This window comes from Metopolophium dirhodum, chromosome 1 (assembly GCF_019925205.1).
Source record: "Metopolophium dirhodum isolate CAU chromosome 1, ASM1992520v1, whole genome shotgun sequence".
NCBI classification, from domain to species: Eukaryota; Metazoa; Arthropoda; class Insecta; order Hemiptera; family Aphididae; genus Metopolophium; species Metopolophium dirhodum.
In genome coordinates, this window is record NC_083560.1 from 141,281,109 (window position 1) to 141,353,197 (window position 72,089).

General features: G+C 37.1%; 5 protein-coding genes across 5 annotated transcripts; 3 read left to right on the forward strand and 2 right to left on the reverse strand.

The window, feature by feature from the left end:
• The first annotated feature begins 8,415 nt into the window (after positions 1 to 8,415).
• LOC132932903 (uncharacterized) lies at positions 8,416 to 11,486 on the forward strand. The gene is made up of 3 exons (XM_060999250.1): positions 8,416 to 8,618; positions 9,239 to 9,492; positions 10,369 to 11,486. Exons 1-3 carry the CDS (start codon positions 8,416 to 8,418, stop codon positions 11,484 to 11,486), a joined length of 1,575 nt encoding a protein of 524 aa, XP_060855233.1.
• A 2,610-nt stretch (positions 11,487 to 14,096) lies between these two features.
• LOC132932904 (proteoglycan 4-like) lies at positions 14,097 to 20,672 on the reverse strand. Its single transcript, XM_060999251.1, has 2 exons — positions 20,583 to 20,672; positions 14,097 to 14,830 (listed from the first exon to the last, which is right to left on the reverse strand). The coding sequence occupies exon 2, from the start codon at positions 14,823 to 14,825 to the stop codon at positions 14,097 to 14,099; it is 729 nt and encodes a 242-aa protein (XP_060855234.1). The 5' UTR covers positions 14,826 to 14,830; positions 20,583 to 20,672.
• Positions 20,673 to 24,889: 4,217 nt separating this feature from the next.
• On the forward strand, positions 24,890 to 26,485 carry LOC132932905 (ATP-dependent DNA helicase pif1-like). The gene has a single exon (XM_060999252.1). The coding sequence runs from the start codon at positions 24,890 to 24,892 to the stop codon at positions 26,483 to 26,485; it is 1,596 nt and encodes a 531-aa protein (XP_060855235.1).
• A 2,118-nt stretch (positions 26,486 to 28,603) lies between these two features.
• On the reverse strand, positions 28,604 to 30,103 carry LOC132932906 (uncharacterized). Its single transcript, XM_060999253.1, has 7 exons — positions 30,037 to 30,103; positions 29,843 to 29,923; positions 29,707 to 29,751; positions 29,539 to 29,634; positions 29,399 to 29,437; positions 28,744 to 28,782; positions 28,604 to 28,671 (listed from the first exon to the last, which is right to left on the reverse strand). Exons 1-7 carry the CDS (start codon positions 30,101 to 30,103, stop codon positions 28,604 to 28,606), a joined length of 435 nt encoding a protein of 144 aa, XP_060855236.1.
• Positions 30,104 to 51,621: 21,518 nt separating this feature from the next.
• On the forward strand, positions 51,622 to 55,087 carry LOC132932907 (uncharacterized). The gene is made up of 3 exons (XM_060999254.1): positions 51,622 to 51,676; positions 52,689 to 54,643; positions 54,770 to 55,087. Exons 1-3 carry the CDS (start codon positions 51,622 to 51,624, stop codon positions 55,085 to 55,087), a joined length of 2,328 nt encoding a protein of 775 aa, XP_060855237.1.
• Positions 55,088 to 72,089: the final 17,002 nt, after the last annotated feature.

Consider the following 72,089-nt stretch of genomic DNA (forward strand, 5'->3'; position numbering starts at 1 on the left):
AAGTCCAACATCGAGGTAGGTGACTGACCCGTTAGACCCCAAATAAATCGAGGTGGCTATATGATTATCCGAAATATTTGAATTCTATCGCCGCCGTCGAGTAGGTATTACTATATACAGGCATAAATACGTGCGTCGGAGGGTCCGATTTCTTTTCGCGAATATCGCGTTTTCAACGTCCGGGGGTGGCGGAGCCTGTCGTCCGCCGCCCGAAGTGGTGGGATCGCCGGCTCAAAAGCCCTCCGCGGACGCCGGGACCGCGTTCGCGATTCGCCGGGACGGCGAAACGGCTTAAGAGTCATAGATTCGACGCCAGTTTTCAACTCTGTGGGTAGGTAGGTAGGTAAGGCGTCGGTGCGGATGACCCGGGGAGTTATGAACAGTTATGAACGTTGTCCGCGATTCGACGCAGTCGGATTGCATACCTGACGAAGTTACCCAGCCGTCGCACATTGTCCGCTATCCGACGAAGTCGGATTGCCTACTCGGACCACTGAGGTGACTGACCTGCTAGACACCCTTAAAAGACGATTGCTATATGATTTGCATAGAAGCCCGAAATGTTTTGAATTTTTTTTCACGTAATTAATTTTTCCGTTTTCGGTGACAGTAATGAACGTTGTCCGCGATTCGACGCAGTCGGATTGCATACCTGACGAAGTTACTCAGCCGTCGCACATTGTCCGCGATTCGACGCAGTCGGATTGCATACCTGACGACGTACCCCAGCCGTCGCAGATTGTCGGATGCCTACCCTTATTACTACAGTGAACGTCATTCGAGGTGACTGACCTGCTAGACACCCATAAAAAGACTGAGACTATATGATTTTCATGGACCCCCGAAATGGTTTAAAATTTTTTTCACGGTAAAGAACGCTGTCCGCTATCCGACGCAGTCGGATTGCATACCTGACGACGTGACCCAGCCGTCGCACATTGTCCGCTATCCGACGAAGTCGGATTGCCTACTCGGACCACCGAGGTGACTGACCTGCTAGACACCCTTAAAAGACGATTGCTATATGATTTCCATAGAAGCCCGAAATGTTTTGAATTTTTTTCACGAAACTTATTACCTAATTTCGCGTTTTCGGCGACAGTAATGGACGCTGTCCGCGATTCGACGCAGTCGGATTGCATACCTGACGACGTGACCCGGCCGTCGCATATTGTCTGCTATCCGTCGTATTCGGATTGCCTACCCGGACCCCTGAGGTGACTGACCTGCTAGACACCCTACCCTTATTATTACGGTGAACGTCATTTGAGGTGACTGACCACCTAGACACTCAAAGATATACGACGGCTATATGACTTGCATGGACGCCCGAAATGTTTTACAATTTTTTTCACGAAACTTATTACCTAATTTCGCGTTTTCGGCGACAGTAATGAACGCTGTCCGCGATTCGACGCAGTCGGATTGCATACCTGACGACCGGCCGACGCATATTGTCTGCTATCCGACGAAGTCGGATTGCCTACTCGGACCACTGAGGGGACTGACCTGCTAGACACCCTTAAAAGACGATTGCTATATGATTTGCATAGAAGCCCGAAATGTTTTGAATTTTTTTTCAAGTAATTAATTTTTCCGTTCTCGGTGACAGTAATGAACGCTGTCCGCGATTCGACGCAGTCGGATTGCATACCTGACGAAGTTACCCAGTTGTCGCACATTGTCCACCATTCACAATCCACTATTCTTATCATTAACCCAGAATCCTTATCAGAAATCCAAAATCCTTATCACTAATCCACCATCCTTATCATAAATCCACTTTTCTTATCAAAATCTAAAATCCTTATCACTTAATTTTTTCACAGATCCCTATCACTAGACCTCTGTATCACCCATACACCGCGTCGGCTTCGGTTGACGACCAGACCACAAGACCACTGCGGCATCCGACATCGACAACACTCCTCACCAACCACGGGGGGTCTGGGGGTCTCCCCCATCGACGCTCGGAGAGCTAGTCTTATAGTATAAAACGAAGACCCGTGTGGCGCCTCCTATGTCGATTTTCCGTACCAGCGTAAGAGACTACCAATGAAAAAATTCGACGGGCGGTCTCCCGTCGGCGGCGGAGCCGTCGCCGCGTTATCACTCCTTCTTATCACTTTTCGCGATTTCTTTCGATATTTTCAAAATTTCTTCACATTTCGAGTTTTACCCCCCCGGGGTTCCCCGAGCGGCCCCGTTCGGACCTTATTCCCGTTCCCCGCTAAATTTACGTACCGCGCGCGGCCGTACTTTTTTCCCGGCGGGCCCGCCGCGGTGGCGATTACGTGCAAACCGTCCGCCGCCGTCGCGCGCGTTTTTTGCCTTTGTTTTCAAGAATTCGAGTTTTAGCCCTCTTCGAGGCGTCCGCCTTTCCCGTTTGCCACTTATTCGCGTTCCCCGTTACGTTTATAGGTCGCGCGCGGCCGTACTCGAATATTTTAGAGCGCCGCGGCGTAGAGAACGATAGCGGAAAGCGCGGCGTCGTCGCCGTCTTACCGATTTTTTCGACTAAAGTCGCGTCTCGCCGCTCTCTCAAAAGTCTCACCTCCCCGTCGACGCGATATTCGCGTTCCCAGCTAAATTTATAGGCCGCGCGCGGCCGTACTTCGTCCGAGACGAGTCCCGGGGCCGCGGGACGACGCCGAGAGCGGAGCGCCGATATCGCCGCCGTCGAGTAGGTATTACTATATACAGGCATAAATACGTGCGTCGGAGGGTCCGATTTTTTTTCGCGAATATCGCGTTTTCGACGTCCGGGGGTGGCGGAGCCTGTCGTCCGCCGCCCGAAGCGGTGGGATCGCCGGCTCAAAAGCCCTCCGCGGACGCCGGGACCGCGTTCGCGATTCACCGGGACGGCGAAACCGCTTAAGAGTCATAGATTCGACACCAGTTTTCAACTCAGTAGGTAGGTAGGTAGGTAAGGCGTCGGTGCGGATGACCCGGGGGTCGTGGTTTCGATGCCGGCCGCCGGGAATTTCGTTAATTTGCGGCGGCCGTAATATTTCGTAATTTTTTTTTTCGCGTTTTTTTTTTTTGTCATTTTCCTTTCGCCATCACTTTCGCCTTATCACTTTTGACGAATTTTCAAAATTTCTTCAAAATTCGTGTTTTAACGCCTTCGCGCACCTCGGACGGCCCCGTTCGGACCTTATTCGCGTTCCCCGTTAAATTGTGAGGCCGCGCGCGGCCGTACTTTGTCTCGGCCCGTCCCGCCGCGGCCGAGACGACGTGCGATAGGAGTGCCGCCGTCGCCTGCGTTTTTCGATAATTTTTTCGAAAAGTCGAGTTTTAACTGTTTTGGAAACGTCTCACCCCCGTTCGCGACTTATTCGCGTTCCCCGTTACATTTATAGGCCGCGCGCGGCCGTACTTGAATATCTTAGAGCGCCGCGGCGTAGAGAACGATAGCGAAAAGCGCGGCGTCGTCGCCGTCTTACCGAGTTTTCCGACTTTTTCGACTAAAGTCGCGTCTCACCGCTCTCTCGAAAGTCTCACCTCCCCGCCGACGTGATATTCGCGTTCCCCGCTGAATTTCTAGGCCGCGGGCGGCCGGACTTCGTCCGGGACGAGTCCCGGGGCCGCGGGACGACGCCGAGAGTGGAGTGCTGATATCGCCGCCGTCGAGTAGGTATTACTATATACAGGCATGAATACGTGCGTCGGAGGGTCCGATTTTTTCGCGTTTTCGACGTCCGAGGGTGGCGGAGCCGGTCGTCCGCTGCCCGATGCGGTGGGATCGCCGGCTCAAAAGCCCTCCACGGACGCCGGGACCGCGTTCGCGATTCGCCGGGACGGCGAAACGGCTTAAGAGTCATAGATTCGACGCCAGTTTCCAACTCTGTAGGTAGGTAGGTAGGTAAGGCGTCGGTGCGGATGACCCGGGGAGTTATGAACAGTTATGAACGTTGTCCGCGATTCGACGCAGTCGGATTGCATACCTGACGAAGTTACCCAGCCGTCCCACATTGTCCGCTATCCGACGAAGTCGGATTGCCTACTCGGACCACCGAGGTGACTGACCTGCTAGACACCCTTAAAAGACGATTGCTATATGATTTCCATAGAAGCCCGAAATGTTTTGAATTTTTTTTCACGTAATTAATTTTTCCGTTTTCGGTGACAGTTATGAACGTTGTCCGCGATTCGACGCAGTCGGATTGCATACCTGACGAAGTTACCCAGCCATCGCACATTGTCCGCTATCCGACGAAGTCGGATTGCCTACTCGGACCACTGAGGTGACTGACCTGCTAGACACCCTTAAAAGACGATTGCTATATGATTTGCATAGAAGCCCGAAATGTTTTGAATTTTTTTCACGTAATTAATTTTTCCGTTTTCGGTGACAGTAATGAACGTTGTCCGCGATTCGACGTAGTCGGATTGCATACCTGACGAAGTTACCCAGCCGTCGCACATTGTCCGCTATCCGACGAAGTCGGATTGCCTACTCGGACCACTGAGGTGACTGACCTGCTAGACACCCTTAAAAGACGATTGCTATATGATTTGCATAGAAGCCCGAAATGTTTTGAATTTTTTTTCAAGTAATTAATTTTTCCGTTCTCGGTGACAGTAATGAACGCTGTCCGCGATTCGACGCAGTCGGATTGCATACCTGACGAAGTTACCCAGTTGTCGCACATTGTCCACCATTCACAATCCACTATTCTTATCATTAACCCAGAATCCTTATCAGAAATCCAAAATCCTTATCACAAATCCACCATACTTATCATAAATCCACTTTTCTTATCAAAATCTAAAATCCTTATCACTTAATTTTTTCACAGATCCCTATCACTAGACCTCTGTATCACCCATACACCGCGTCGGCTTCGGTTGACGACCAGACCACAAGACCACTGCGGCATCCGACATCGACAACACTCCTCACCAACCACGGGGGGTCTGGGGGTCTCCCCCAGCGACGCTCGGAGAGCTAGTCTTATAGTATAAAACGAAGACCCGTGTGGCGCCTCCTATGTCGATTTTCCGAACCAGCGTAAGAGACTACCAATGAAAAAATTCGACGGGCGGTCTCCCGGCGGCGGCGGAGCCGTCGCCGCGTTATCACTCCTTCTTATCACTTTTCGCGATTTCTTTCGATATTTTCAAAATTTCTTCACATTTCGAGTTTTACCCCCCCCTGGGGTCCCCGGGCGGCCCCGCTCGGACCTTATTCGCGTTCCCCGGTAAATTTACGTACCGCGCGCGGCCGTAATTTTTTCCCGGCGGGCCCGCCGCGTAGGCCGTTACGTGAAAACCGAGCGCCGCCGTCGCGGGCGTTTTTTGCCTTTTTTTTTCGAGAATTCGAGTTTTAGCCCTCAACGAGGCGTCCGCCCTCCCCGTTCGCGACTCATTCGCGTTCCCCGTTACGTTTATAGGTCGCGCGCGGCCGTACTCGAATATTTTAGTGCGCCGCGGCGTAGAGAACGATAGCGGAAAGCGCGGCGTCGTCGCCGTCTTACCGATTTTTCCGACTTTTTCGACTAAAGTCGCGTCTCGCCGCTCTCTCGAAAGTCTCACCTCCCCGTCGACGCGATATTCGCGTTCCCAGCTAAATTTATAGGCCGCGCGCGGCCGTACTTCGTCCGAGACGAGTCCCGGGGCCGCGGGACGACGCCGAGAGCGGAGCGCCGATATCGCCGCCGTCGAGTAGGTATTACTATATACAGGCATAAATACGTGCGTCGGAGGGTCCGATTTTTTTTCGCGAATATCGCGTTTTCGACGTCCGGGGGTGGCGGAGCCTGTCGTCCGCCGCCCGAAGCGGTGGGATCGCCGGCTCAAAAGCCCTCCGCGGACGCCGGGACCGCGTTCGCGATTCGCCGGGACGGCGAAACCGCTTAAGAGTCATAGATTCGACACAACTTTTCAACTCGGTAGGTAGGTAGGTAGGTAAGGCGTCGGTGCGGTTGACCCGGGGGTCGTGGTTTCGATGCCGGCCGCCGGGAATTTCGTAAATTTGCGGCGGCCGTGATATTTCGGAATTTTTTTTTTTCGCGTTTTTTTTTTTGTCATTTTCCTTTCGCCATCACTTTCGCCTTATCGTGATATACGGATTTGACGAAAATTTGACGTTTTTTTTTTTAAATTCGAGTTTCACCTCTTTTGAAGACGTCGGACCTCCCCGTCGAAGACTTATTCCCGTTCCCCGCTAAATTTATAGGCCGCGCGCGGCCGTACTTCGTCCGGTACAAGTCCCGGGTCCGCGGGACGACGCCGAGAGCCGAGTGCCTATATCGCCGCCGTCGAGTGGGTATTACTATTACAGGCATAAATACGTGCGTCGGAGGGTTCGATTTTTTTTCGCGAATATCGCGTTTTTGACGTCCGAGGGTGGCGGAGCCGGTCGTCCGCTGCCCAAAGCGGTGGGATCGCTGGCTCAAAAGCCCTCTGCGGACGCTGGGACCGCGTTCGTCATTCGCCGGGACGTTGAAACGGCTTAAGAGTCATAGATTCGACACCAGTTATCAACTCAGTAGGTAGGTAGGTAGGTAAGGCGTCGGTGCGGATGACCCGGGGTCGTGGTTTCGATGCCGGACGCCGGGATTGAAGATAATTTGCGGCGGCCGTGTTAATTTGGAATTTTTTTTTCGTAATTTATCTTTTGCTATCACACTCAACGAAAGGTAATTTGTAATTATGGAATAGTAATTAAGAATGATAATTGATAATCATTAGTGTGCCTGTGTATTTACGTGTAAAATTAACTCAGATGTATAATACGACAACATATTAAAAATGTACCTAAACAGTATGTAGGTAGTTTGTATTTTTAAGCTATTACACAATAATATGTGCTGTTGACTTTATATACAATTATTATATTTGACTACGTTATATTATGACATATTATACATATATATATCGATTAACAGGGAAGTCAGTTGGTAAATGATGGACTATATTATTATATATTTAGAAGTGTGGATTTATTAATTCCACAGGTAGGTATTTTTCGGTATTTATTGCTTAGGTTAAAATATATTATTCATTAGTCAGTAATACAATTTTTTTTTATATTACAGCTTAAAGTGAGATAGTTGGTCGAGTTGATTCAATAGCTACCTACGAGCAGTATGTGCTTTCAACAATGTTGTCCGTGAATATACACACTATAATATTTGTTGTGGTTGTTTTGCGTAATTAATATACATAAGTATGTGTATATTGTGTGTTTGTGGGTATGTGTGTGTGTGTGTGTGCAATATATCACTGCAATACCACGTAGTTGTTACAGTATGACCAGTAGATTATGATTATACGCATTCGTCCTCGGCGGTGTGGTGGTGTGCGGGGGACAACTTTAGCGACGCGGTGCGCGTCCGTGTCATCCAACGTCATCTCGTGACCGGCGGTCTCGCAAAGCACATTTACGAACACAGAAAAAACTATAAAGTGATAGAGTTTGTTGTTTAGAGCTTTTCTCTGTGTTTTGGTGTGCTTTGTTTTGGGCGCTTTTCATACCGGTGAGTACAAGTCAAGATAGGCATCATAATATTCAGATTACCTTTTCCGCACACAGGTGTATTCGCGGTAGCGCGTGTTGTTTAACTACCTACACACACATGGTTTTCCGTTATTTTGACCACGTCGCTTTTTTTGTTTTTGACACCTCAGTTTCATTGTACTTTTTTAACTTTTTTATAGCCGCATTCGTATTGACAATTATCAGTTGCTCTGATCGACGTAAGCCCGTTGGCCGTTTCGGCGCGTTACCATTGCGGTGACTATTTTTTTTTATGACATGTTTTTAGTCGCTTTAGCATATTTTTACGCAAACAGTTAGGTGTGCTACGACGAGCTGGGTATGTCATTTTTCACATTTTCCTATTTTCTCTTACGTACATTACAATGTAAGGTGTATACCTATTAATTCTAAAAATACATCAACACTGATAACAGACTGATACCGTCGTTATATTCGATTACAACGATTTTTTTTTTTTGAACGAGTTTTTCATATTATTTACTATTTAGTATATTTTACTTTTTACTTATATAAATAAATCTGATAAATTTACTATAACCTGTTCGTGATGTCTTTAGGCTATTCAATATGGTCAAACGCTGCATTCTATGCGGAGTCGTGGACGACATCAACGGCGTTTCAATACACGGGTATTTACGATTTAACACAACAAATATCAATGTAATAAAATCAATAATATGTCACCTTTAGATTTCCAACCGACGTGCGTCGTCGTCTTGAGTGGGTGGCCAGGGTTTTGCTGTGAACCACACCTCCAAGGTGTGTTCAAGGCACTTTATTCCGGGTTGTGACTACCCTGTAGGAAACGCACATCGCCGCCGTCTGTTGCACACAGCAGTGCCATCTTTGGTGAGTATAAATTTTATTATGGTGGACCTCAACACTTTGTCACTATTACTGTCGTAACGATGTGTATCCAAGGCCAAACTTATCAGAGGATAAATAATGACGTGGCCGTTGACCGAGTAGATGCCAACTACTGTCAGTTGTATTTCCTCGAGTCCGCAGAGGCCAACGCCCGCCGCGTTGGGATGGCTCTGCAGAGAAATCATCGTGAACTGTCCGTAGTTGTGATGGGACTATTGGACGGTTTTCTGCGGGACGTAAATCCGTACGCAATGGCTTTTAATTAAGATATAAATTTATTGTATTTATTAACATTAGGACTATGAATTGCCCCTTAGAGTAAATTTCTTTTACATATACCTTTCTCAAAGTAGACAGAAAAAACAAAAAAAATTACACACTGTAACCAATAAACTAACTATGTTAACTGTCAAACTAGATATTACGTTGATATTAGACACTCACAGCTACCAATATACTGCAGTTATTACTTAATGTTCGTTCAAAATAGTATACAAAGCAAAAAATTTTCTTACCTTTATTACTTAAATTATATTATATATTATATGTATTTTATGTGTTTATTATAATTTTACTCTGCTACCAACAGAGTTATATGTACTTATGAATGATACAGGTAACATTAAATATAACTTAGGGCTGGGACGTTTTTATATTTTATATGAAGTATAGGTTTTATTGTTATTACCTAACCTATGTGTTCTCCTAAGCTTACTACACTTCACACACATTTATAATATATATATTTATTATTATGTATTATGTTAATTATACAATTATAGAGTTAAATGCACTGAATGATTTATTTGTTTCTACATGGAGTCTGTCTAAATATAAAAATATACATGTCTATATTTGTTCCAGGAACATGCGTGAGGTGTGGCTGGCAGAAAGAGACCTAGCCGACGCCGATCCCGCAGGTGTGCGACCTAGGCCAGTGACGATGTATTTTGTCCGAGATGCGGCCCGGGACGACGGGCGAAACAACCTGCCTACCGCAAACGAAGTTGCGGCCGTGTTCGTAGGCGAAGGGGGTCGTCCGCCAAGAGACATTAATCTGGTCATCTACGATACGAATCCAATCAACCCGCAACACAGGATGCAAACCATACCAGCGGGTTAGTTAATAATTATTTCCTATAAACACAGCTGTCTCAAATTGTTCACTTATATTCACTATATTTATTGCACATTAATATCAACACCATCAAATAGAATCATAGTTTTTGTTGTACAGTAAAGCTGACACTGCGATTTTAAATTTACATTAAGTATACACTACATTTTGGACATTCTTTTGAATGAATCTATTAAATTCTATTACTTTAACAATCTGAGGTACAATTATTTTAATAAGCTTTACTGATATTTTGACAAATCCTGCAGCAGTCTCCTATTTTTTTTTTTGCGAAATAAACAGATGAAAGACTATGAAGCATAATTATATTATTGTTCGCATCTCCGACAATAAGTGTCGTTCAAAGATTTATCAGTGATTAGAATGTTAGATAGACAGGCCAGGAATTCTATTCAGGACATAATTTAATCATAATAGATCAGGTATTGCTATTCAAGCTAGGGGACCTATGTATACATAAAATATTAGATAAAGTTAAATTAACAATATTTAATTCCTTACAACCATATTCATTATAAATTATGTTCATCTTGTAGTGATAGTATGACAATAAGTCGTGTTATGATTTGTATGTAGTGTACTATATAATTTATCAATAATCAAACATAATATAGTCACATTACTTCGGTGCTTAATTTCATGATTTGTTTGGACTTCATAACAGACATCACTTACAAATATACACTATAAATCCTTGGAATACAAAAAGATCAGAGTTAATATTTTAATAACCTTTCTTTTGCGGTTATATACTCACAACACAGTCACAACTCCATCCTCTAACCCCCAGCTACTACAAATCGTTGATTTAGCATTCCACTTTAAATAATATATACCATTCGTTACATTTCACAAGGGTCGTGTCACTCGGATCCGATGTTGTATCCGCTGTTTTTCCCGTACGGCGAGGCCGGTTGGCATAACGTGATGTTGCAAGCGGGCAACCGACGAAACAATGTCCGCAATCGCAACAGTATCAGAGAGTTTGCGTCCTACCGTTTGGCTGTTAGATATCAGGGAAATAACGACCAAAGGCATGAACTGTTTAGTTTATTACATCAAGGTCGGTTCTTGTTGCAGATGTATGTGTGCGACCAGTATGTTCGAATGGAGTCGAACAATCTGAACTACAAACGTTTTCACCAGAGGGATCTCCTCGCCGAAGCGTATCAAGGGCTCAAGGACCATGTGAACCAACAGCTCCACATCGATCCCATGGCGGTCGGGCGTAGGGTCATATTGCCGTCGACGTTCACGGGTAGCGATCGATTCAACAAGATGAATTATCAAGACGCCATCACCATAGTGCGTACCAAAGGGAAACCCGACCTGTTCATAACGTTTACGTGCAATCCCAGCTGGCCAGAGATCACTGAAAACCTGGCTGCCCACAGCACGGCAAGCGACAGGCCGGACCTGGTGGCCAGAGTGTTCAACAGTAAGCTACAGGAGCTAATAGGTGACATAACTGTACATCGTGTGTTTGGTAATGTCAGCGCTTACGTGTACACTATCGAGTTTCAGAAACGTGGTCTGCCCCATGCGCATATACTGATAATCCTGGCGGAGGACTGTAAGTTCCGCACAGCCGAGGACGTGGACGACGTGGTTTGCGCCTTCTTGCCGGACCCCGCAATCGACAGGCGCTTACACGACTGCGTCAAGTCTCACATGATCCACGGGCCGTGTGGAACAGTCAATCCACAGTGTCCGTGCATGGTGGACAACAAATGCTCCAAAGATTTCCCGAAAGCGTACGCAGAGGAGACTGTGTACGTTGCGGACGGCGGACATCCAAAGTACCGCCGACCGGATGACGGCCGGGTGGTACTTATGAGAGGTCGTGAGGTTGGTAACGAGTGTGTAGTGTCATACAACCCTTATCTTCTGGCCAAGTATGACGCACACATCAACGTCGAGATATGCACGTCCATAAAGAGTGTCATGTATATCTACAAGTATATATACAAGTGACACGACCGTGTGACGTTGAAGTTCAGGACCAGGATGAGATTGCCAAGTGAGTCTTAACTTAATTTTATAATTTACATATTTCTAAATTTAGGTATAGTGATTATAATAGTATATTGTATATATTGTATATGTTTATTTAGTGTGTTTTTTGTGTAGGAATTATTTACTACTATTTATGTTCAGGAATTTTAAATATTAAATTGGACAATTTTTAAAATTCACATAAAAATCTTAAATTTAAAAATTCTGTTACTTAATTACATTTGTTTTTATTCCATTGTATTACTCTTATTTTGTTTTTAATTTTAAATATGTACGTTTTAGTTTGAAATAATAAAATTACTTTGATTTGACATTGGCTAAAAACTAAAATTTTAATGATTAAAGAACTTTACTTTTTTATGAAACATTACTACATTTTAATAAGAATATTCAGTTGAGCAAAACTTTAGGAACTTCTACATTTATAAACTATTATTATTATTATTATTATTATTATTATTATTATTATTATTATTATTATTACATTTAATGCGTTATATCATGTGTTTTCATTCAAACTGCGTATAATAAACATTATATTGCATACAGTAATAAACATCAATTGAATAAATAGTTAACTAATAAATCATTTATTAATTTTTAATAATTCCCATCAATAGTGTCTAAGATTTTTATAATTTTATATTACTTTTAATCCTTTTTTTCATGTGTCTTCATTCAAGCTGTGTATAATAAACATTCTATTGCATACAGTATTAAACATAAATTAAATAAATAGTTAATTAATAAATGATTTAATAGTGTCTTAAGATTTTTATAATATTATATATTAATTTTATAATTTTATATTACATTTAATCCTTTTTTTCATGTGTCTTCATTCAAGCTGTGTACAATAAACATTCTATTGCATACAGTATTAAACATAAATTAAATAAATAGTTAATTAATAAATGATTTAATAGTGTCTTAGGATTTTTATAATTATATATTAATTAATATGTAGGTTGTACCTTATATTATGTACTTCTATACAGAGAGTTCTATAGGTGGTCTACATTATTATTGATAGATTTTTATTATAGGTATTACATTGAAAATTATTACCATTCCATCATTATTAGCATATAACAATATTTTATGCATATGTCATTTTTAGCAGTGTGTCCAGTGTGTATGAATTATTTTACTCACTATTTTTTAGGTTTTTAGGGTAGTTGTAATCGTTTACCGATAACTTTTAGTTTTTTTTACTATTGTATACTAGCTATATTATATACTTAACATTTAATGTGTGTTCTTTAGGTATTATTATTATTAAATTAAATTTGTTATTTTATCTATACATTTTATCTAACTAAACATCAATGACATTAAGTACACCAATTAACTAATATACCTAATAGATATAAATTTTGGTTTATAACCTGATCTAAGTTTAACCGTGATCACATAATATACTGTCTCAAATTGTAAACTTCAACACCTCGGCAATGTGAAACACGCTTTGCCATTCTTAAATAATATTATACAGTTATAATGTACTCCACCTGATACAATATAATATAATATAATAATAATAATAATAATAATAATAATTTAAATTTTGAATATTTTATGTGTAATTCGAATATAAATCGAATTAAATACACCGATTGTACACTGTTATCACCTTGATCACCTAATATACTAATACCAACTCTGTAAATTATAGATTAAATTGTATAATTATATAAATTAATTCATAACATTCACTAGACGTCCACTATGATTATATTTAGCTACTCGAGTTGACATTAACAATTTGATTTCACGACATTTATTTATCAAAACATCATAATATATCGTTCAACGGTTGTAGGGATTCTTCGTCATATGCACATTGTAATGCAATGCTTTGTGTCTACAGAACCAAAAAAAAATTACATTTACTTGAATTATATAATAATAATAATACCAATCACAACACCAGACGGTATCATCTATAGAGCCATTGTTAGTTATCTTTAATGGTTTGACGCGGCTACGACGGTGGTGGTAGGTGGTCCGCGGAGAGCCGGTCGTTGGTGTGGTATATTGGGTGGCACACTCGAGCGTAAAAAAAAAACAAACACAATTTCGGGTGTCGACGGTTGGGTTTATTTTACCCCGTACCGGGTATACGTAGATATATAAATATATGTAGCAAAGAAATATATCAAAAAAAAAAGAACAAAATGACGGCGGGCTATATGAAAATATATATCTCTCTGGTTGTGGTCGTGTGGCTGTGCTCACGACGTGGGTTATGTTGCTAGTAGTAGGTCTACGACGGCCGGTACTCGTTCTACGCGACTCGCCTTCCCGTCCCACCTTGTGCCTTTGTGGCGTGGTGGGGGAGTTGGCGTTGTCGCGCTGTAGCCCGTAGTGGCGGTTGACGAAAAGTGTAGACTGGTCGCTGCGGTACCTGTACTTTGTACTGGTGGCCGCTGCGTACCGCGTCATACTCCCCCGCCAAACCGTCACACGGGGTACACTTGTACCGGTGTCCGTGTGTCATATCAGGACGGGGTGGCTTGTACTACCTCTGGCTTTCGCTTGAGGTAGACTTGCCCGCGCCTGTGAGTGTTATTGAAGGTGTTTTGGGGACCCTACCGGAGTGTAGTACGAGTGGTGCTCGTCCAAATCTGGCATCCCCTCGAACGCCACCAGCCAATCTGTCTCGGTAATTTCTACCGTGGACTCCGATTGGTCTGGCGACTCCTGGCTGGTGGGTTGTCCCGGCTCCTCGGACTTGCCGTCCTTGGAGGCCGGTTTGTCAACCTCCATCGGTGTAGGGTTGGTCGGAGGCGTGCCGGCTGCTTCCGGTTCTGAGGTTGGCGCGGGTTGCTTGGCAAGCCGACGTTGTTGGCTTGCCTCGCTTTCCCTGGCCTTCCTCTTCTCCTTCAGCTGTTGGAATTTCCGGCGGTTCCTTGCCTGCTGCGCCTCCGTCCTCACCCTTCCCGTTGGGCCGGGGAGTACCCCCGTTGGCCTGGGTACCGGTGCCGGCTCCGCAGGTGTTACGGGGGCAGGTGTCGTTGCTGGGGGTGGTGGCCTTGTCAAGGACGGTGTGCGGCTGCCGGGTGTTGACGTTGATGGTGGTCGGTGTGGCCGCAACCTCCGCTGAATGTCCGTCGTACGGTCCGCCCAGCCCCGGTTGTAGATGGCCGCCCGCACTGGGTCCTGCAGGAGTTGGCGGGTAGTCATCCTCGCGACCTGGGCGGCTATTCGTGGCTCATCCTGGCCACCGGATACCAGCCCCAGCCGTTGGATTAGCTCGGCAACCTGCTGCCACTTCTCCTGCTGTTGGCCGGTCATGTTGTCTGTAAATGATTATTATTACAGACAATTGTTTATTTAATGTTGGCCTATCGGTGCCCGTTTTAAGCATGACACATGTATTTTCCGCGGTGGTTGTTGGTCGGTTTGGAAGACTCCTTTCCCGACCTGTTTCGCCAGTCTTACCGGTCCCCACCACTTTGGTGCGAAACCGGCGTGAAAATCTTTGTGTGCCTTAGATAAGTGGTGTGCTTTGTAGTAGACTACGTCGCCCTTGCCGAACTTCACCGGTGTGCCGGTGTTCGTGCTTGGTTTTACCACTACCTTTTTGCCTAAAATACGTTTCTCCCGCTCTACCCTCTCTTCCTGTATTTTTTTGATGTGTACCGGCGCCGCTTTAGACAGCGCCCAGTCTCGGGTCTCTTGCACTCTCTGCCGAGGACAAGGACCGCGGGTGGGTAGCATGTCTGTTCGTTGCACCTGTTCCGTATCGAAAATAGGATTGAGGGTAGTTTCGTGTCCCAAGATTTATGTTTGCCCGTTACTAGTTGTGCGCGTAACCCTTTTTTTAAATCTTGATTACGGCGTTCGACTGGGTTGGCCCTCGGGTGGTAGATTGGGGTCGTCCAACCCTGTGCCCCCCAGCGTTCTAGCGCGTTCATCATTTCGTTTGACACAAACTGTGGGCCGTTATCACTGAGACACACGCGGGGGTAACCGAAACGCGAAAAGAACTCGCGTTCTAACGTTTCGATTATTGTTTTAGAGGTTGCTGTTCCTAAGGGGTAAGCCTCGGTCCACCTACTAAAACAGTCGGTTGCTACCAGTATGTACGATTTTCCCTTACCAGAACGTGGGTATGGGCCCATGAGATCGACACTGATAACTTCCCATGGTTCACGGGGGGTTCTTGGTTGCATTGGGTCGTTTGGACGTGAGTTTAGTGGTTTCGTGCACGCACATACGTGGCACGCACCGACATATAACCTGACGTCGTTTTTTTTACCTTTCCAATAGTACCGTTGTCGAACCGCCCGGTACGTCTCTTTCCAGCCCGGGTGGTTGGATAAGACGTGATCGTGACACCTCCAAATTGCATGTTGTGCTTTGGTTTTTGGTATCACGACGGGTGTGTGGGTGCCTACGTTTACGCGTAAGAGACCTTCGGAAAAAACGTATGCGTTTGTTCCCGATTTTGTGCTCCTAGTGTTCCGCGCTGGCCCGTCCCACCTGTGACCGGCGACTACTTCGCGGATTGTGGCGTCTTCGGACTGCCATTTTTCGAGAGTCGTCGCGGTGAGTGGTGTGTCGTCACTAACGTGGTTATCGAACATTGAAAATATTCGGTCAGATTCGAGGTCAACACTGGTTGTCGGCGCTGTGGGCGCCCCTACCAATTTTTCCTCAAGTCGATCTTCGTCTACAGGTGTGCCCGGTGCCGGGTCACGAGATAACAAATCTGGTGCTTCGTTTTGTATTCCCGGGACGTGTACCGTACTAAAATCTAAATTAGCTAGTTGTAGTGACCAACGTGTTAATTTTGAATTTTTGTCTTTAGCCCTGTGTAACCATGTCAGTGCCGAGTTGTCGGTTAGGAGTTCGAAACGTCGGGTTTCTAGGTATGGACGGAATTTGTCTGTCGCCCAGATTATCGCTAGGCACTCGCGTTCGACCGCGGCGTACCTTGTTTGCGTTTCGCTAAACTTTTTGCTTGCGTAGGACACTATGCGTCTTTCCTCCGGTCTGTCACCACGTTGGAAAAGTACCGCACCGGCTCCTATTTCGCTTGCATCTGTTTGCAGACAAAACGGTTTGCTATAATCGGGTGGCGACAATTTTGGTGATGTGACTAGCGCGTTTTTTATTGTTTCGAACGCGCGTTGTTCTACCTCTGTCCATTTCCACCGTACTCCCTGTTTTAATAAATTAGTGAGTGGTGCTATGGTATCCGCGTAATTATCTACGAACTGGTTGTACCAGTTGCACACGCCCAAAAATTTACGTACGTCCCTAACCTTTTTGGGAACCGGAAAATTGTCAATGCATACCAATTTTTCCGGTTGTTTTTGTATGCCCTCCGAGTCTACGATGTGCCCTAAAAATGAAATTTCGCGTAGACCGATTTTACATTTTTTTGTGTTGCACGTTAGTCCAAACCTCTTGAGCCGCTCGAGAACCTTGTCTAAGTGGGCCTGGTGTTCGTACTCGTCCCTTGAAAATACTACAATATCATCCAGGTAAACTTGTACGAAATCATCCTGGTACCCCCCTCATGACCTCGTTCATGAGTCTCACGAAAGTCATTGGACTATTCTTTAGACCGAAGGGGAGGACTCTGAACTGATATAGACCTCTACGTGTTCGGAATGCCGTATATTTTCGTGCATTTTCGTGTAGCGGCACTTGCCAGTACCCCGACTTAAGGTCAAAAATGCTGAATATTTTCGCGCCCCGCATTTGCCTAATCATTTTGTTGAGATCTGGCATAGGGTACGCGTCGGATTCCGTAACGTCGTTAAGCCTCCTGTAGTCGACACAGAGACGAAAAGTTCCGTCTTTTTTCTTTGCCATTACTACTGGTGCGGCCCATGGTGAGGTGCTTGGTTCTACGAGCCCCTGGAGTTCCATATCGCGTACCATATCGTCGATAGCAGTTTGTTTCTGCTGCGGATATGGGTATGGTTTGAGCGCGATTGGGGACGGGTCTTTTAGCAGAATTTCGTGTTCAATTAATTTGGTACGTCCTACTTTTTCGCTGAATACTACCGCGTATTTATTTAAAATCTTGGTTAGTTTCGCGCGTGTTTCGGGGTCGTTTCCAAATTCTAATTGTGACAGGTCGGGACGAGTGGCGGGTGGTTGAGATTTCCCTTTCCAACATGTCGACGTACGAATTTGCTTACCCATGTGAATTGTGCACGCGGCGTAATCCCAAGAGACTTCGTTGTTAACAAGAAAGTCGTGTCCTAGTAACGCGTCGCAATACAAATTGTCTAGGATGGTCGCTTCGAATTTTATATCGAGTGTACCTATCCTAGCTTCGAATGTGGAGGTGCCACTGGTTGTTGCAGTGCGACCGTCCGCCATCCGGACTGTGTTTGTTGGTCCGTGGGTGGGTGTTTTGCCGTATTTACGGGCTACTGTCGGGTTTACGTATGATTTTTGTGCCTGCGAATCTAATAGGGCTGTTACGAAGCCTGACGGAAATTCGAGTTCGACCGCGGGGGTCGGAATTTTGTCTTGGCATGTTCGCGTACCGTTATTAGTCGTATTGCAATTGGTCGAGCGGGACAACTGGTTCTGAACCGCGATGGAGACTGTCTGGTCGGTGGTGTTAACCGCCATGACCATACTGTCAACATCGGTTGCCTCGTTGCTCGCCTGTTGCCTTACGTGCGCAGACTGACCTAATGCGGGGATAAGCGCGGTGTGTGTGCTTGTGTCCCCGTCACCCGTGCGGGTGAACACCCGTGTCTCTGTTGCCTTTGTCCCTACACCTGTGGCTACCCCATGAGCCGGTTGTTGTTGAACACACGTGTCACCGGTGAGGTGAGTGTGTTCAATGGTGGGGTGGTGTAGGTTGGGGGTCTGTGAACGGGTGCCGAGTGGTGATTGGACGGAAAAAATGTTCGTAGTTGGTTGTTCTGTGTGTTGAATTACCGAACTACGCGCTTTTCGATTACGCTTATTTTTTCCGTGTGTACTACCGATAGTGGGTGGTGATGAGTGGGGGGGTGGTGATGAGTCGATGAGGGGGACTAGTCCTCGTCGACTCCCCCGCCGTTTCCCGACGTGGTCGGTCTGTTTGGACACTTACTGTTCCAATGGAGTTCCCCACAATATCTGCACGGCCCCGGTGGTGTATTATCAGTTGCTTTCGTAAAAAATTTTTTTTTGACCGGGGGGGCTGTTTGTGGGGTTTCCACCCCTTTCTTAGTTTTAGGGGCCCATTGTTGTGGGGGCGGGTTGGTGTTGTCCGTTACCGGGTCCAAGACGCCTGCGATGCGTCGCAGCTCGCTGAACGTCAATGGCCGGTGTAGACGTATGTGTGTACGGAAAGTGTCACGCGTTAGTCCGGCGATAATACCTACCAACTCCGATTCGGATAGGCCGGTATTTACGCGGCGCGCCAGCTGGTTTTTAATCAGCACAAATTCCGTTAACGACTGTCTGGGCGTTTGACGTGTTGACACGATGTCGGCGCGCAATCGAGACTGAATTTCGGCGTCATTGAAATTTTCATAAAATTCCTCCCTAAATTCTGTCCAGGATAGGTCGAGTGCCCTGATAGAATTGTACCATGTACTCGCCGTTCCTTTTAATTGCGGCTCGACCGCCCTGCACCAACCCGATGGGTGTATACGCGCTTGCGTCAAAATCGACTCGGTATTGTCTATAAACCGTACGGGGTCCTCGGCCCTAGTTCCTGTGAACTCGGGTAACGAGGCTCTTGCTGTACGCAAGTCCTCGTACGGTATTAGTACCGAACGTTCCTGTACGCGTGCTTCATATGACGCGTGTTGTGACGTGTGTGTGGTGTGACCCGTATAGTCGTGTTGACCGTCGCGCGTGAAGAACGGTCGGTTGTTCGAGGCGGCAGTGTGGCTGGCGCTCGGCTGAGCGCCGCCTTCGTTGCGCTCATACGACCTACCCGACTGGTAACTATCGTGTGTACGAGTTGTTATGTGTACGGGTGACGGGTGGTTGGTGTACCGCGGGACTGCAAAGTCGTGTGGCTGCTGCGTGGCGGTCGTGCGCGATTCCGTAAAGAACCGCGTCATGCTTGCCTCGAGCGCCATTAGGCGTGCCTCGAACGACGTTTTGTCGTTCGTTTGTGGCAACGCCAGTTTTAACTTTTGCAGTTGTTCCGCTGCGGTTTTGAAAGTGTCGGTATTGAATGGGTGTGCGGACTGGCCCTGTTGCATGGTCAGCTGGTTGTCGCAGTCCTCTGGCCGATCGTCCGTTGGTCCTTGACTTGCCGTATGGCTTGTCGAGATACCTCTAGCCGATGGTCCGAAAATCTGACTGACGTCCGTGCTTAACAGCGTTGATCGAACGTGTGGTTGTTGTCCAGTACCGTCCCCTAATCCTGTGATTGGGGGCTGCACTGGTTCGAACCTCACGTTCTCGGGAACTAGTCCGCTTTCCCTAAGGTGCTCCTCTAGCCTGACATACACATCCGACTTCGACCCGGACACACTGAGTCCGCGGGCCGAGCACTCGCTACGCAGCTCCGCCGACGATAACTGTTGTAACGTTTTACCAGTCATTATGTATGATTTAATTACAAATGCTGTCGTTAAGCAGTTGGTCGGTGAGGTAGCTTGTGTTTGGTGTGTGTACGTGGTTTAGAGACTTTTTTTTTTTTTGACGTAAATTTTGTGCGCTGTTTACGGAAGTTTATCAGCGATTACGTTAGTAGGTCAGCTGTTGACGGTGCCGCCGTTGCGTTCCCAGAATAGCAGAACTGGGTCGACGTACTCGGCGGCGGCAGTTGACGGCTGCAGCGGCTGAAACCGGTTTTGGCATGCGCGCTGTGCTGTTATCGACGGTAATGTCGCGGGACGAAAGGTAGGCGTTGCGGAGGGGTGGCGGTTGTTATATAACTACTTCCCAATCCGTATCAAGGTTATGCACGGCTGCGCGGGATTCCCTGTTACGTGCTAGAAATAATTCTTACGTAATGTTCACTGGGAATCCTAGCTAACCGGCAAACACACTCCTGGCTAAAAGTCTTAATATTAACTTAATATAAGCAATCTACCGAGGTATGTGTCAGCGTGAAAAAACTCTTACCTTTACGCTGTCTTGAGGCGATGATTCCTCTGCGGGGAGCCAATTTGACGCGGCTACGACGGTGGTGGTAGGTGGTCCGCGGAGAGCCGGTCGTTGGTGTGGTATATTGGGTGGCACACTCGAGCGTAAAAAAAAAACAAACACAATTTCGGGTGTCGACGGTTGGGTTTATTTTACCCCGTACCGGGTATACGTAGATATATAAATATATGTAGCAAAGAAATATATCAAAAAAAAAAGAACAAAATGACGGCGGGCTATATGAAAATATATATCTCTCTGGTTGTGGTCGTGTGGCTGTGCTCACGACGTGGGTTATGTTGCTAGTAGTAGGTCTACGACGGCCGGTACTCGTTCTACGCGACTCGCCTTCCCGTCCCACCTTGTGCCTTTGTGGCGTGGTGGGGGAGTTGGCGTTGTCGCGCTGTAGCCCGTAGTGGCGGTTGACGAAAAGTGTAGACTGGTCGCTGCGGTACCTGTACTTTGTACTGGTGGCCGCTGCGTACCGCGTCAGGTTGCCGCGGCGTATTCGGATGGCAAACGTTACGTTGGCTCGGATCAGTGTTGCCAGGTTTCTAAAATGATATTATCGTATACGGCCTTCAAAATTATCGTATTGTTCAATAAATTATCGTATCTTCAAAAATTTAACTAAAATGTTGCTCTAATATAAATACTATACATCTTAAGTCTTAACGACTTCAATTAAACATAGTTTTTAAAAAATATAATAAATAATTATACACATAATAAGAATATATGCATATTTTATTATAAATAGTAATTTATTATGATAAAATACCGTTATATTTTAAAACAATTGATAAATTATAATTTGAAATATCATTATTACAAAAATAACAACGGAATAAAAAAGTTACACATTTTTTTAAATTTATATACTTATTATAAATTAAAAATTAATAAATAGGTTATATAAATGATATTATGAATAATAGTAACTTTAAACAAACAATGTAATTTTAAAACAATAAATTACAACTTAAAATACCTTTAATTTAAAAATAAAATAAAATAAAAAACTTAAACAAAACAGGTACATATATTTTTAGTTTCAAATAACAAAATATTACTTTTCCATCAATAAATTAGACTTCAATTTATGTGGATTTTAAATATGAATATGATAATATAAAAATAGTTACTTTGAATAAAATAAGTTTTGATCATATTGATTATCATTATCTTCATCACTTTGATTCTCTTTTATTGGATACAAGTTAGTAGTAGTCATCAAGTTTATCATTTCTTTTGGAGGTCTAAATGTAACACAATTATACTCATTTTTATGCCGGTTAGAACTGAATTTCATGTTTTTTACACATTCACAAGCCATTAATGTAGCTGAAACCGTTTCAGTTATCATACGATTTCTGGACTTGGTTTTTGTTCTGTTTATTTTACTGAACAGTCTTTCACACTCTGTGTTTGAGTGTGGAAGTGAAAGTACAGTCAATGCAAACTTGGCCAATTCTTTGAAACATGAATTTTCAAATTCATTCGAAACATACATATTGTTCCAAAATGTACCAGTGTCCATATCTTCATTTAAATTTTCTGAAATATTTAGTGGTAAAGTACGCCATTGATCGTCAATAGTTTGCATTAAATTTATATTAGTTTTATCAATTATGCGAGGTACTTTATTCATAAGAGTTAATAGTGATGGCCAAGTTTGTCGCTTAATAGAAGATAGAGCGATCTTTGGACTTAAACAACTTAATAAAGACAAAATTGGATCATCAAAATTGTAACGTTTTTTTAACTGTAAACAACTTGTTCTAAGAAAACTTTGACATTTATCAAAAAAATATTTAAGCAAATCTTGCCTCTGGGTAATCAAATCACCCGACAAAAAGTTTGTTAATTTTATACCCAGATACATTTCATTTGATCTTAAATATTTGGTCTGATCATTGGGGTCAATATCTGGAAGTGACGTAGTCATTATATATTCTCTCTTCATAAAAGTTAATAAAATGTCTTTGTAGGTCACTACCATTTTTTCGTGCAAAACATCAAGCACAACTTTATCAGATTGGAAATATTTATTTAATAAAACAAATTTTGGTAACGCCCATTCCAAGAATAAATAGAAGGCTTTCGTGAAAGGGTCGTTAAGTTGGTCAAATATTGTTTTACTTGAAAGAAGTTTTTCGCAGAACCATTGATCATTGAAGTATAACTTCAAAGCGTCCCATTGTTCAATGATTCTACTAACTACCGAAGACATTGATAACCACCTAGTAGCTGACGGATGCAGTATTTTGTGTTCTTGTAGGTTAAGAAAAACTTGAAATTGATGGAATTGTGACTGACGTTTAGAACTTTGACTGAAATATGAATGAATTTGTCTTGCTAAATCTTCACATCGTTTAGGCAATTCTTTGCAAGCTTCGCTACTAACTAAATGTAGGCTATGGCAAATACATTTCATTAAAAAGATTTCAGGGAAAACATTTTGCATTCTGGAAGCTACTGAGTTACGAACTCCAAACATTGAATTGCAGCCATCTGACCCAAATTCAATAATATTAGTAAAAAGAATTTTATATTCTTCAAATGTTTGTATACAAGAATTAAACAAGTTATTAGCAGTGGCACCTTCATTCACCTTATCTATATTTTTCTTGTCATAAACTTGAATCAAGGACCAAAATCTACTTACAATTTTTTGTTCCTCAGCATCATGAAACCTGACAATAACACACATTGTTGACTCACACCCAATATCGGTCGACTCATTAATCATCACAGAAAATTTGTTTAATTTAAGTTTAGCTGCTAAAATTTGTTTTGCAAATGGTGAAATGACATTTTTTATGATGTTTGTAGTTATTGTTCTTTTAAGCTGGATTTTTTGACAAATTTCAGAATCATCAAAAATATTTTTCAAAACACCTACAATGTGTTTCCTACCAAGAGCATGATTTTTAATAACTACCAATTCAGAAACGAATATTTTGTTACATTTAATACATTTTGCTTTCATATCATCACCTTCAACTTTTCTCAACCAATCCTTATATGATGGCATAGATTCCCATTCAGGGCGGTATTTTTGTTCTCGATGTTTAGGCCGTTCTTCTTTACTGAGTTCTCCTCTTCTTTTTCTTTTATATGTTGGTGTGGTCCGACCAGACACAGTTTCCTCACATTCAACTTCTTCAACACTTTCATTCAAAACATCATTCTATAAAATAGTTATTGACAAAAATTAAAACAGTTCAATTTAATAAGTATTTGATAGTTTAATGCTACCATTTTTTTTAAAAAGCTTTATAGTTTTATACAATATTATTATAAAAGTATAAAGCCATATTAAAATTTAGAAACCAACATAATATTAATGTCGTTACTAAGATAAACTTACCCGTGACGTTTTTAACACAAATCTTTCCATTTGAATTTTTCGTAAAATCGACGAAATAAAAAAATATGTATTAACGTAAATAAGTTCGTTCTGTTCGTTATATTATAACGTTCATACAAGGTATAACAGACAAGTGTCGACAGACTACAGAACGAGTGAACAATATGCCAGTGTAGTGTTGGAGTACAATATACCATATCCATGATTATTGATAATATAATTAAAAACAATATATTTATAAATAACTACAGAATACAGAAATAACCTGTAAGTGTAATACAAATTTAGAAACGTAAAGATTTTTGATTAATATTATAAATAATAGAATATTATCACAGATAAGATAAATCATGATAACAGATACCTATGTTATCTGTGATGTTACCACTATTTATTTTGTTAACTAAACATTCGTATTCCTGGTGGTAGATAAAACCATGGTGTCCGAGTTGTAATAATTTGCTTAGAAAATAAATAGAATTTTTATTTTTTTCGTAAACACATTAAATTATCGTATTTTCTTGTACGATAGTTGATTTAGTATCGTACATCGTACAGTGACAATAATAATCGTAAAAATACGATAATTAGCGTACACCTGGTAACGCTGGCTCGGATGTACATAGTAAACCCACTGGACCGGGACCGTTTCCACCTGAGATTGCTACTTCTGAACCGAAGAGGCCCGAAGTCCTTTCAAGACATAAGGACGGTGGACGGGGTCGTTCACGAAACATTCACGGCGGCTGCCGTTGCACTCGGATTATTGGAAGACGACCGAGCGTGGCGGGATTGCTAGACGGAATCGGCGACGTTGGACACACCGCGGCAGCTGTGGTATCTGTTCGTCAATATACTGGTGTTCTGCGAGCCCTCAAACCCGCTGGCGTTGTATGAGGCGAACGAAGCAAACATGATGGAGGACTTCAACCGCCGTCTCCAAGACGTCGACCGCGCGAGGGCCGCGTGTCTGGCGGCCATCGAGGATCTACTTCGTGTACACCGGAAATCGCCGGGCGACTACAGTCTGCCCCTCGCCGACCCCCGTCTACTGGAACCACTGCAGGACGACGCGCTGTTCCGGGCAATAGACACGGTGGCACGGTGGGCCCCACAAGTAGACGCCTTAAACGCCGAACAGCGAACGGTGTACGAACGCGTGATGGCGGCCGTCGACGACCAACGCGAGGTGGCGAAAACTTTCTTCGTCGACGGACCCGAGGGTACCGGAAAAACGACGCTGTACGGATGCCTGATATGGGCGCTTCGGCACCGACCTCCGCAGCGGGAGGTGTTGTGCGTGGCGTTCACAGGTATCGCCGCGTCGCTCATGGACGGCGGCATGACCGTAAACTCGACGTTCGGACTGCCTTTCGGCACGCTGACCGAAGACTCGACGTCCAGCGTCACCATGCAGTCCGAGCGAGCGCAGAAGATACGCAACGCGGCGCTCATCGTCTGGGACGAAGCCCCAATGTCGCCGGGACTGCAACTGACGGTGGTGGACCGCCTGCTCAGGGACGTCATGGCATCGGAATTACCGTTCGGCGGTAAAACCATGCTGTTCGCCGGCGACTTCAGGCAGATATTACCCGTGGTCCGGAGAGGGACGAGAGCCGAGATCGTCATGTCATCGATCAAGGAAAACGGTCTTTGGCGCGTCATGGAGCGCTTCAATCTGGTCCAGAACATGCGCGCGGACCACGACGCGGACTTTGCGACTTGGTTGCTTGAACTCGGCAACGGCCGACTGCCCGCGGTCGACGGCGTTCCGAACACCATACAAAACCCGCGGCAAATGGTATGCGACGTTGATGATTTGATCGATTTCGTGTACCCGCAGCAAATGTCGTTGACCAACGTCGACGAATTCGCTCGGAGAATCGTTGTGTGTCCCACAAACGAAGACTGTAGAGGTGTCAACAGGGACGTGCTGGAGCGCGTCGACGGTGCTCAGATGAGCTACACCGCCGTCGACACCATGATGGCGGACGATCCCGACGAAGTGGCCAATTTTCCCACGGAGTTCCTCAACAGCTTGGAACCGGACGGCCTGCCGCCGTACCGGCTGACGTTGAAGGTGGGGTGCATCGTGATGTTGCTCAGAAATCTCGATCCGAGGAGACGACTGTGCAACGGTACGAGGTTGGTGGTCACCGAACTGCGGCGTCACAATTTCAAGGCTAGGATTTTGGGCGGTGAAGTACAGGACGACGACATCGTCGTGCCCAAGATACCGCTCACGTCCAGCGGTGAGGACGACCTGCCCATCTTACTGCGGCGCCTTCTATTCCCGGTGAGATTGTCGTTCGCCATGACCATCAACAAGTCGCAGGGTCAGACGTTCGACCGTGTAGGTTTGTTACTGACGTCGCCTGTGTTCACGCACGGGCAACTGTACGTAGCGTTTTCGAGGGTGAGAAACGCACAGTCCGTGAGAGTCGGCATGTACGCCGATGACAGCGGCCGATTCGTCACCAAGAACATAGTGTACAGGGAAGTTCTGTAATGCAACGAGTGGTGACAATGGTAAGTATATTATAATTAGGTGACGCCTGCTGATAGTCTAGGTGACTTTAAACCTAACACGTGTAACATATTTTTCAAACATAATACGTTACACCGCTGTTCTACGTGGTATGTGTTCTACATGCGCCCGATGGTCAAAGATGATGATGATAGTCTAGGTGACTTTAAACCTAACACGTGTGACATATTTTTCAAACATAATACGTTACACCGCTGTTCTACGTGGTCTGTGTTCTACATGCGCCCGATGTTCAAAGATGATGATGATAGTCTAGGTGACTTTAAACCTAACACGTGTTACATATTTTTCAAACATAATACGTTACACCGCTGTTTTACGTGGTCTGCGTGGAGGTACTTCGTGGACCTATCCTTCGGGCTAAACGGAGAGAAAGTTTGACAACCTCCTCGTGGTTCTCTCTGGATGCGAATTCACTATAATGTGAATTCGTAACTAATGTCAAACAATGTATGTAATGTCTGTGTTATTTGTATTGTACCACATCCTATTGAATAGTATGATATAGTACAGATAGTACAGACAATTTAATTTAAATGTTGTATTTTATTTCACACATTAAGATTCTAATGTACCTATATTATATGATATATAAATAACATTAATAAATTAATTTCACTATGTTCCCAATATTTATTACACCATTTTATTGTTGTATTTCTTTCTTAAGTAGTATTAATTTATATTGTATTAATGGTTCTCCTTTGTTTTTGTGTAATCATATATATGCTATTGACATTAATCAGTCAATTTCACTGTACTCACAATATTTTTAATATTTTGTACACTGTATTTCGCTGAACTACTTGATTGATTTATATTGTATTAATGGTTGAGACATTACTTAATTGTATTAACGTATTGACATATTTTTATTAATTGTTTTACTCATGATTGAGATTTCATTACTATTAGATTCTATATAATTAGATTTTATTACTATTTACTTACTATATATAAATGTAATTATTTCAATATTTATATAATTGACATTGTATTAATTGTTTTGCTCAGTAAAAGAGTATTTGTTTTGTGTTAAACACCATTTGTTCAATAACAATTTTTTTAAAATACAGTAAATTAATAAGCACAACAGTTTTGTCCTATTTGGTACATGAGTAGAACCTAACCTAACTAATATAACTAAAATAACAATTTAAAAAACCATAGATACTATACACACAATTGGATATCTTAATAACAATATTTAATTTATAATTTATTATATAAGATAATGTATAATGCAACATTTTGTACACGCTACAACACTGCAAATTGCTGTTGATTATTTTTTACATAATTTGTTTTACATAATAAAACACCATTGATGATACTATTTTATTCACTAAAAACTTTAATATTATGTAGTGTGCTACTACATACTAGGTCACCGTGAATTGATATAATTTATTTTGCCACTGGATCAATTGCTATGAAAAGTAACTCTCAGATGAGACGGAAACACATATTATATTATTTACTTTTTTATTAGTTTTTATTAGTTTTATATTATTATTACACATGAAATTAAATTACTTTAACAATGGAAATATTTATACAATTTAGGTTGTATTTGTTTTACTCATTGTAGTATATTGATTCTAAAATCTTTAATTTTGTTACATGCAAATCTTTAGACATCCCATGCAATACCTACCTAATGTCATTAACTTCACAGACATCCTGACAACCATTATAACTATTTATAACTCTTATTTGATCCACACACCACACATAATTTATTGTGTTGTAATAGTATGAACTATATTATGTTTTTGGTAACTAATAGAAATTTAAAAAAATCCTTCATACTGTACCGAAAGTACACACATAGTAATTTAAAAATATCCAGTAGGAGAGGAAAAGGAAAATAAAATATAATTTTAAATGATATAGTCATGTTTTTGTCATAAATGTCATTATTTTATTGATCATCTGAAAAAAACATAACAAATAAACATAGAAAAATTTTTGTTGAGAAAAAATGTTCCTGTTAAAAACTCACTTATTGGGTGTCTGCTATCGGTACCTGAAAATGATATGTTTGATTAGAATTATTAATTTCAAAAACTAAAGTATTTATATTATATCCTTACGACGTTTGGCGGTGGGCTCGGTGGCGTCTCCCTTGCTGTGACGTAGAGCTCCTGAAAATAATGTGTTTGATTAGACAAAACTTGAAGTTTTCTTAAATATATTATATACTAATATATCCTTACGTTTGGCGGCTGCGCAGTTTCGGCGGTCTGATTGAGGTCCTGAAAAATTTGTTTAATTAGATTTATAAATTTCAAAAACTCAATAGCTTTTTTTTAATATACTAATATATCCTTACGTCTGCTGGTCGACTACTGCTGGCCTCCTGAAAATAATTTGTTTAATTAGATTTATAAATTTCAAAAACTCAATAGCTTTTTTTTAATATACTAATATATCCTTACGTCTGCTGGTCGACTACTGCTGGCCTCCTGAAAATAATTGGTTTAATTAGATTTATAAATTTCAAAAACTCAATAGCTTTTTTTTAATATACTAATATATCCTTACGTCTGCTGGTCGACTACTGCTGGCCTCCTGAAAATAATTTGTTTAATTAGATTTATAAATTTCAAAAACTCAATAGCTTTTTTTTATTATACTAATATATCCTTACGTCTGCTGGTCGACTACTGCTGGCCTCCTGAAAATAATTTGTTTAATTAGATTTATAAATTTCAAAAACTTGATAATTATTTTAAATATACTAATATATCATTACGTTCGGCGGCCTCCGACTTTCCGTCTGCCTACGGTCCTGAAAAATTTGTTTAATTAGATTTATCAATTTCGAAAACTTGAACGCTTTTTTTAATTATACTAAATATATATCCTTACCTTCTTCGGCCGCGGCGAGGCCGTTTTCAGTAGACCGTCCTGAAAATAATTTGTTTAATTAGATTTTTTGATTTCGAAAACTTGAATGTCTTTTTAAATATACTAATATATCCTTACGCTTGACGACGGCCGCCGCCTACCACCATCACGACCCCTCCGCCTACCGCTATCACGACCCCTGCCACCGCCACCGCCACCGCCACCGCCCCTTTTGGACGGGCCACCTCTGGACTTGGCTACAATATAAATTACAATTATATACATAATATTAAGACTGTTATTAAGGAGTATGTAAAGTAAACACTCACCGCAATCCCGGGACAAATGTCCCTGTTTACCACAGTTATAGCATTCTGAAACGGGTAGATATCATTTTAATCGTTTCTAATTATTGTATACAATATATATATATTAACCAATAGTCTTATACAAATGTATGCTTACTTCGGTCGCGACCTCCACCACCACCGCCATCGCCATCACCACCACCACCGCCCCCTTTCAACGGGCCACCTCTGGGCTTGGCTACAATATAAATTACAATTATATACATAATATACATAACAGTTATAACATTCTGAAACGGGTAGATAATATATAATATATTAACCAATGATCTTATACAAATTTATACTTACGCTGAGCGCGGTCTTGCCCGTGGTTCACATAAACTGTGCAGCTGTGGCTTATATTGAAGAGGCTCATTCTAAATTTAATAAGACAGTTGAAAAGAACAATTGATTGGTCTGCATTATTATGTTTGTGGCATTATAAAATATTCAATTTGTCTAACGAAATGCATAATATGGTGCACACTAAAACTAAGCCAGCGTTCAAATTAATTGATAAATACGATCGGCGGTGACCGTGTTAAAAACAAAAACAAAAAATAGAAAAAATATTTAGTTTCACAGATAGCATGTGTTGCAGACAAAACTAAGGCTCGATTTTCTTCGCAAATTTATATTATTCTTTTATTATTTAAATTAATAAATTATTATATACGATCCGCGTTGAACGTGTTAAAAAAACAAGGCCCTGATGTACGCTTGGCAATTGCCGTTAATGTTTTAGACTTTGTTACTCATTCTGAAGTTGACAAATAAAAAGCAATAAAGAAAGTGTATAGTAAAACAAACAATAAGTGATCTGTCGGTATTATTAAGTCGATGGTATGATAAAATATTAAATTCGTTGAACGGAAAGCATGTGTTACATTACATTGATTGATTAATACCTACGATCTGCGGTCAACGTTTTAAAAAGCAACACATTAAATTAATACTAAATTGTATACTCACGTGTTTTCTGTTATTCACGGCTGTCGGATGTTTAATAACGGTTATAGTCGGACGTCGGGTCGTCGGCGCAGTCTTAGAGCGGCGACAATAACAAGAGTCAAGGCAGGTAACCCATGCGGGTGACGATATCGCACGGCTGATTTATTGAATTGACATATTATATCGATATTTTATATTTTCGAACACAGCATTACACCTTACACTTTTGACCATCGTTCTTTTTTTCATTTTTGCAAAAAATTTTCATATAGTCATAATAATGCCACAGGATCATCACTCAAATTCATTAATACACACGCAAACATGGTTTTCAAACATTCCCGCCTTTGACAGAATACGGTCAAAGTGGTAGGCCTTATCACCGACCGTTTATCGTCGATCCTCTCGCTATCAGCGAATGACTTACAGTAAGTTTTAGGTGCGACTTTTAACAAGCCAACCCCGCGTTACGTATCCCTCGATTACACGATACGGGAGACCTTGGGTCAAACATCATGTTGGTGCGCGGAAACGTTTCCGTGTTTTTCGGAGGTTCGTATGGGAAACAGAACCCCGATCCGCTGATCGAGTTTCGCTTCTATATTGCTCTACTCTACTACTAAGCTTATGACGACAGAAATTATTAACGTGGCCGCTGGAAATTCACATAATATTTCCAATATATATTACGCATGGAAATGTTTAATGTTTTTGTAGATCGTATTGGTTATTGTAATTTGTAACATTATATGGGTTTGCTTATTATATACCTAAAGTTTATTTACATATATACATAGTATACATAGTATAACATTATACTGCATATATATAATTATCCGGACCACTGAGGTGACTGACCTGCTAGACACCCTAAAAAGACGGTTACTATAAGATTTGCATAGAAGCCCGAAATGTTTTGAATTTTTTTTCACGTACATTATTACTTAATTTTCTGTTTTCGGAGACAGTAATGAACGCTGTCCGCGATTCGACGCAGTCGGATTGCATACCTGTCGACGTAACCCAGTCGTCGCACATTGTCGGATAGCCTACCCTTATTACTACGGCAAACGTCATTCGAGGTGACTGACCTGCTAGACACTCAAAAAAATACGACGGCTATATGACTTGCATGGACGCCCGAAATGTTTTACAATTTTTTTCACGTAATTTATTACTTAATTTCACGTTTTCGGCGACAGTAATGAACGCTGTCCGCGATTCGACGCAGTCGGATTGCATACCTGACGACGTGACCCGGCCGTCACACATTGTCCGCTATCCGACGAAGTCGGATTGCCTACCCTTATTACTATGGCGAACGTCATTCGAGGTGACTGACCTGCTAGACACCCATAAAAAGACGGAGGCTATATGATTTTCATGGACCCCCGAAATGTTTTAAAATTTTTTTCACAGTAAAGAACGCTGTCCGCTATCCGACGCAGTCGGATTGCATACCTGACGACGTGACCTGGCGTCGCATATTGTCTGCTATCCGACGAAGTCGGATTGCCTACTCGGACCCCCGAGGTGACTGACTTGCTAGACACCCTACCCTTATTATTACGGTGAACGTCATTTGAGGTGACTGACCACCTAGACACTCAAAAAATGATGTTGGCTATATGATTTGCATAGAAGCCCGAAATGTTTTTAATTTTTTTTCACGAAATTTATTACTTAATTTCGTGTTTTCGGCGACAGTAATGAACGCTGTCCGCGATTCGACGCAGTCGGATTGCATACCTGACGACGTGACCCGGCCGTCGCACATTGTCTGCTATCCGACGAAGTCGGATTGCCTACTCGGACCACTGAGGTGACTGACCTGCTAGACACCCATATAAGATGGTGGCTATATGATTTGCATAGAAGCCCGAAATGTTTTGAATTTTTTTTCACGTACATTATTACATAATTTTCCGTATTCGGAGACAGTAATGAACGCTGTCCGCGATTCGACGCAGTCGGATTGCATACCTGACGACGTAACCCAGTCGTCGCACATTGTCGGATAGCCTACCTTTATTACTACAGCGAACGTCATTCGAGGTGACTGACCTGCTAGACACCCTTGAAAAAACGTAAGCTATATGATTTTCATGGACCCCCGAAATGTTTTAAAATTTTTTTCACAGTAAAGAACGCTGTCCGCTATCCGACGCAGTCGGATTGCATACCTGACGACGTGACCCGGCTGTCGCATATTGTCTGCTATCCGACGAAGTCGGATTGCCTACTCGAACCACTGAGTTGACTCAGCAGGTCGCTAGACACCCTAAAAAGTCGGAGGTTATATCACTTGCATAGAAGCCCGAAATGTTTTGAATTTTTTTTCACGTAATTAATTTTTCTGTTCTCGGTGACAGTAATGAACGCTGTCCGCGATTCGACGCAGTCGGATTGCATACCTGACGACGTGACCCAGCCGTCGCACATTGTTACTACGGCATACCCTTATTACTACGGCGAACTTCATTCGAGGTGACTGACCTGCTAGACACTCAAAAAAAGACGGTGGCTCCTTATCCTTACCAGTAATTAAAAATCCTTATCACTAATCCTACATTTACCTACATGTATACTATGAAGGTAGTACTAAATATATTACAGTTTTGAGGTAATATAAATTATATTATAAATTATAAATTTTATGTATTTTATGTACAGTTTTTAGGTGAGTTAAATTTGGTGTAAAATACAAATGATGCTACAGATTTTAAATAATACAATATAAATAAACAGTCCTGTAAAGTATTTGAGTAAAAGTATTTGAGTAAAAGTATTCAAATACTTTTTTAAGTATTGAATAACTTTTTAAATACTTTCAGCATGAAGTATTTTGAATGGTATTTTAAATACTTTTTTTTGTATTCAATACTTTTTGGTATTGAATACTTTGGTTTTTTATTTCGAACATTTTATTTTTATTCGAAATAATTGGTTGGAAAAATATTATTGTCAACTACAGTCTACAATAATAAAATAATAGTTTTATTTAATATTCTGTATCTCTGTGTTCGCCGAAGCCCGAAGGTTTGTGAAAACCAGATTTCTAAAAATAGTTATTGAATAACAATATTCCCTTTAAACTATTAGATAACTGTCGATAATATCAGATACAATGCCTGCCTTAATGGCTATGCTGGATTACGGGAATACCGAATAATATAGATTAGTCCACTATATAGCTGCAGCCTGTAAGCCTGCAACGTTTTGGTTTTATTTATTAATTAATTAATTTAAAGACTTGTGTAGTAGACAGTAGTGTACAATGTTTCTGTCTCTCTGTTGAAAGTGTAATTTTAAGTTTTTAGTGTTGAAATCAAGTGAAGTACCTAATTTATAAATTTATAATTACTAAATTACCTACATAAATATAAACTAATTACTTTTAGTTCTAACTTCTAATATGAGTAATGGTGATGATGAAAGTGCAGCGGAACCGCATAATGCATCTATTTCCACTATTTCTCTGCAAAATTTTTGTTTACCATGGCCTAATTACTCCAAATATTTTAAAGTGCTACGAATAATAGACGATAAGTTTTTTTACAAAAAACTTGAAATTAAATGCTTGATCTGTGTGGGTACCAAAGTTCTTAAAGTTGATACACGATCAAACTCGAACTTACGAAAACATTTAAATGTAAGTACCTACATATCTATACCTAGCATATAAATAATTTATATACTCAATAAATTATTATTATTAATTGATGATAGTATTTAATATATTACATACCAGATGTCCAATTAGCAGATACGTATAAAAAAATATACGTTTTTAATTACCTAATAATTATTAATTTATCTGTTTTTAATTATTTTATTAGTTTGACCGTTAATATTTTAAAACATTATAATTAAATTATTAAGTATTTACATATTCAATCTGTCATAATATTTATTTGTATGCACGTTAAAATATAGAGTAAGCATTTGCAAATTTTGAAAAAAATTGATGATATAAATACAATTGAAAATGAAAATTCTCACAAGAAAATTAAATTGTGCAACAAAACATTAGACGTGAACACTCAGCCTTGTGTTGATGATTTTATGAATAAAAATTTTACTAGCCAAGGCAAGTATCGTTTTATAATATTTTATGTTAACAAACAAAAAAATAATATTTTTTTAAATAATTATTAAATTAAAGTGGATTTGGTCGTTAACTGTAAACTAAAATATTAAGCTTCTATTAGTTCAATTTTATTTTATTTTGTTTTAGGTACTTTAAATCAGCTTTTACAGCGTTTTATAGTTAGTGCTGGTATACCTTTCTCTATAATTGAAAATCCTATTCTGAAAGAAATTATAGAGAGAGGTTTTCCAAATAAGAAATTAATGTCAAGACCAACCCTGATGAAACGAATTGAAATTGAATATAAGTCATTAATGAATCAAATCAAGACAGATATGTCAAATTGTTATCATATTGCTACTACAGCAGATGCGTGGTCAATTTTTAAAAAGTATTTTATTATTATTTTTATTTTATTATTTCACATATTATTTGAAATTTAATAATTTTACAATATATACATTTTTAGGTCATACATAGGTATTACAGCATCATGGATTAATGACGACTTATCCAGAACTACTTGTTTACTAGCTATTAATTCATACATATGAAGTTTTAGCAAAAGCGATGGATAGTGTGTATGTCACATTTGATATTACAGGCAAAATTGATTTCTCTACTACGGACAATGGGTCTAATTTTGTTAAGAGCTTTAAGTGAGTTTAAAAAATGTTCTTAAATATAATTATCTTAATTAAACAGATTAATATAGATTTCATACAAATTTTAGAGTATATGGTAATTTATTTAATGATGATATGGATGGTAATGAAAACCAATGTATTCTTGAAAATAATGAGGATGATGAAACCAATCAAGTAGAAGCAATAGATTTAAACATGTTGGTGAATGGTATAGACATAGAAGATAAAAGTTTACCTTACTCTTTACCTAGACATCATAGATGCTCAGCTCATACATTGAATTTAATTTCAACCACAGTACTTAATAATCTTTATTTTTATTTATTATAATTTATGTTGTACATTATACATTTATACCTACTTGTATATTATTTTTAGGATTTAAAAAAAAGCTTTGTTGGATGGAAGTTATAAAAAGCAATCTAGGTGTACATTTTCCAAGTGTTATGCTCTTTGGAACACACAAGGACGGTCAACCAAGTCAGCTGATGCCATAAAAAAAAAATGTTGTGGTAGATACTTAAAAACACCCAACGCCACTCGTTGGAATTCTCTCTTTGATGATGTAGTATGTCTTAACAAATTATTAAAGCTGAATGAATCAAAATTCAGGCTATCAATGGATGAACTGGTCATAGTGAGGTAAACGTTACTTTTTCTTTATAATTATGGTAGTTATAAAAATGGCATTATTCGAATTTCATTAACTAATTATTGTTTTGTTTAATCTAGATTCAATCGTAATGATATTGATTTTTTGACTAATTACCAGATAGTTATGGAACCTTTATCAATTAGTTTGGATATATTGCAAGGTGAAAATAACATGTTCTTTGGGTACTTGGTTCCAACTATTGTTCAATTAACTTCCAAATATCAACAAATGATTCAAAGTCATACTTTACTGAAATGTGTTCAACCTCTTATTACTGCCATATTAGATGGTAAACAATTAAAAATATTATAGTTAAATCATAATGATACATTGATACTATAGATAGTATCTATAATTTAAACATATTTAAAAAATTGTAATTATAATTTCATTTTACTATTTTAGGCATTAATAAAAGGTTTGATGATTTGTTGAATGATAAATTTCTTATCATAGCTGCTTTAAGCCACCCTTCATTTAAGACAGCTTGGATAAAAGATGAAGTAAAAAAACAGTTGGCTGTAGGATATTTTAAAAAGGCATGTTTAGATGAGTTCAATGAGATGGCCAAACAAATTGAAGATAATACATTTGAGATTGAAACGGTTGAAAAGAATGTGGAAGATCCTTCTTCTAATTTTTTTCAGTTTTGGTCTCAAACCTTTGATGATGACTGTCATTATGACACTATTTTAAATAAAGAAATGGATCAATATTTGGGAACATCACCGACCAAAGATATAAACAGTTTAAATCTTTTACCAACAATTAAAAAAGTAAGAATTACTGACTTTTTAATGTTTGTAATATTTTTTTTATAGGTATTATTCATTGATTTTTAGTATTAGTATTTACTTTTTAATATTAACATTTACATAATTAAAATAGGTTTTCATTAAATTCAATACTCCACTGCATAGGCGCAATTAGGGGGGGACTTGGAGGGGCTTAGCCCCTCCAATATTAAAATTAGCCCCTCCAAAAATTTATATTTAAATTGAAGTATTAAATCCTTCATTAATTATCTAATATACATAATACCGTAATCGTCGTTTGAAAAAAATTTTTTCTAATGTTTAAATCTGGAAACATGAAACAAACCCATACAACAACATGATGTTAGACCTTATTTACCCGCCGTATTACGAAAACAATAAAATTACTGTCTATATAGTGTCTTTGGTGTAGTACGCTGCTCGGGATCGGCTTGTTTATCATTCTTATTTCACGTATGTTGTATACATACCGTATGCCCCGCCCTTCTGGAGACCCGTATTCAATATTATAGTCAATAAATTGATAGTACCTAGTCTATTTTTGGAATATGTTTTGGTTTTCCAATAACTCCAGTCATTAAATCCTAATTTCTAAGATTAAATCATCATTAATGTTTTTAAATATCAATATGCTGATCAATTTTTATAATTTAATTTTTAGGACTTATTGAATGTGGATGTAAATACCCTTCAATCAGAAATGCTTGTGGTGAAAAACTGTGTGTCTCGTAGAAACCCCAATTTCACTTTGGAAGATATCAAATTAATCATGGATGCAGAGCTTTATCCTAATTTATATAAACTGTTATCATTATCTTTAACAATTCCAATTAGCTCTGTCACATGTGAAAGGTCATTCTCAGCAATGAGAAAGATTAAAAATTGGCTTCGAACATCTATGAATCAAGATAGATTTACAAATTTGTCATTAATTTATATAGAACGAGATTTATCAAATGAATTGTCCAACGATAAAATATTAGATACATTTGCAATTTCTAACCGAAGGTTACAATTATAATAATATACTTAATAAATAAATATATATTACATTTATTTACCTAAATGTTGTTATTTTTTCGTACAAATATTTTTAGCTTTATTAATGGATGCATTATAATTTATAATATATTAAATGTGGGAAAGTGGGTGAAAAAAAAATGAAATTGCCATATTGGTACTTGAATGGGGGGTGTGGGGGGCAAAGCCCCCCACGGGTCTGTTTCATTTAAATATAAGCCCCTCCAAGATAAAAACTGAAATTGCGCCTATGCTCCACTGCCAAGCAGTGCTTCAGTAGAGCGGGTATTTAGTGTGGGTGGAGCTACCATGACCAAAAAGAGAAGCAGTATGACCGATGAAAATTTTGAACACATTATGTTTTTGAAATGTAATAAACATTTGTTTAATAAATAATAGATAAAAATGATTATAAACCTACTACCTATGTGTCTATATTATAATAATTAGAAACCCACTTTAAAAACCAAAAGTATTTGAAAAGTATTCCAAATACTTTTTCAAAGTATTTGAGTAGTATTTGGAATACTATACAATTAAAGTATTTGAGTAGTATCTTAAATACTTAAAAAAAAATGTATTTGAGTATTTACTCAAGTACTTTTTAAAAGTATTCTTTACAGGACTGTAAATAAACATAGTAAATATGAATGTATTTAATTAATTTCTTGAAATTCTTCAATCTTTAGCATAAAATCAAATTAATAAATAAATAATGCTTTTATTAAATTGTATGATTATATGGCTATAAACTATTTGAAAAAAACTTGTATAGGTAGGTTTAATTATGAGTATAATATGAAATAAACTATTTAATACATAATAAATTAATTACTTGAATAGACAATAGTAACATAACAAACGTATAGTATGTTGTGCTTAATTTATTACAGTTCAAGTGAGTTAATTGGTTGAGGTAATGTATTATGATATGACTATACTATATGGGTAGGTTTTGAGCCCATGTCAAACGATTATGTGGTTAAATATTAAATGTATAATAAAATATTTCAGTTGTTAGGTTAGTCATATTATGTATATTAATAGACAAAATATAACTTATTATGTATTTAATTAAATTCTGGAAGTTAAATTGTATTATGATATGACTATACTATTAAACTATTTAATAATTAATATTTAATTAATACTATTTTATTATCTATACATTTATTGAGCGACCCACCTATATTATTTAACAAGGGCTCCATTATATGGTTCTTTACTTGAATAGACAATAGTACAATATAACTATATAGTACCCACTTAATTCATTACAGTTTTTAGGTGACTTGAATGGTTGAGGAAATTAAAAATCATAATGCTGCAGATATCATATAATACAATATTAATAAACAAATAGATCTTCATATATTTCAGTAAAATCTGGTATAATGATATGCCTATACTGTTTGATATTGCTTATGTATAGGTACGTTTAGTAAATAAACAACAATAATTAATTTAGCGGCATCAAATCGTTATTACTATATACAGGCTTGAACATATGCGTCGGAGGGTTAGATTCTTTTGAGCATTATGATTTAAGAGTCATAGATTTGACATCAGTTTTCAACTCGATAGGTAGGTAAGTAGGTTTAGGCGTATGTGCGGATGACTTGCGGGTCGTGGTTTCGATGCCGGCCGCCGCAAATTAACGACAATCCCGATAATCCGAATTTTTTTTTCCGTTATTTATTTTTGCTATCACTTCCGCCTATATTATTCGTAATTAACGAAAATTTCAATATTTTTTTCGAAATTCGAGTTTTACATCCTTTTCGAACTCCATACAGTTCCGTTGAAACCTTATTCGCGTTCCCTCCTAGATGTATATGCTGCTCGCGGCCGCGCTTCGTTCGCGACGAGTCCCGGGGGCCGATTGACATCGCGGAGAGCTCCGCCGTCGTGTCGCTATTACTATCTTATACAGGCTTGAAACTATGCGCCCGAAATGTTTTGAATTTATTACTTAATTTTGTGTTTTCGGTGACAGTAATGAACGTTATCCGCGATTCGACGCAGTCGGATTGCATACCTGACGAAGTTACCCAGCCGTCGCACACTGTCCGCTATCCGACGAAGTCGGATAGCCTACCCTTATTACTACGGCGAACGTCATTCGAGGTGACTGACCTGCTAGACACCCATAAAAAGACGGAGGCTATATGATTTTTATGGACCCCCGAAATGTTTTAAAAATTTTTTCACGGTAAAGAACGCTGTCTGCTATCCGACGCAGTCGGATTGCATACCTGACGACGTGACCTGGCCGTCGCATATTGTCTGCTATCCGACGAAGTCGGATTGCCTACTCGGACCACTAAGGTGACTGACCTGCTAGACACCCTAAAAAGACGATGGCTATATGATTTGCATAGAATCCCGAAATGTTTTGAATTTTTTTTTCCGTTTTCGGTGGCAGTAATGAACGTTGTCTACGATTCGACGCAGTCGGATTGCATACCTGACGACGTAACCCAGCCGTCGCACATTGTCGGATGCCTACCCTTATTACTACAGTGAACGTCATTCGAAGTGACTGACCTGCTAGACACCCATAAAAAGACGGTGGCTATATGATTTGCATAGAAGCCCGAAATGTTTTGAATTTTATTACTTAATTTTCCGTTTTCGGTGACAGTAATGAACGTTGTCCGCGATTCGACGCAGTCGGATTGCATACCTGACGACGTGAACCGGCTGTCGCACATTGTCCGCTATCCGACGGAGTCGGATTGCCTACCCGCACCACTGAGGTGACTGACTTGCTAGACACCCTAAAAAGACGGTTACTATATTATTTGCATAGAACCCCGAAATGTTTTGAATTTTATTACTTAATTTTCCGTTTTCGGTGACAGTAATGAACGTTGTCCGCGATTCGACGCAGTCGGATTGCATACCTGACGACGTGAACCGGCCGTCGCACATTGTCCGCTATCCGATGAAGTCGGATAGCCTACCCTCATTACCACGGCGAACGTCATTCGAGGTGACTGACCTGCTAGACACCCATAAAAAGACGGCGGCTATATGATTTTCATGGAACCCCGAAATGTTTTACAATTTTTTTCAGGTTTCACGTTTTCACGTTTTGAACGTTGCATACCTGTTGCCGAGACATATAAGTCCAACATCGAGGTAGTTGACTGACCAACTAGACCCCAAATAAATCGAGGTGGCTATATGATTATCCGAAATATTTGAATTCTATTACTTGATTTGGCGTTTTTGAAGGCAGTAAAAAACTTACAGCTCTCCGGTTAACTTATCCACTATCCTTATCACAAATCCACCATTCTTATCATTAATCCAACATCCTTATCAGCAATCCAAAATCCTTATCACTTATCCAATTTTCTTATCAATATCCACCGTTCTTATCATATCACCCATACACCGCGTCGGCTTCGGTTGACGACCAGACCACAAGACCACTGCGGCTTCCGACATCGAAAACACTCATAACCAACACCGGGGGGTCTGGGGGTCTCCCCCAGCGACGCTCGGAGTGCTAGTCTTATAGTATAAAACAGAAACCCGAGGGCGCCGCCTGTGTCGATTTTTCGTACCAGCGTAAGAGACTACCAATGAAAAAATTCGACGGGCGGTCTCCCGGCGGCGGCGGAGCCGTCGCCGCGTTATCACTCCGTCTTATCACTTTTCGCGATTTTTTTCGAGATTTTCAAAATGTCTTCATATTTCGAGTTTTACCCCCCCGGGGGTCCTCTGGTGGCCCCGCTCGGACCTTATTCGCGTTCCCCGCTAAATTTACGTACCGCGCGCGGCCGTAATTTTTTCTCGGCGGGCCCGCCGCGGTGGCGATTACGTGCAAACCGAGCTCCGCAGTCGCGGGGTTTTTTTGCTGTTTTTTTCGAAAATTCGAGTTTTAGCACTTTTCGACGCGTCTGCCCTCCCCGTTCCTGACTTATTCGCGTTCCCCGTTACTTTTATAGGTCGCGCGCGGCCTCGCCCCGTTTACCGGTTTAGTGCACGTGTTGTGGCTTAAATTGATTTAGTTACAGCAGTCGTAATATAGGTCCACAGTGTTACAGTGTAAATCCAACAGAATAATATTATTTTACATTTTAGTTTTTTTCTGTAACTTAGCGATTGTTTGTGTATTCAATTCAATTTATTATGGAACCATTAGCTACAGGTAAGTTACGTAACGTTTAATATATACGTTTTACCGAGTTATACATAATATTTACCTAGATAACTATTAATAATAATAATAATATATTTGTATCACGAAAATGATATATAATTTAAGTTCACTTCCAAGGCTTTCCAAGCATTAAAAAATGCAAAATATAATACTTAATACGGTATTCTATTACCTTGTTAAAAAAAATGTTGCCCATATTTGCCCGATTTTGTGTAAATAAATTCTAACTGAGACGACCTATACCAATTTCACTTGAAAAAAATTGCTTTATTTTTTTTTTTGGAGGGAGGGTGGGTCTAGTGTAACTAAATATTTAAAGGGGTTTTAAGAAATGTACAGTATTCCCATAAAAGAGGAATATACAAAGTGTTTAAAAAGTTTGGTAATAGTTATTAGATTTAATGAAACTGATAAACAATAATATGATACTATAATTAATGAGTTTATTAAAAATGTTACTTTACAAAGGTGTAGCAGTGTTTACACAAACAGTAATTAAAGCATTTCCAAACTTTTTGAACACATAATTTATGTACTATCTCATGTCTGCATTAATTATTGCTAATTTTGATAGTAGGTACCTACTATAGAAATATTATGTTGATGAAAACAAACGTCATAATTAGTTTAAAAATGTTTGTATAGGAATGAATTCGAGCACTGTTTTGATATCAAGACAAAAATTATATGATATAATTAAAAGTTCAGGATGTGAGACTATTGATGAAAAATTTAATTTGATAAAAATCGAAATAGAAAAACGAGTGAAAAACTGTGAGCAAAATGATTTGAAAAAAAAATTGTCTTATTTCAAGTCTGAATATAAACCTCGTTGGGAAAAGGCACATAGAGTGGAAGAACGATTTATTATAGAAAATAAAAACTGGTTAAATGCTTCTATTAAATTTGTATCTTTAAATAACCAGAATAATCGTGGTCGTCCAGTAGTGGCATTTGAGATGAGTAGTGAACGAAACAAGCGGAAAATAACTCAAGAACTGAGAAATAATACGTCTGTTAATGTGTTAAGTCATGCAACACAGATGAGCTTAAGAGCATCGGGACAAGTTGAAGCCGCTAATTTACTGAAGGAAATAACTACATCCACTCCCACACGTGCCAGTAGATATAGAAAAGTATTTAAGAAGCAGTCTGAACAAGCACCTAAAAAACTATCGGGTGAAGATGCTCTAGCTATTATAGTAGATTCAAAGCTATCTAGACATCAGTATAATATTATTCGGATGAGTGCCCCAGATAAATTTCCATCATACAAAGTCGTACAAGAAAGTAAAAAACAGTGTTATCCAAAACCAGAAAACATACGAGTAACTTCTACAAACGCAGAAGTTTCTTTACAAACATTACTTGATCACACAGTAGAACGATTATTTTTAGTGCAAAAGCCTGTTATTGTCTTACTCCAAGAAAATGAATTAGATAAGTTCGTTTTGTGTTCAAAATGGGGCTTTGATGGCAGCTCTGGACATAGTTCATATAAACAAGCTTTTTGTAGTCCCGAAGCCAGTGATTCGGCTGTATTCATTACAAGTATAGTTCCACTTCGCTTGGTAAACGGAGACCAAATTATACGGCAAAACCCACGTCCTGCATCAACTAGATATTGTAGGCCTATAAAAATTGAGTTTATAAAAGAATCTACAGATACATCTATAGCGGAGAAAGAAAAAGTTCAGAGTCAAATAAATAAGTTAATAAATAGTATTGTGACTTTTGATAACAAATCATTTATTGTAACTCACAATTTGATTTTAGCAATGGTTGATGGGAAAATATGTAATGCACTCACAGATACGACATCAACACTTAAATGTTTCTTGTGTGGTGCAACATCGAAACAGTTTAATTTAATTGATGAAATGGTTAGACGAGAGGTAAAAACTGATAATTTATCTTTTGGGATATCAGTTTTACACGGGTGGATTCGTTTTTTCGAATGTCTCCTCCATTTGTCTTACAAATTACCACTTAAGAAATGGCAAGCTAGAGGAGATGTGGAAAAAAAAATTGTTTTAGAAAATAAGCTAAGAATCCAAAAAGAGTTCAAAGACAAATTAGGATTACTTGTGGATAAACCCAAACCAGGATTTGGAAATTCTAATGATGGGAACACAGCCAGACGTTTTTTCCAAAATTCAGAAATATCTGCCGAAATCACAAAATTAGACGTAGAAATAATAGAAAAAATACATATAATAATGATAGTAGTAGCTAGTGGACACGAAATAAAAATCAATGAGTTTCGGGAATACACGTATAAAACTGCAAAATATTTTGTTGAGAAGTATCCGTGGTATAATATGTCACCCACGATGCACAAGTTTTTTATACATGGACCAGAGATAATTGAATCGGCTTTGTTGCCAATAGGACAGTTGACTGAAGAAGCCCAAGAAGCGCGAAATAAAGATTTCAAAAGATATCGAGAGCATAACTCTAGGAAATGTTGTCGTGAAAAAACTAATTTAGATATATTAAATGTATTTTTATTAAGTTCAGATCCAGTGATTTCAAGTAAAAGAAAATTGCTGAAGAAAAAAACACAATCAATGCCAATTGAAGCACTCGCATTACTAAAATCACCAGATATCCGAGTCTCTCTTCAATATGCCAAAGATAGCGATGATGATGATGATGACGACAATGATAATGATGATGATGATGACGACAACGATAATGATGATGATTATGACGAAGATAATGACAGCAATGAAGACAATGAAGACAATAACCATGACCAGTTTTAAACTTAAAACTTAAAATAATACATTTTTCTAATTTTGTTAATAAATTAAATAAATAAATACCGTATATACTTTATACCTTATGTTAATACTATGTAAACGACTTTGTATATGTCTGATGAACAAATATAAAAATAATATTAATTTTAGGGATATATTTTTTTACCCTATGATTTAATGCCAGCTTTTGATGTCAATTGCCCCACTGTGGCGTCGGTGCGGATGACCCGGGGTCGTGGTTTCGATGCCGGCCGCTGGGATTGATGATAATTTGCGGCGGCCGTGTTAATTCTGAACTTTTATTTCGCATTTTTTTTTTCGTCATTTTCTTTTCGCTATCACTTTCGCCTTATAAGGATACACGGATTTAACGAACATTTTACGTTTTTTTTTTTAGTCGGACCTCCCCGTCGAAGACTTTTTCGCTTTCCCCGTCAGATTTTAAGGCCGCGCGTGGCCGTACTTTTTTCCCGGCGGGCCCTCCGTGGCCGAGACGACGTGCTTTACGTCCGCCACCGTCACCCGCGTTTTTTGCCGATTTTTTCAAAAATTCGAAATTGAGCCCTTTTTGACACGTCTGCCCTCACCATCGAAGACTTATAGGCTTAAGAGTCATAGATTCAACTCCAGTTATCAACTCAGTAGGTAGGTAGGTAGGTAAGGCGTAGGTGCGGATGACCCGGGGTCGTGGTTTCGATGCCGGCCGCCGCAAAATATCTTCAATCCCGGCGGCCGGCATCGAAATGATAATCCGTATTTTTTTTTCCGTTATTTACCTTTTGCTTATCACTTCCGCCTATATTATTCGTAATTAACGAAAATTTTAATATTTTTTTCAAAATTCGAGTTTTACTTCCTTTTCGTACAGTTCCGTTGAAACCTTATTCGCGTTCCCTCCTAGATGTATAGGCTGCTCGCAGCCGCGCTTCGTTCACGACGAGTCCCGGGGGTTGATTGACATCGCGGAGAGCTCCGCCGTCGTGTCGCTATTACTATCTTATACAGGCCTGAATATATGCGCTCGAAATGTTTTGAATTTATGACTTAATTTTGTGTTTTCAGCGACAGTAATGAACGCTGTCCGCGATTCGACGCAGTCGGATTGCATACCTGACGACGTGACCCGGCCGTCGCACATTGTCCGCTATCCGACAAAGTCGGATTGCCTACCCGCACCACTGAGGTGACTGACCTGCTAGACACCCTAAAAAGACGGTTACTATATTATTTGCATAGAACCCCGAAATGTTTTACAATCTTTTGCGTTTTCGGCGACAGTAATGAACGCTGTCCGCGATTCGTCACAGTCGGTTTGCACACCTGACGAAGTTACCCAGCCGTCGCACATTGTCCAACATTCACAATCCACTATTCTTATCATTAATCCAGAATCCTTATCAGTAATCCAAAATCCTTATCACTAATCCACCATCCTTATCATAAATCCAAAATCCTTATCACTAATTTTCATAAAAAATCCATCATCCTTATCACAAATCCACTTTTCTTATCAAAATCTAAAATCCTTATCACTTAATTTTTTAACAGATCCCTATCACTAGACCTCTGTATCACCCATACACCGCGTCGGCTTCGGTTGACGACCAGACCACAAGACCACTGCGGCATCCGACATCGACAACACTCCTCACCAACCATGGGGGGTTTGGGGGTCTCCCCCAGCGACGCTCGGAGAGCTAGTCTACTATATAAAACAGAAACCCGAGGGCGCTCCTCTGACGATTATTTGAACTAGCGTAAGAGACTACCAATGAAAAAATTCGATGGGCGGTCTCCCGGCTGCGGCGGAGCCGTCACTGCGTTATCAACGCTCCCTATCACTTTTCACGATTTTTTCAAAATTTTCAAAATTTCTTCGGATTTTTCGTCTTTACTCCGTCCGAGGACTCTCCGCGTCCCCCCTCGGACCTTATTCGCGTTCCCCGCTAAATTTACATACCGCGCGCGGCTGTACTTTTTTCCCGGCGGGCCCACCACGGTGGCGATTACGTGCAACCCGAGCGCCGCCGTCGCGGGGTTTTTCTGCCGTTTTTTTCAAAAATTCGAGTTTTAGCCATTTTTGACACATCTGCCCTCCCCATTCGCCCCTTATTCGCGTTCCCAACTAAATTTATAGGCCGCACCCCGTCCGTGGAGAGAGCCTTCGTGGAGAAACCCTTCGCCGTGTTCGCGGCGTCGTCACGTTTTCAACGATTTTCGAAAATTTTCGCCGCGGGTCGCCCGAAACCCCCTTTGAGAGGTCCGACCTCCGGGACGGAGACGTATTTGCGTTCCCCGCTAAATTTATAAGCCGCGCGCCACCGTACTTTCTCCGGTACGAGTCCCGGGGCCGCGGGACGACGCCGAGAGCCGAGTGCCGATATCGCCGCCGTCGAGTGGGTATTACTATATACGGGCATAAATACGTGCGTCGGAGGGTTCGATTTTTTTCGCGAATATCGCGTTTTCAACGTCCGAGAGTGGCGGAGAGCCGGTTGTTCGCTGAACAAAGCGGTGGCATCGCCCGCTCAAAAGCCCTCTGCGGACGTCGAATCCTCGTGCGTAATTCGTCGGGACGGCGAAACGGCTTAAGAGTCATAGATTCGACAACAGTTTTCAACTCAGTAGGTAGGTAGGTAGGTAAGGCGTTGGAGCGGATGACCCGGGGTCGTGGTTTCGATGCCGGCCGCCGGGATCGAATTTAATTTGCGGCGGCCGTGTAAATTCGGAATTTTTTTTTCTCGTTTTTTTTTTTTACCTTTATTTACCTTTCGTTATCACTTCCGCCTTATCAAAATATTCGTATTTAACAAACACTTAACGTTTTTTTTTTTCAAAATTCGAGTTTCACTCCTATTGGAGACTTCGGACCTCCCCGTTGATGACTTATTCGCGTTCCCCGTCAGATTTTGAGGCCGCGCGTGGCCGTACTTTTTACCCGGCGGGCCCTCCGTGGCCGAGACAAAGTGCTTTACGTCCGTCGCCGTCACGCGCGTTTTTTGCCGTTCTTTTCAAAAATTCGAAATTTAGCCCTTTTCGATACGTCTGCCCTCCCCGTTGAAGACTTATTCGCGTTACTTGTTAAATTTATAAGCCACCTGCGGCCGTACTTCCTCCGGGACGAGTCCCGAGGCCGCGGAATGACGCCGAGAGCCGATTGCGAAGAGCGCCGCCGTCATGCGGGTATTACTGTTATAAGCCAGGTAGGCTTACAACGAGTTTTTGTAGAAAGTAAAGGTAACTCAAAATAAATAACAATTTGTTAATTAATTAAGTATATTTTTAAAATAAACACACACATATCGACAATGATAAAGTACGAGTCATACGCTTGTTGTAAGACTGTTCGATCTACTGCCCTTTACAATGCACTTACATATCTGAATTTATGTTATAATTAAACAGTTTATATTCGCACTACATACTTGTGTTACTTTCCTTATGACTATAATGTTTTGCACAATTGCACAACCATTCACATAACCCTGATATCTGTTCATTGAATATAAAGTATTGATTAGTACTATGTGTTAATAATATTACAACGACGTAGGTGGTCTTCTACACCTCCCCTACCAGACGAAGGATTATACTTCAATAAGAATAATCTTTCGCCCTTACAATTTTCTTAAACTCTAGTGGTTATTGGTATTAATTCTTTCCTGTTAACTATATGTATGTTACTTCTATTATTAGTTTTACAATTTTTATATATATAATAGCTTAGTATTATTATTACAAATGCAATTATATAATATAAATATTGATATATAGTTCGTATAATTTCCTTTTCCTTATATCTAATTTCTATGTCTACTAAATCGTCTACCTCATCTAGCGATTGTGATATATCATTACTAGATTTATATATATTTTCGCGTGATTTTTCCAATTTTAAATCTTCGAGTTTTGTGTAGTTTCTAATATTCAATAATGTTTTCGGTATTTTAGACCATGGCACTATATCTATATTCCTATTAGTTGACAAATGTTTTATTGGTATTAGGACTGAATCAGATGTAAAAATCCTACAATCCTCCCTTATTGAAATTATCCTTGTCCCTGTTAAATGAAGTTTTATACTTGCTTTTGCTTCCTCACAATCTAATATAACATTTTCTCTTGAAACCGAATATATCCATGCGTTTTTAAATTTAAATTTATGAAATATGTTTTCTACTAACGTAATATGTCGTACATGACATGTTTTTGGTATTTCTACTGGTTCTAATAGTAACTTTACTTCACATACTATTCTTTCATGTCTATTGTATATTGCTTGTCCTCCTGCACACAATCTATAATTTTGGTGTTCCTCTGTCCTATATGAAATATAATTTTAATAATCTTTACTTACAACTAAATAATCCATTTTTGGGTTTATGTACATATGTAATGAATCGTTATTTCCACTTACTGGTAATGGTATTAAATTATATAATGTAAATTCGTAATTATCAATTAAAGGTATCCTTATCAACAATATTAAAGTTTTATTTTTATATATACATACTACATCGGCTATACTTAATAATGTATGAGCTCCTATTATGTCCAATAGAACTGGTAATCTCTGGTGTTTAGGTATATCGTTTTCGATTTTTTTTAATTGTTCTAAAATATCTTTCGGTATTAAAACACTAGCATGAATAACACCCCCTTGTGCTGCTGTTACAATTTCTCCTAATAAATCTACTTCAAATAACACCTGACTTATCATTAAATTAAATAATATAATCTGTTGTTCCACCAATTGTTCTAACTCTATATCCATTGTTAATTCATTCATATTTTTTCATAATTTATTAATATTTTTCCAAAATTTTCATTTAATAATATTTTTTCTTTATTTATATTAAAAAATGTATTATTATAAAGTTCTACATTTGACTTAACTGCATAAATTTGTTCTTTTATAATATTTAATACTTTATAATTACTTGAATGTAATTCCGAAATTTGAGTAGAAAATTTATCCGCATCTTCCTCTGTTAGAGTACCATATAATTGTTTATACATATCCCCAACAAAATTAAACCAACCCCTTTTTTTTTCGTGATGTGGGTGTAGTTCCTAACATAAGAAAATACTGATTTTTCCTTTTTTCCACTTCTTCTAGTAATGAGTTTATTGTAGTATTCACATCATTACACTTAGCATTTTTTATTACTTTTGTTACGTTTCTACATACTACCCTAATAACAAAAAAATATTGTTTTAACGTAGTAATTATTAAATCATAATTAGTTAAATTTACCGAAGTTATTATATTCCAATTTATATTTGTTAATTTTAACTGTCCTTCATTCTCGTAATAGAAACCTGACGTATTTGGTACTTGAGATATATTGTACGTACTGTCTGCCAATATGATATCTAATATTAATGAAGTTTCCAAAACTAACCTAAATAACAAACAAAATTCTAATTTAATATTTACTCATCAAATGCTTTCACATTGTTAATGTGAACACGTACATTTTTATTGTTTTTCCGTATTGTTATGTTCTCATTGTCATGCCACTCTATTACCTCATATGGGCCTTCCCATTTAGATGCTAATTTATTTTTCATTTGATTATTTTTAAGTAATATTTTTTTACACGATCCTTTCGTTAATGGGTTCATCGTTTTATCGTAATTATCTTTGCTTTTATTTTTACTTATTATTATAGTGTCACGTGCCACCTCGTAACACTCCTGCATTCGTCGTTTCATCATGAATGAATAATCGTCATAATTGTATTGCGGCTCTACCGGTTTCGAAAATGAATTAGGTATTCGCGGCGGATAACCATATATTAGTTCAGACGGTGTATAGTTTGTACTAGTATGAATCGACGTGTTATATGTATACATAGCATATGATATTAACTCATCCCAATCGTTTAACTTTTTATTTACAAAACTCCTTAAATATTCCTTTAGCGTCCTGTGTGACCTTTCCAATGCCCCGTTCCCTTCCGGGTGGTATGCCGTAGTGTGAATTTTTTTCACCTGTAGTAATTTGCACACGTTAGCAAACACTTTACTCATAACATTTTGGCCTTGATCGGTTAGTATGGAACCTGGTATCCCGTATGTACAAATCACCTGTTCTACGAAATGTTTTGAAATAGTATTTACATCCGTTGTTTCTAAGGGTATCGCTAAACTAAATTTGGTTAAATCATCTTGAATAGTTAACAAATACTCCTTGTTACTAATCGTTTTTAATAATGGTCCTACTATATCCATGAATATTTTTTCAAACGGCCTCGTAGCCGTTGTTGTAATTCTTAACGGATGCTTAGTTTTCCTATTACTTTCTTTATTTTTTTGACACAATTCACAATTCTTTATATATTTTTTTACTTCCGATTTTAACCCCTTCCAATTAAAGTTTAATTTAATTCTTTTGACTGTGCGGGCTACCCCTAAATGTCCGCCTAATTTATTCTCATGAAATTCCTTAATAATTTGTAACTTTTCCTCGCTTGGAAACGTTTGATTATAGTCAGAATTATCTAAAAAAATTTGTATCTTTATAACTGTGTCGTGAAAAGTCATTTTTATCATTGCCGTAACGATTTCAAAATTTAGGTTACAAGTCTCGTATTCTATACGTAGAATTGCTAATTTTTCTATATCATACTCCACACAAAATATTTTTACCTTTAATAAGATTTCAAATAACTGTTTATAACTTGGCACTAATGGGTATTTCTCTGCAATAATGAAAAAAATATCTTCCTATCATCACAACCACTTATTTTTATAATTTGCCCTATTTCATGTTTCTTTTGTTTCTCCTCCTGAATATTAAATTGCTTCGCCATGTATAAAAAATCCATAGCTAATTTACCTTTAATCGATAAATCCCTTGTTACTGGTAACCAGTCCCTATTTTTGTGTGCAGTAGTACACACAGTGTGCAGTAGCAAATTTCAAGTGTGCAGTAGCAAATTTTCTAGTGTGTAGTAAAAATGTTTTAATAGTACTTAGATGAATAATTGTTAATATCTAAAAAAGTAAAATGATTAATTTTATTCACAACCAAACGTACCGACCGACGACGCCACCTGGTGATGCGACAGTAGGTGACCCTAAAATGTTGACCAACATGTAGTGGGACGGTAGTCGCCACAAATTCTAAGATCATGTCTATGGTGCAGCTGATTCGAATACCAATAATTAGCAACAGTGATAACAGATATATTAATTCATGAAATAATCATAGATTAATGATAATAAATATATTTTTATTAAATATATACGCTATACAGTATACAATATACATTATAGTTATAGTATTATACTACTTGAATGGTTTAATATCTATGAAATTAATGTGTTTTTAGTTTTATTAAAAATTGTTTTACCTATATAAATTATAATACAACGTTATTGTTATGTCGAATAAAAAAAAATGTACACTGCAATATTGGCTAAAACCGAAAACAACCAATGACGATACGAGTACAAGTAAGTCATTTTGTACTAAATTAAATTCTCTGACATGTAGTAAAATTATGGTTACCAAATTCTTTAATTACCTATTTAGAAAATAATTAAATATGAAAATGAAATCTATTGTTCAATGTTGTACACCAAGTGTACAGTTGTACACTGTACAATATAAATTATAAACAGCCGTGAATAATAAAATTAAATTTGGTTATTCCTTAGATTCGGTTAACAACAAGACTGACAATAATACAATTCAAAAGAATTCAAATCAAACGAGTAGGTATCTTCATAGTTCATACCTTAATACTTTAGAGATGAGTGTTTTATTTATAATTAGCTTGGGAATATTATTCCTATGCATTTTTTTATAATAAAATAAATAATGCTTATGCCTTAAACTAACAATTAATTTAATTTTTGGTAATTTTAATTAGGTGATGTTAATTGTAGTTGTGATGGTAATTTAATAGAATGTGCTTCAAGTAATGTTTCTCAGACTAATGGTGATAATTATGATGAAGTTTCTAATACTTTTGTTGGAACAAATCAGGATTACTCATTTATTCAATTGGATCCTTGTTTTGAAAAAATAAGTTCTGTTATTGGTAAAGGTAGAAAGTTAATTCGATGTAAAATTTGCTTAAGAAATCAAAATACAGTTTTAAAACACACCAAATTGCGCAATAAAATTCCTCCTATTTGTAGTGAGGGTGGAACAGTTCCTAGAACTGCTATTTTAGAAGCTCATTTAAAATCAATTGAACACACTGAATCTGTAAAAGTAGACCACTTACGTACTTTGGCTAAAGTTGAGCTCACTCAATGTGCACCTTTTGATAAAATGTTTTTGAACCAAAATTCTAAAAGAGCACTTCAAATTGCTAAATACATGTGCACTGTTTTCAACGATGCTATGAGAGGAACTCTTAGCGCTTGGTCATGGCCATCTCGTGAAATTGCTTTCATGAAACGTCAATCATTGGATATAAATAAACCTTGTGTTAAATGTACTGTTAATGAAGGAGACTTATTGTATATTACTCCAAGTAACCATAAAGAGATGTTGAATTGTATTGTGAATTCAGATTTTCAACGGATTCAAACCAAGTTAAAAACATGCTTAGCAATCTCACTTAGAGTTGATGGCTCAGTAGATAGGACACAGGTTGATAATATACATGTGATGGCAAAAATTATAACTGCTGAAGCAAATGTTGAACTTATATTTATAGGATTTGAAGAACCGGAGTCAAAAGGTGCAGGTGGTTATTATAATGCAATAAAAAAATGTATTGAACGTTTTATGCCATGGACAGATTTTCATAAAATTTGTTCATCCATTGTAACTGATGGAGCTTCTATTAACACAGGTTCTAAAAATGGCCTTTGGAGTATGTTTAATGTTGATAAACAAAATGACAAATGTCCCCTAATACAAATATGGTGTGCTGTTCATCGCAGTGCTCTAGCATGGGAGAATATGACATCAAATGTCATTGAAATAAAAAAAATTATTGAATTATGTTCATCAATATCTACATATTTTCATCGTTCAGGACTCCGCTCTAAAGAATTACAACAAATAGCAAATGATAATAACATAAGTTTTATTAGATTACCAAAATATTATGAAGTCCGCTGGACTGAGTTCACTTATGGTTTACTTTACGCAATTTTAATAAATTGGAGAATATTGGTTCATTACTTTCTCAAACAAATCAAAGATAAGACTGATCAGGAACGCATTTGTGCTGGTTATCTGAAATTTCTCACAGATTTTGATAAACTTAAATTATTATGCCTTGTTACTGATCTTGGATACTTGTATTCTAGATTCCAAAAATTAATTCAAGGTGATAATATTTTAATGTTTGATATAGAAGATCAACTTAATCTTTTAAAAAATAGAATAGGGTTACTCCAAAAATCAGCACTTCCTGGAGGTTGGTTAGAAAAATTTAGTAATGAGAGTATTTGCTTTGATGCCAGTATTGGACATTACAAATTAAATGGTATAGATATATTTAAAACAACTCAAAGTAGCAAATCACACAGACGCAAAATTCATCACTTATATATAAATGACAGAAAATCATTTGAAGCAATAAAAAATGAAACATATGCATCAATTCTTAACTTTTTAGAAGATAGATTTAATTCTCTAGAATGGGATGACTTAAAACCTTTGAAAATATTAAATGAAAATATTTCAGACATTCAGTTGAAAAAATGTCATTCCATAATTTGCCCTGATTATCCATTGCTTAATTTTCTTTCTTCGTATCGTGAAGCAACAGCTAGTTGTTATATTGAAAATAAAAATATTTCAGTTGATTTATTGAAAGTTGTTTTGAAATGTGAAGACTGGGAATCTCTTGCCATATCAATAGTATGTTAAAATAATTATATTTAAATGTTTTACTTTATAGTTAATTATTAATTAGGTATTGTTTAATATATTGACATATTGTATAATAACTTATTAATTAGGTACTTTTATATACTATGTTAACAGGCACGTATTTTAGCTATAAAACCACATAGTGCAGATGTAGAGAGAATAATATCCTACTACAATATTCTCAAAGCCCACCATAGATCCAGCCTAGCACCTGAAACAATTAAAAATTGTCTCCATGTTAAAATAAATATGTGCACATTAAGTGAATTTGATCCACGTGAAGCAGTTTTGTATTGGTTAAATTTAAAAAAAAGGCATGACAAAGCTCATCCGATGGCAGAAAAACAAAGTTGGTATCAAGGAGTATTTTATGAAGCTGATTCAGAAACTTCTATAAATAAATCAGAAAGTAAACAAAGTGTTCGTTTTTAATAGTATAAATATAATTTATGTTTAAGTTTGACAAGTTAAATTTATTTTATAAGATTATAATATTGTTTTAAAATTACAATATAGAAAAAGTATTATAATTAGTTACAAAACTTGATATTTTTACTTATATTTAGTCAACACCTGCAAGAATACATTGTAATATTATAATTATAGCATCATATATTATTTTATAGCAGTATCTACAAAAGGATAACAAATTTCAATACTTGGTTCAAAATAAGTAAGTGAGTTGTGTACTGTAACAATGACAAAAAGAAGTTAATGTTTACTACTTACAACATTGTCTAGATATGCTAAAAAAAAAAATAGAAGAGTGTAGTAGCAAAATTTACTAAAAATAGGGACTGCTGGTAACCCTATGTGGTAATCCTCATCCGCTTCTAATAGTGTCCCTTTTACTTCTTCTATGCTTTTATTCACTATTTTTTTACTAGCTAACGCTTGATTAAAATTATTGTACGTTATTTCTTCCTCATTAGCTGCTATTAGTATTCGACTTAATGCATCAGCATTTTGATTTTCCGTTCCTTTTTTATAAACTATCTCATAGTCATACTCCTCTAATTTTAGTCTCCAACGAATTAATCTCGACCCGGGGTCTTTGACATTAAACAGCCAGGTTAATGGTTTGTGATATGAATTTAGCACCCCATAAATAAGGGCGGAAGTGTTTTACACTCCACACTATTGCTAGACACTCTCTTTCGGTAGTACTATACCGCTGTTCGGCGCTATTTAATACTCGAGATGCATATGCAATAGGGAGATCTCTCCCAGCACTCATTTGTGAAAGTACTGATCCAATTGCCTGTCCTGATGCATCACACGTTAAAATAAACATTTCGTCAAAATTTGGGTACTGTAGTATAGGTTCGCTCGTTAATATTTCTTTCATGGTACTAAATGCTTTCTGACACATGTCACTCCATACAAATACTACATCCTTTTTTAATAATGCCGTCAAAGGTTTTGCTTTTTGACTATAATTCTTAGTAAATTTCCTATAAAATCCTGTTAACCCCAAAAATCCTTTTAATTCCCTTTGGTTCTTTGGCTGTGGAAAATGTACTACGCTTTCAATTTTTTTTTCATCCGGACGCACCCAATCACCTATTATAATATGCCCCAAATATGTCACCTCCTTTCTTAAAAATTCACATTTGGACGGTTGAATTCTTAAATTATGTTCACGTAATCTACTTAACACTTTTTCCAATTTTTCATTATGGGTCCTGAGATCTGGTGCAAATATTATTATATCATCTAGGTAAACGTATGCATCTACCCCTTGTAATCCTGTCAGTACATTATTCATTAACCTTTGAAAAGTACTAGGTCCTCCTTTTAGTCCAAATGGTAGTCGTACAAATTTGTAATGATTTGTCCCCGTTGAGAACAAGGTTTTGTCTGTATCTTTTTCATCTAGTTCAATTTGATGATATCCTGCTGCCAAATCAAGGGTTGTAAAGTACTTACATTTCCCCAATTCGTCCAAAATTTCCGTTATCTGTGGTAAAGGAAATACATCGCCTACCGTTACTTCATTTAATTTTCTAAAATCTACACATACTCTATACTTTTTTTCTCCTGATAATCCCTCTTTCTTTGGAACAACTATTAACGGTGCATTCCAAGCCGAATTGGCTTTTACTACAATTTTATTCTCTTCCAATTCTCTTATTTGTCTATCAATTTCCTCTCGCTGTGCTCTGGGTAACCTATATGGTTTTACGTTTATCGGTGTAATTCCGTCTGGGACTGGTATTGAATGCTTAATTGATTTCGTTGTCGATAGCTTATCCCCCTCTAACAAAAATAAATCCGCGTATTTAAAACATACTTCGCATATAGTTTCTTTTTCTTCTCTATTTAAATGTATACCCTTAACGCGTCTAATAGTAAGTCAATCCTATTTTTCTCGTTGCTGCATATTAACACCTGTACACAGTCCTCGTATTCTTCATACTCCAATTTATCTAATTCCAATTCATTTATTTCTTGCCACTCGTCCGAATTATTTAACACTATTCCTTTCATATATTCTCTTTCTACTTTGCCTATTGTACTACCAATTATCACGTCCTCATTAATGCGTTGGCTTTGAATCACCAAACACTTGTTTTGTAATAACTTATTCACTCGTATAGGTACTATCGTTTGCGCGCGTGGTGGAATATTAATTTTGCTGTCCGGTACTACTAACACGTTCCTCTCTAGGTCAATGCACATTTTATATTCCTTCAATAATTTTTTTCCTATTATACCGTCTACATAAATCGGAAAGTCATCAAATACTACTTCGAATTCTGATGATAGTTTTACGTCACCTGCTATTAACTTTAATGTTGTTCTACCTAATGTTAAAACTGGTGTCGCGTTTATACCTCTTAGTTGTACTGTCTTACTTGGGAACATTCTCACTTCTCCCTTCAATTTCGAAAATTTAATCAAATTTAAATCAGCATCACTATTCACTAAAAATTCTCCGACATTTTTTTTTAATAATGGTATATCACACTTAACACATTCGTTTTTCATTTCAATTATGGTCAACACTCGCGCTTGGTACTCACTGACTGTTATTGAGTTTGCTACCGGTGCATTACTTCCACTACTGTTACTACTATTTTCACCTTGGTACCTATTTCTATTTTTTATTTTATAACAGTTTGCCATTACGTGTCCTGGTTTCTTACAATAATTACACGTTATTTTCGCTTGATCTTCCCACTTCTTTTTATCACTTTCCCTATTTGTCTTCTCGTAACTTTGATTTTTTCCTTGCCCTGTACTCTTACTATAACACTGAAAACTTTTATGTCCTATTTTATTACACTTAAAACACTTAATACCCGATTTTACTCCTTTGTCAGTATTTACAAACAATTTCCTATTATGTTCCTGAGCTAATAACGCTTTTTCCTCTTCTAGTGCGACCTGGTATGCTTCTCTTAGTGTATTTCTACTCTGAGCCTTTACTAATATATTATACGGTTCTCTCAGTCCTGCTACAAATACATTTAATGCTTGCTTTTTCACTATTTTGTTTATCACTGTCTCTTCCGTTTTTTTTTGGATTCTCTAATACCATTGCCTCTATTTATTTAAAACAAATACCTTCGACCTTTTCATAATATAATATTTTATTCCATCATACTTAGTTTGTACACATGCTGCTAATTCTAATTGCAACTGACTCACTGTTTGATATATTCCAAAATTCTCCGTTAAAATGGATTTTAATTCTACAAACGTACCAATGGTTTTAAACCTAGTTACCTGATCGGCCCCACCTGATAATTTTGCCAATATCCCTTCTAGAATTAATGGTTGAAGAGTATCTACGACATTATTTAAAACATATTCACATGATTTAATAAAACTACCGAATTCGTTTTCCTCTCCCCCGTACCTTGGTATAAATTAAATCCCTGATTCATAAGTTAATTTGGGAATAGTCATTTCTACTATTTTAATTTCAAATAATTCTGTCTATTGATAATTAGTATCGCTAGATTCGATACTACTACTATCGCTACTTTGACTATCGTCAGACATAAACAGTTACGATTGTACTTCTCCTTTGATTGATTGTCACTTTGTTGTCTTCTGTTGTCCGTACCCACTGTTCTTTTTCTGTTGCTGACTTATCCTATGATTGCACTCCTTGTCCACCAACTCCCGATTTGAACCAGGCTTAACACAAGCCACGCCTGACCTGAACCTCCTTGTCCGTGTGGTATATGAAAAATTTGTTCACCTCCTGAATGTCCGCTTCAACAATTATACCTATTGTATTACTACTGCAGATAGTATACAATATATTATGTTTGAAGAGCACCGCTGCCACCAATTATAATATAAGCCAGGTAGGCTTACAACGAGTTTTTTTAGAAAGTAAAGGTAACTCAAAATAAATAACAATTTGTTAATTAATTAAGTATATTTTTAAAATAAACACACACATATCGACAATGATAAAGTACGAGTCATACGCTTGTTGTAAGACTGTTCGATCTACTGCCCTTTACAATGCACTTACATATCTGAATTTATGTTATAATTAAACAGTTTATATTCGCACTACATACTTGTGTTACAATTGCACAATTGCACAACCATTCGCATAACCCTGATATCTGTTCATTGAATATAAAGTATTGATTAGTACTATGTGTTAATAATTAACCCAACCACAATTTACAATAGTTCTGTCCTTAGGTAAACTTACGAGCGACCATGTTCCGTTTTGTTCAAGAGATTCCATTTCATTGTTCATGGCTTCTATCCATTTTTCTGAATTTTGTGACTCCACAGCTTCCTTGAAATTCACTGGATCGGATTCGACTACGAAAAAGGCTGAATTATCATAACGTAATGGTTTCTTAATATTACTTCAGTCTCGCAAGTTGTACACGTTGACATTTGATCCATTTTCTTGTTCATGTTCTTGTTTTTCATTGTCATCTACACTTATTGACACAAATTTATTTTCCATGACTTCATCTCCTTCTGCTTTATTGCTGTGTTATAAAGAGCCGTATTTGTGTAAGCTAAGAACATCAATGTTATTACTATCATTTAAATTATTAGAACATTCTACTCGTTGGTCATTTACAACACTTTCATCCTTGAAAATAACGTCTCTACTAAGTGAAACCTCGTTATTTTCTTTATACCAAATACGATACCCTTTTGAAGTTTCTGAATATCAAAGTATCCTTTTCGACTTTTTGCATCCCACTTCTTTCGTCATTGTTTTGGAACTAAACTATATGCATTTATTCCAAATTCTACGAACTTTTCTATTTTAGGAAGTTTATCAAACCATAACTCATATGGAGTTTTACATACTTTCCCTGAATTACCAGTATAATTGAATGAGAACACTACTGTATTGACTGGTTCTGCCCACAGTGATTTTGGAAAATTCTTGGCATAGATCATTGTTCTGGCTGCCTCACAAATAGTCCTCAATGAACGTTCAGCTCTTCCATTTTGTTCAGGAGTATAAGGTACACTTGTTTCATGCTTTATTCCAAAAATATTTAGAATTGATTGAACTTCAGAATTCTTATATTCTAATCCACATTCACTTCTAATAGTTCTAATAGTTTTAATAACATTTTTAGTTTGAGTTTTAACCATACTCAGAAAACAATTAAGTTTTTCTTTAACCTCAGATTTATGTTTTATAAAATAAACATAAGTATATTTAGAATAATCATCTTTAAAAATAATGAAATATCTTTTACCTCCTAATGAATTCTCTTCCATGGGTCCAAATACGTCGCTGTGTATTATTTGCCCTGGTTCAATAGTTATTGTTTCACTCTGAGTGAACGTCTCATTATGCTGTTTGCCATAGATGCATGGTTCACAGAATAACTGTCCTTGTATATCTGTAAATTGTATTTGATTGTGTTTTAAATACTCACGAACATGTTTGACATTCTGATGACATAGTATTTTGTGCCAGTGTTCTAATGTTAATTTCTTAACTGCAACGTTAGCACAGTGTCCAATTTCCTGTGAAATATCTGTTTTGATTAGCATCGAAAATAATTTATTCTCACGAACACCGACTGCAATTACACGATTATCCATTTTAAATGTACAACCTTTACTGTCCGTCACCATTGTAATTCCTTTATCAAGGCATGCCCCACAAAAAAATAAATTTACTTTTATATCAGGTACATATAAAACATTTTCTAAGTAGCCTTTTATCCACTTATTGTTAACATAAGTATGAATATTTATGTTACCTTTTCCGACTGCCATAATGTGCTTACCATCTCCAATACGTACAGGCGAATGCACATCAAAATTTTTATAATCGACGAACCACTCTTTCCGATTTGTCATGTGGTCGCTCGCGCCTGAGTCCACATACCATTTGTCTGAGTCGTCGATTTATTCAATTTTTCTTTGTACACCAATAAGCGCCAAACCGGAAGTTGATTTCTTTTCTTCTTGTTCCCTTTTGAATATCCTGCAGTCCCTTTTCCAGTTTCCTGGTTTTTTACAGTGGTTGCATTTTCCTGGTTTTGTATTATCATTTTTGTTCCCGTATTTTTGACTTTTAATATACTTGCCTTTGTTTGCAGTCAAAGCAATACTTTCAGCACCATCGTTACGGACCTCCTGTCCTTGCACTTGTCGTGTTTCTTCCACCATCAATCGAGTGGTTAACTGTTCTAGCGTTCTATTTGTACTATTCATTGAGTCCCATACACTGTAGAAGTGCCTATAGCTATCAGGTAATGTCATCAACATTTTTGTAATCAACATTGATTCTGAGATAGGTTCTCCCAATTGTTTTAGTTGTCTACTTAGATTTTCTAGTTTCGAAATATGACCGGCTATATTTTCCTTAGGATCCATTGTATAACGATAGAATTTTTGTTGTACTATTGTTATGCTTGTGTCCGACATCTGTTCGTACACATTAAGTAATTTGTTCCACATACCATTTGCTGTGTCACAGTTCATAATGTATTGTAGAGGTTGTTCATCTAGCAAAGTGACGATACATTTTTGAGCCTTATTATCTGCCCTTTTCCATATTGAAAAATCAACACTATGCCTTTTTCTCGCTTCATCTTCAGTTTCATTACCGATTTTTGCTAAAATTGGATTCTTTGATTTTTCTGTTACTACATCAAATATTTCAGCTGCATTCATGATAACCTTAATTTGAAATTTCCAGATGTCCCAATTTCATGCATCTTTGAGTTTGTTGATTTTATATTGTTCGTTTTCCATATTTAAACAAAACGTAGATGTACACTATCTGCACACTAAGAAACACACGCACGCTACACTGCACTTACTTCGCGAATTATTATTGCTGTACACTGTCTGTACACAAAAAACACGCAATTCATTAATCAATTATTATTTTACTAATTATTCACGACTTTATTATAAAGACCTTACTCTGGGCCCATAACCTGTTGAAGTACACAGATATACAGAAGTTAAAAGGTAAATAATAATATAATCGGATATATATAATATAATAATAAGTATAATGATACGATGTACAATATTGTTACGAGGCGTAATATAAATCAACGACTAACTATGTATACCCGGCTACACTACGCAGGACATATATGCTGTAGTATATAAAAATGTATAGTCAGCGTCTGATGAACAATAGTGTGAATATATTACTTATACACTACATTATATAGGGTGTTTTGTTTATAATTCCAACAAAACCAACGAAGAGTGTATATTGATCGATTTGACATACTACTTCGATGCTATTGCTTTTATCTACATTTATTAAGCAACATACCTAAATCGTTTGACATGGGCTCGATTATGTGGTTAAATATCTAATATACTATGTAGTAGGTACTTGATATATTACAATTTTTATGTGAGTCAGATTTGGTTAGGTTAAAACACTGCTACAGATTATAAAGAATAATACAATATTAATAAACAAAATATAACTTTATGTATTTAAATTCTGGCAGTTAAGTTGTATAATGATATGACATAATTTGATATTACTCAAAATATAGATACATTTTTTGTATAATTTAATTATTTATTCAATAAAATTAATAAATAAATGATAAATAACAAATCGATTAATTGATAATATATGTACACAACTAATTTTGTTGTTGCGATGATGCTAAACGCATAATGTTTAATACTGGATTTTATTATCTAATATTTATTAAGAAGCTATTGTACTTATTAACATATACCTATATACAAATTCCAATGTGTTGTTATTTAGTATGATATTGACATGTCTGTGATACACTTTATTAATTATAATATTCAATATTAATGCTCAGATCACCACAGTAGTATTGTACGCGCCCCACAATAGGGAATACCCGAAGGACCACTTGGTGACAACCGAGACGAGATTGCGTGTGTTGATGGCTGTCAATGTCACTACTAACCGACGACAATTCTTGGGTAGGTAACCAAATGTACAGTCGTAAGAAGGTGTGGGGAGTAGGCAACCAAATGTGCACGGCGACGACAACGACGAGGACGGGAGGGAACTACCGAGGAATGAGGATGGTGCAAGCTATTTATGGGTGGACGGTCTCTGCGGTCGAATCGGTTTGGTGCAATGACCACAGAGCTCACAAACACAGGGACAATACTTAAATCTAACTTAATGTTATTGAAGTCTTGAGACGGTGACGGGTGTAACGCAACGGGCAGACGATCTGGACGACCTGGGCGGCCTCTCACACAACATACGCACTATATATGTTGCTGGCGGACTTACGCGGAGACGAATGACGGGAACAACCGCAGACAACAACCAGAGTCCCGATTTGACGGCGACGATAATAATAATAATAATAAGAAAAAACTTACGGTTGCGTGTTGGAGATCGTGTGTTTATTGAGCATAATAATTTTATAGCATCACACAATATAATAATAAAAAAATAATAAAATGTTGTGTTCGCTTTAATAGCGGACCAAAAAATACAACAATTATAATAATTCAAAATTAACAGAATGAGCGGTGTATGGATGACAAGGGAGCTGATAGGGAGAGGTCGTCGTCGCCGCCGAATGAGATTACGCGATGCGTTAATACCTTGGCGCGAACAAGTATTCATATATATATATATATATATATATATAATTATTGACGGGAGACATGGTATATACCATAGATAATGGATAGGCCATATTGGTTATTAGACGTTCTTCGATCTTTTGTCTCACTCAGCAAAAGAGTTTACATTCCATGATATTTCAAAAATATCTTTCCATGAAAATAAATTGAAATTTGAATTTTTTATAACAGAAGTGAATATGTCGTAGGCATATAGTCAAAACACTCAAAACAGGCATTTTATTAAATGCCTTGGCATAATATAGTCAAAGAATTTTATTTTTAAGCAATTTCACTATCCGCCTAGACATTTAGCCGAATGCCTAGTAATTTAATAAAATGACTAGGCATTTAACTAAATTCCTATTTAAAGTCAGGCAAATAATAAAAATGAAACATTTTGTATTATCTTAAACATTTAACTATATTTTCTATTAATTATTTATTGCTATTTTAAATAAAAAAAACTATGTATTATTTACTAATATGTAAAACTCATAGGTATATGAAATATATTTAAGTTCGTGCACATTGATACTATTGTTTTAAAAATTAAATCATAAATATATATAGGTAATTACTAATTAATTAGGTATGATAGATGTAGACGATAGTACGAATATATTATATACCCTATAGTCTTATATGGTACTAGTACTGAGTATAGTGAGTGCTATATATATTATTATTAAATAAAAATAAGAGTTCCATTGGCTTTACCTTGGAGAATTAACATAGATACCTACTTATATGCCTACGACAAATATATCACTAAATAGCATAACACTACGTAGTATAAACATTAATATTTACATAAATATTGAAGAATCGTGATATTATGTAATGCTGAGTAACATCAGTTACATTGTAAAAAAGGAATTTGTTCCATTGTTAAAAATTAATTTTTATTAATTTAGAAAAAAGCACAAAGTAATTAATAATTATTAGTTTCTTCAAGTTTTTTATACAATACGTTTGTTGATACTTAAAAATGGTTTTTTGCATTGGTCATATAAGATTAAATAACGCTATTTCTGAATAATACAACATACTTAAACATAATAATTAAAAATCTGTACATTTCTCAACTATATTATTTTATTCAACAAAAAAACAAAAACTAGTTTTATTTATTTTAAAAATCAATAATTATTCTTTGCAATAAATACCAAATTACACTTTAGATAACATATTTATTCATTTCTAAAATGAATAATTTTAGTAAGCTTTTGACGAATTTTGCATGAATCGTTTAACTTTCTTATTTCATGAAAAATTCTTATGTTGAAATATTTGAGACCAATTGTTTTTATAAGAAAATCTCGGTGGGTTTCAAAATTGAGTAAATCTAAATGTAGGTTATGATTTACACATTCCATTTGATTAAATATTGATACATCAATATTAGTTTTTAATTTTAGAACTAATATTTCTCGATCTCTTTTGGAGAATGCTACACTTTTGGAATATTTCCGGAAAACTTGTTCTGTAGTCTGACATATCTTCACAACATTTTTACTTGGTTTCTTAAGTCGGCCTCGGTCTTTGATTGTTGCTAGGTTACTAATTTGATGTGGTCCATAGATTTCTTTTATACAATATTGACACTTTAATTTAGTTTCCAATTTTTTAGCAATAAATCCAGCTATATATGAAGTAATATCTTCCATGAATGGACTTAAATTTGACATACTGCTAAATAGTTACGAAGCCTGGAACTGCCTGCATGTGGGATTGTCGTTATATCCACCACGGCTTCTAAGAGCACTAAAAAATGTCTCCAGGTATCTTGACTTAATTTGTACGTTATTAAATATGACAAATCACCTTTTTCTATTAAAACGTTATACAAGTCTAATGCATTTTTTAAACCCAAAATAAGACCTATGAATCCAGTTTTTCTTTTTGAATTGATTACTAGTGTACCATCTTCAAATTTTAATTGAGCAACATACATTTTAAATTTTTCATAAAATGCTTCATATCTTTTGACATTACCTTCAGTAATTGTTCCATTAAAAGGTGTATTTGATAATTTTTTACGAGCATTAAGGATATCAAATGCATTGTTAAACATCAAACAAAACTCAGCAGTTGCATTGCATCCATCAAATGACGAGTCCTTTATTTTGGTAAAAAGCAGAGCATCTGAAACACTAGTACTTAGTATTTGAGCAGCTAAACGTACATTCATTTTATGATTTCCATAGTAAATATGTTTAGAAGTTAATTTTGTACCAGCCCTTAGACCTTCTTCTTTTTCTTTTTCATATAATTTTGATATATACTCCCATTTGATCATTTCGTTTTTACCATTTATAATATTTTTTTTGTCACCCAAAGTATTTCGAATGAGTTTCATCATATGCGCTGTATCATAGAAAGCAAATACTTTTTCTTTTGTGATAGGGTTAAAAAAAAAAAGGTTTTGGATTTGCTAGTTCAAAACAAGCTCCTAATGAAGTGCACATGGATGTATTTACATGTGTTCCATCAAAAGTTACTGAATTTATATTGGCTCCAGTTTCCGAAATCAGTTCTATGGCCTTTTTTAAAAGATTTCCTCGTTCTGCTCCTGTCATTCCATCAATCAAGAAGTATGCTATGGGTAATTTCCAGTAGTCATTCAGGCCAACCACTAGAAAAACAAGTGCGTTTCTAGCAAGTGGAAGATCATCTCCATCATCTGTATGTTTTCCAGTACCCAAATCAATGTATCCAAAAACGTTATTTTGGGTGTCTACTTCTACATGCTTCTTGATGCACATCTCATCTACAGTGAGGTTGCAATAAACAGGACCAGCATCGCATTTATCTTTTAACACAACAAATGCTTCATGTGTAAATCCTGGTTTACCATTGACAACTGTATACCATTTACGCAACGTTCGAGGATGAGGTAACATGTTTTTAAATGTTTTACGTACGTATGTGTACGCTCGTGGAGAATAGTATTGAAGGGTTACTGCAAATTTTCTCAGCTCTGGACAAAACTTTCTTTTTTTGCCATTTAAAATATCTTTAACAATGTTTTCTAATACATCTGACCCCAACGCCTAAAATATATAATAGAATATAAATATTATAACAGTTATTACCAATATTTATTTAAATATTATCTAATTTGTTAGTAATTCAGATAATATTTAAATAAAATTTAATAATAAATGTTGTAATATTAATAAAAAATTATAGTAATAACTAATAGGTATTGGAATTAACTATTGATAAAATAAAAAGATTTGTTTGTCGACATATATTTTGTTTGTTTTAATTATAAAAGTAAAAAATTACATCTTTACAACTTACATCAGACAAGTGTAGACATGAACAATGGCAGATTGTTAAAGCCATAGATAATACATATGTATTAACATATAATAAACATATAATATATATTCAGTACTGGATTTATAGAGAGGCGATCCGGGGCCCATGCCCCAGGCGCTAATCATAGAGGAGCGCAAATTTCAAATTTTAAACTCATCATTTTTATTACATTTTTAAAACAAATTGAATCTTTTGTATTGAATTACACTAGTATTTAAAATTTAAAAAAAAAAATACACATCATTGTAAAATCAATACATTCCTCACTCCGTTCAGAATCTAATAGTATTAATTCAACATGCATTTTTTATTGGTAACTTTTAGGGGCGCTATTATTATTTTGTGCCCTGGGTTACATAATTTGTAGATCCGGTACTGTATATATTTACATAGATATTAAATAATATATATAATGCAACATCAAGTTATAATTATATGAGTAAGGACATTTTAAAAGGTAACCAGATTTTTAGTTACCTTTATAGTATTCGCTGTTGACTCATTTAACAGAGATTTATTCTCCAATTGACCAATAACATTATTAAGAGATTCAACTTTTTTTAATAAACGTTTATTTTTTTGATTTAATAATTTATTTGAATAACTCAATCTTTTGACCGTGTTTTTAACTACAGTGAAATTGCGTTTAGCTTTTCGTGGTGTAGAAAAATGTTCGTGAGTCATATTACCGATTCTCGAAGAAGACCAACATTTTCTTATTTTTGGAGTAGCCATTTCATCTTCTGAGATTGGATCACTAAAATATTAAGCAAATAAGTCAATAATTCAATTCAAATAATATATTTACTATACATACCGTTTGTGCTTATCAAAATCTGCTACATCAGGAGTTGATTCATTTTGTAGAGAAGTTGTACAAACGATGGAATTGTCAATATCATCATCATCAGTTTGACTACTAAAATATTAAACGTTCAAGATAGTACAATATTTAAAATAATAAGTTAATTGAAAATACACACCAATCAAGTACGTCAACACCCAAATCTGTAATAGTCACCGTTTCAACAGACGAAGATGTACAAGGATAGCTATTAGGTGATGCAGACTGTGTATTAGGGTGCCACTTAAATTTTTTTTTTTTTTACTTTTCTTACCTTACTATCAGGTTCTATTTACCATAAAAACTATTTCGATGAAGTTTTAGAATTCTGAATCAAGTTTTACTGGTCGTTCAATGCATTTAAAAATTTATGAATAGTAATAAATATATAAATATTGAAAATTAATAATTTATTATTTTCCGTCAACTCTATACATAAATGTGAATACTTTTAATACTTTTGCATTATGTCAGATACAAAATATAGTTATAAAATTAATAATATAAACAAAAAATATAAGGCATTTAGAGATTTTGAAGTGTTTTTTTGTTTGGGTCAGGATACTGTTGACGATGTTTTTCAACGACTTGCAGTAAAAACTGTTTTTGTTCCTCTTGATTGGTCAGAACTGAATTAAAAGATGAAATTAAAGACACTCCTCGCTCTGCTATGTCATTCACAACTTTTAATGACCCCACTGTTTTCTTTCCACTTAGATATTCTTCATTAGTTTCCCATGTGCTTGGATCAGTTCGTAAAAAGTTTGTTTTAATATTTAATGCATTAAATAAATGTATAGTTTGATTTGTCACTAAATCTGATAACTTCTTCTCAGCCAGTTCTACTGCTCGTATTTTTGCTTTACCTTCATCGCTCCCTAAATTTGACAAAGCTGATACCATGCTCAATTTATTTTCATACGAAACATTGTTATCAAAAAAAAGATAGACCTGCTAATGTTGGGCTCAAGTAGGTACCACAAATGACGAGAAAAACATTCTAAAGCTATTTTAGCGATTGTCTTATTCTCATAAGCTTTTAAATCATTTATAAAGTTTAAATCATTTTTGGGGGCACTAGCAGCATTAGGCGATGTAAACCAATATTTAACATACACTTTGACAATAAAAACATTGAATGTTTTTAATCCATCGAGAACTTCGGGTTTTAATTCAAACTGTGATCGAAACATATAAATTTTCAAACAGTAAATGATTTTAGACATCCACCTTGCTCTATGGAATGCTCCGGGTGCTTGTATTGTAACCTTTTCACTTATATTTTCTCCAAGAAATATCAAACTTAAATGTAGTAATTCTTTGTAATCATCTCTTGGCTGATAAACTGATAATTGCTTTCGAATAAAAATGATTATATCATTTTTTACTGGTTTTATATTATAAGAAATATAGTCGTCCGACATTGCACTTTCAAACCCTTGTTTATTTATATTTTTCCAGAATTTTGAAAATGTTTTAAAAAGTAATAAGTCAGGGCCAGATTGATGTTCAATTGGAAGAGAATTAAATACTTTGCTGATTATTATTTCAAATATATGATGTCTACAAGCTAGACCTAAGAGATTTCTTCCGATTTTTCGTTCTAAAATAGTACAGGCCCCCTTTTTTATACCAGTGTTACTAGCTGTGGTATCAAAACACATAAAATTTACTCTATTTACAATATTCCATTCATCCAGCAATTGAAATACAGCGTTTGCTTGTTCTTCTCCAGTTCCTCTGGTTAATTTTGGTACTCCGAGTAGTTTCATTACTCCTTCTCCTGAGACTAAAACTGCTAAACGATCAACTGAGTCTTTAGAAATTAATTCTGGTAATATTTTACCGTCCCAATGAACTGTAAGTGCAACTTCAGGTTGAAAATCTTATTTGATTTCTTTAGCTATATTTTCCCTATGCATTCGTCTCATTCGACGGATTGTTTCTTTATTTAAAGCGATTTCAGAAGTATTTAAACCAATTGTTTCAGCTGTAGCAGCTAATATATATGTGGCATAGACGCAACAGCTCGATTAATTATATTCCTCGGACGTTTTCTAGGACATTTTGGTAAAATATATTTTACTTCTTCGTCACTATCACTTTTCTCACTTCTGCTACTATTACTAATACATAATACTGTATGTTTTTCAATTTCTAGACGTTCGCTTTCTTTTTTTTTTCTTGATATTATTTTTAAGTTCTTTGCAATACATTTTTTTTCTTTAATTAACAATTTTTTATCAAGTGCACCCATCGATCCTCGTCTACCCTTCTCTCTTTGTGCTTTCAAAAATTCAATGTCTTCTTGTAGTTTAATTAAATTCATAGCATTGGCATGGGCAACATCAAACAAATTGTCTAAATTATTTAAAAAATGGTTCACTTTCATAACCTGTGTCTCTGTTTGTCTGGTTGCATTTTTTTTAATACCAATCCATTTCGAATGTAATTTTTTGATCTGATTTATTATATTATAATTTTGTTTAGTAGGGATTCTCGCTTTATTCCAAAAATCTAACAATTCATTTGTAGTTATATGAGCACTCTTTTGTATCGAAAAGTTGTCTTTTAAATACAAATGTAAAAAGCGGCCAAGTATTTGTCTATTTGATGGCAGTTTAGATCCAGTTAAAGTTTCACTTGTGGTGCCAATCAAATAAATACCATGATTTTTTGAATTTGTATAAGACATTATATTATGTACTGTACTAATGTGTTATATTAAAATATTTATTTAAATCAATTACATTGTAAAATGTACATACCAATAATTTAAGTCAATACTATTGAAAGGTCTGCAATCTGCATGTGTGAATAAGTGAATAATTGATTGTCTTCAGAAAAAAAATAATGAATTTAACTTCACTTTAATATAATAACAAACAAAATTTAACTCACTGGCATACGAATACTAGTAGAATGATACGAGTATTAACAATTTAATAGTTAATATCAAATGCATGGGTAAATAATAATCAAGTTTAATAATAAAAATGTAGAAAATCAGTTTTATCTTGAAAAGTAGGTACCTTACAGAAAATCATATAGGTGTAAAACTTTGAAACCCGTGAGCGACCTCGAAATATGTGATTATCTAAATTATATTTTTACCACAGCTATTTAATAACATATAAATCAATATTATGAAGTAAGATATTAGAAAAACAATTTTTTTTTTTAGCCTATATAGTTGAGTGGCCCTTTACTGTGTATTCATACTACAATATTCACTGAAATAATTATCAAGTATTATTATAAACAATCAAAGCAAATTTAGTCACAGCCAAAAAATCATTACATTTCAACATCATTTGTAGTTGACGCAGCTAATGTTGGTAGAGCATTTGACATTAAAACTTTACGACTAGTACTCATAAGATAGTCAGAGGTTTTAAAATGCAATGAACATATTTTACTATTGTTTTTCAATAGTTTTGACCTGCAGTCCAAGAGAATTTGACCATAAACGTTTCTTTTCTTCAGTTTTCGGAAAACTGTGAAAAACAAATTGGAATAGTATGCGCAACAAAGAAAAAGAAATATATAAACGAGAATATCATATAATAACAGCTACAATAGTTTAAATACTTACAAATGAAATGAAATGCTTGGAGCATCCACATTTTTAAGTCCACAGACCACACATTTCACTGAGTACACCATTATAATATATTTAGTAGAACTAAAATACTATTAAATTGATGGACTGGTTATTAACGAAAGTTAAACTTAAATAATTAACACTTAAAGTGACAAAAGAAAACGTATAACAATCAAGACTTAAGTCCACGTTAAACGCACGATTCAAATCGCAAAATGCAAGTGATATATAATATCGGTTATCACTTATCAGTGTTCTGTGCTATAACACGCATGGCAAAACACACAAACCATGGAAGAAAAGATAATTTTTTTGCTGAGTAGGATAGAAGATACGATTTTTATATTTCTGTCTCTCTTCTTTATTCGGGAACGCTGCCCGCTATGTAACTAGTATACACAGGGCCTATCCATTATGTATTATCTATGGTATATACCTACACACCGGATACGTGAGAATATGCGATTTGAGTTTTTAATAAACACGATTCGTACGATTTACCAATTTAACGATATTTCGTCGCAGTGTAGATAAAGTTTAAGTGTATAGATTTGAACAACATTTACAATTCAATTCGTAGTGAGGTA

Bases quoted from the DNA above. Each gene is read 5' to 3' on its own strand.
- LOC132932903 (XM_060999250.1), top strand. From the start codon at position 8,416: ATGTGTATCCAAGGCCAAACTTATCAGAGGATAAATAATGACGTGGCC. The intron at 8,619-9,238 runs GTACGCAATGGC...TATTTGTTCCAG, and splicing joins TTTCTGCGGGACGTAAATCC to GAACATGCGTGAGGTGTGGC. The intron at 9,493-10,368 runs GTTAGTTAATAA...ACATTTCACAAG, and splicing joins GATGCAAACCATACCAGCGG to GGTCGTGTCACTCGGATCCG.
- LOC132932904 (XM_060999251.1), bottom strand. From the start codon at position 14,825: ATGACCGGCCAACAGCAGGAGAAGTGGCAGCAGGTTGCCGAGCTAATC.
- LOC132932905 (XM_060999252.1), top strand. From the start codon at position 24,890: ATGATGGAGGACTTCAACCGCCGTCTCCAAGACGTCGACCGCGCGAGG.
- LOC132932906 (XM_060999253.1), bottom strand. From the start codon at position 30,103: ATGAGCCTCTTCAATATAAGCCACAGCTGCACAGTTTATGTGAACCAC. The intron at 29,752-29,842 runs GTAAGCATACAT...TACCCGTTTCAG, and splicing joins TGGTGGAGGTCGCGACCGAA to AATGCTATAACTGTGGTAAA. The intron at 28,672-28,743 runs GTAAGGATATAT...CATTATTTTCAG, and splicing joins AAACTGCGCAGCCGCCAAAC to GAGCTCTACGTCACAGCAAG.
- LOC132932907 (XM_060999254.1), top strand. From the start codon at position 51,622: ATGTATAAAAAATCCATAGCTAATTTACCTTTAATCGATAAATCCCTT. The intron at 51,677-52,688 runs GTAACCAGTCCC...AATTTTAATTAG, and splicing joins CGATAAATCCCTTGTTACTG to GTGATGTTAATTGTAGTTGT. The intron at 54,644-54,769 runs GTATGTTAAAAT...CTATGTTAACAG, and splicing joins AATCTCTTGCCATATCAATA to GCACGTATTTTAGCTATAAA.